We start from the raw sequence: 69,557 nt of genomic DNA, 5'->3' as shown, positions 1-69,557 counted from the left end.
CTACAGGAATCACAAACTCAAACTGAGCTTACACCATTTTTCCTGAGCCCAGATGAGTGGTACACAGGCTTCAGTGCCTAGAAGTGAGGGCATGGATCAGGATAAAGCCACAGGGATCAAGTTATTAAGGGACTTGGGAAGCATCCTTTCACCTCTGTAAAGACAGATGGAGAGAAACTGAGTCATGCCATTGTCTTTGTTCTCCTGAGCAGTCAGCTGGATCTGATTTGTCAATTGGAGCAGTGCCACCACTTTTGGTTTGATGCCATGCTGGGGATAATTAGTCCAGAAGAATCACAGAATGGTTTGGGTTGGAAGGGACCTTAAAGATCATCCAGTCCCAGCCCTCTGCCATAGGCATGGACACCTCCCACTATCCCAGGTTGCTTGAGGCTTTATCCAGCCTGACTTTGAACACCTCCAGGGAGGAGGTATCCCCAACGTCCCTGGACAACTTGTTCCAGTGTCTCACCACCCTCACTCTAAAGATTTTCTTCTAATCTTGAGTCTAAATCTCCCCTCTTCCATCCCAAAGCCATTGCCCCTCTTCCTGTCACTGTAAGCCCTTGTCAAAAGTCCCTCCTCAGCTCTCTGTGGTCCCTTGAGGTCCTGGAAGGCTGCTCTGAGGTCTCCCTGGAGCCTTCTCTTCTCCAGGCTGAAGAGAAGACCTGATCAGGATCACTTTGGCTATGGTAGCTGTTCATTGCTCTTGACTGGGCTGTGTGCTTGGCACACATCTTTCTGTACAGTGTCCTCAGAATTGTAACAGTGCTGCCATAGATGAGTTCAGGGCAAGGCAGAAAGTGGGAAAGTGAGGAGGAGGGAGGATTTTTTTGAGGACTCTCCTGCAAAGCAAGGTTCTCTAAAGAAAAAGGAATTGTCAGCTCTCTGCTTAATCAGCAAAGCTCTGGAGTTTGTTCTTAGCTCTTGCTGAATGCAAGTCCCTGTGTGTTAAGTGCTTGCTGAATGGGAGCTTGGATTGCTGAGAAAGTGGGACACAGTGCAGGAAATTACCATGCAGGCACCAGCCAGTGCTAATCTGAGCTCAACTGGATGCAGCTACCTTTGTTATGGGGAGTGCAGGCCAGGCCTGGCAGCTTGGCTGGAACACAGGCAGGGAGAGGCAAAAGAATCTCAGCCATGTGTGCCTCTGCTTTTGCCTCCTGCCCAAGGGCTGGATGGTATGACAGGAGGTGTCAAGGCTTTCCTTCATGCAAAGGCAATCTTTGACCCACAGTTGGCTGAGTGGGAACTGGCTGTGGTTAGAAAGCATTTGATGGCAAAGATCACTAGCAAGCCTAACAGGTTAGCACCTGCCTGGAGCTCCCAGCCTGTTGGTCCATAGTTGTTTCCAGGGAAGAAGAACATCCTGGTGAGGTGTGGACCCTGCTGCTCTAAACTGTGCTCTCTGATCCTGAAGAACCCCAAAGAGTCTTCACTGCAAGCACCAGCACTGAGAACAGCAGCTTGGGTTTGGGGTGGAGTGCAAGCATGACTGCTGAATTCAGGATGTGTTCATCTTTCCTTGTGGCTCTGGTGTTCTCCTGTTAGGTGGGGGCTGGGGAGTTCTGGGGCACTGCAGCCAATCCTTGGGCCTATGAAACTTTCTTTTGGCCTATGTGAAGTGGGAAGATGCCTTTGGCAGTTCCAGGTCACAGAGGCTGGGCTCACATCTTTGTGGTGTGCATGGGGAACACGAGGGGATCTACTCTGAATCTTCTTCTCTGGAGCCTTTGTCTGGATGTCTTTGCCTGGATGTCTTCCTGTGTGCCCTGTCCTAGGTGATCCTGCTCTGGCAAGGGGGGTTGGACTGGATGATCTCTAGAGGTTTCTTCCAACCCCTAACATTCTGTGATACTATGCTCTACAGCAGGGGAGGTACCCTGGCAACCTTCCCCTGGGACACTGGATGTGGCCTTTCCTCATTTAGAGAGAAAATTGGCTCATCTCCCCTCAGACTACTTCTTCATCCATGGGAGCAAGCAGGAGGCATGGTGCTGGATCCCTCTCTCCTCTGGGGTGCACACCTAGGCAGGTACACTGTGCTGCACTCTTTAATTACACAGCCACAAGGGCTTTTTTTTTTTTTTTTTTCCACCTTCAGTGCCAAGAGTGGATGCAAAGAGGACGATCAGGGTTGCATGGGAAAAACTAAATCTGGCTTTTCCTCAACTTCAAGTGATTTCCCTGCTGAGAAGAGCCTTGTTATGGAGGTTGGTGTGTATTTACAGCCATTCACACAGAGGCTGAGTATACTCAGAGTAATATGCATGCAGTAACTCTGGCTTTACAATAGGATGTTGATTTAATTTTCCTCTTACAGAAATCTCAGAGCAGTTTGTTTAATTGAGGCTTTTCAGAAGCCCTCTAAGGTGGGGTGTTATTATGGCCATGTGTGCAGGAGGAAGAGAGGCAGGAGGGCAAATCCTGCTGAGAATGATACCCTTGTATTCTAGGAAGCTGGTAGTGAGTGAGGACAGGGAAGGACTTGCTGGCTCATAAAGGAGAATCCCATCATTTCTGGTTGTGCAGAAGGGGAAAAAATGGATTTTTACCTTTTTTGCACCCTTCAGTACTTTAAAGGGGCCGATCAGAAAGCTGGGGACAGACTTTTTAGCTGGGCTTGTTATGACAGGACAAGGGGTGATGGCTCAAAGCTGAAAGAGGGGAGATTTAAACTACATACAAGGATTTTTTTTTTTTTTTTTTTTTTTATGCTGAGGGTGGTGAGATACTGGCCCAGGCTGCCCAGAGAGGTGGTAGAAGCCTCATCCCTGGAACCTTTGCAGATCAGATTGTCTGGGGCTCTGAGCAAGCTGATGTAGTTGAAGATGTCCCTGCCAGCTGCACAGGGGTGGGAGTGGACTAGATGAGCTTTAAAGATCCCTTCCTACCTAAAGCATTCCATGATTTTGCCAGTACCATGTGCTTTGGGGAAAGCAGATGCATTCACAGAGGTGTTCCTTTCCTCCCTGTGAGCTGTGGTTCCCCTTGGCCAGGCCATGGTGGTTGCACAGGTCCAGGTGCCCTTACACCACAGGCTGCCTCCTGCTCCTCCCTTGGATCAAGGCACTGCTCTGAGGTTGCATTTGGCTCTCTCCGTGTGTGGAGGTTGAGGGATCTGGATGCCTTCCTACTGGGTTTGGGTATCAAAGCCTCCCTAATGGGATACCTGAAGGTGTAGACAGAGGGAGGGGCAGGAACAACCTCTCAGATAAACTCCATTGTGTGGGAGGGTGGAGGCTCTTGGAATGGCCTCAGGAAGGAGTCAGGCAATGGCTTGTATCTGTGAGGAGCTGAGACACCAACCTTCTCCTGTCTAATGAAAAGGAGGAGAGACCCTTCTCATGTTCCTAGTGAGGGAAAGGCTATGCTGGGAGTTCTAGACCCTCAAAAATCCACACAGGGGTGAGATGGTTTCAATGCTCCAAGTCCAGAAAAATCTTCACTTGTAAGTCTGCCTTGTTAGGTCCAAGAGAATCTGCTCTGCAGGCAAGGGTTGGCCTCTCCTGGATGTGATGCCTGGAGGTGAGATCAGTGCTGAAACCTTAAGAAACCTGTTGAGTGCTGAACTTTTGTTGTGGTTGGTTTGGTTTGGTTGTGTGGTTCTTTTTTTATCTCAGTGGCTGTAAAATTAGGGGATTTGAGTTTGCAGATACCTGGGTTTATGTTTTAAAGGCTCAGGCTATCTGATGCTTTCCTCAAGCCCCCAGCTCCTGGTGTCCTGCTATCCCTGAGGAATCTCAGCTCTCTTGCTTGTGGATGTGTTGCATTCTGGCAGTAGATTTCTAACCCTCCTGGCAGTACAGAAATGCTGGGGGAAAAAAAATGCAGTGAGAGGATTTCACAAGCCTGGAAAGCAGAGGCAAAGTCCCCAACAACACATTAAAAAGATCAGGAGCTCGACTTCTGCTTTTTTCTCCTTTCCAAATTCAAGACATATGGTCCTTGTTACCTGCCATATTAAAACATCTAGGAAACCTCCCCACATTTTAGTCAGATCTCCCATGGGTTAGGAGGGAAGCTGTGATGCAAAGGCAGGGTTTTGCCCATCTCACTCAGCACGCTGTGCTGGCTGGAGGAGAGCTCTCAGAGCCTGCTGGAAGTTGAATTCAGCGACAAAGAAAATGGCTGCGGCAGCTGAGCAGTGCTTCAAAACATGCTACAAGTGCAACGTGCCAAGGGGGAGTGCTGCCATCCAAGGAGACCAATGCAAAAAGATGAGAGCTGCCACGGGGGGTGCAGTAAGAAGCATTAACACTGGGTGATGGCAGAGCTGAAGAGCAGGATGCTGTATGGGAGGAAGCTGGCAGAGATGATGGTGTAGGAGGGCTGGCTGGCCCCCATGAGTGAGATAATATTTGGTCAGCCATGGATGTGCTGCATTGCTCAGAACATCCCATTGCCAGCTCTCAAACCACCTCCTCTAAAAGGCCCAGAGCTCAGGGGCTGTTAGGAAGTTAATGAAAAAGGGAGAAAACAGAATAGTTTTTTTTTTTCGTGTCACTCAAATGTGGGCTGGAGGAAGTTTTCCTGCATGAGAATCCAAATATTCTCTTCTCTTGCTGGGCCAGAAAGTCAAACACACTGAAACTGAAATACGGTGGGGGAAATTCAGTCAAGATTGACAGAATTTTGGGTTCCTAACCTCAGGTATTTGTTTTAGTTTTGATGCTTGTAGAAGAAGGACCTTAAAAGCTGACATTAGAGTTTGTAATTGACTCCAGAATTTTCCTATACATAATGATGAAATACTTACATATGCCAGACACTTGGAATTAGAAAACCTTTTCCCTGTTAAAAACACAAACTCCCAAACTGACCTTTTCTTGCCAGGAACACATTCCAACCAGTTGCCTTTTCTTATTTAGAAAACAGAATTTAAAAATAAGTAATGAAAGGCAAAAAAAAAAAAAAAAAGCAGCAGCCACCTCTTCTCTGCTGAGTCCAACTCTAAGGGATTAGCTCCCATGGGAGAATCATAGATTCATAGAATGGTTTGGGTTGGAAGGGGGCTTAAAGATCATCCAGTTCTGAACTTTCTGCTCGTGGCCAGAAGTGCAGTTGCAACTTGTTGATTCCTTTTCCCTCTCTGCTGCAGGAAGACAAGCTGCCATGTCCTGTGTGGTGCTGTTTTGGCATCTTGGGCAGGACACTGCAGCTGAAAGTGTGCATAGAATCAGAGAATTTTTGGGGGGTTGTAAAAGACTTCTAGAATCATCCAGTCCAACCATCAGCCCAACACCACCATGGTCATTAAACCATGGCCCCAAGTGCCATGGCCACACATTTCTTGAACACCTCCAGGGATGGGGACTCCACCACCTCCCTGGGCAGCCTGTTCCAATCCCTGACCACTCTTGCAGTATTTTCCTAATCTCCAACCTAACCCTCCCTGGCACAATTTCAGGCCATTTCCTCTTGTTCTATCACATGAAACTAGGGAGAAGAGACCAACCCCCACCTCACTCCAACCTTCTTTCAGAGAGTCTTAGAGAGCAATGAGGTCTCCTCTCAGCCTCTTCAGCTCTGAGCTGCTCTTTGGAGGATGAGGTTGGAAAGGATGGTACTTGAGGTTGCAGCAGAGGAGTAGGGAAGGATGTGACTGTGGCTAGCAGGGCTCAGAGGAAAGGCTGTGCAAGCACTCACGGCTGGCTGGAAATCCAGGAGCAGAGCTGAGTCCATGCAGCCCTTGGACTGCAAGCCCCAAGGGCTGTCTTCCCAAAGCTCCCCCAAAACGTACTAAAGGGGCCACACTTGAAGGGGGTTTGCTCCATCCCTAAAATCACAAGTGAGAAGAGGAACCCCAACCATTTTGCTGAGCACAGGGGAACATGGGGCAGGGAGAGGGTCAGTCACAAGGGGAAGATGCTGCAACTTCAGCTTATCAGCTTTGTTATCAAAAGTCAGCACCCACTTCTCCAGCCTGACTCCAGCAGAGCCCAGGACTGCAGCCACAGGTTTTATGCCAAGCCTATAACTCAGCAGTGCATCGTGGGCTGTCTTCTACAAAACATTCTTGTCTGCAGTAAATTCTCCAGGAGGCTGCTACCTCCTTCCTGGGTCCTGCCAGAGGAAGGAAGAGCAGGGTCATTCATCTGTGTGACTTTGGTGCAAACAAGACTGAGCAAAAGTGTGTTAGGAAATTACAATCCCATGGTCTTTTGGTAGCCTGGGTGAGGAGATTGACAGTGACATGATCCCAGCAATGCATAGAATCATGGAATTGCTTTGGTTGCTAAAGACCTCAGAAATCATCAAGTCCAACCATCAGCTTGATGCCACCTTGGCCATTAAACCACGTCCCCAAGTGCCATGGCCACAGGTTTCTTGCACACCTCCAGGGATGGGGACTCCACCACCTCCCTGGGCAGCCTGTTCCAATCCCTGACCACTCCTGAAGCAAAGAATTTTTTCTTAATCTTCAACCTAAACTCCTGCACAATTTCAGGCCATTTCCTCTCGTTCTATGACCTGAGACTAGGGAGAAGAGACCAACCCCTGCCTCACTCCAACCTTTCAGGTAGCATGGAAGAGGAGGAAGAGCCTCAACAAGCCCTCAAAAAAAAAAAAAATGGGATCAAAGTGATACCCATCACCCCTAAAACACACAGATGGGGGGAGGGGGGGGCGACATGACAGTGCCATAAATTTGGTGTTAGGGCATCCAGGTCCTACCCAGCACTCTAAGAGGGTGAAGTGCTCCCTTTAAAGCTGGAGGTGTATCAAGTGTGAGGGTCCAATGGGGACTGAAGTCAGTGCCTTTATTGGTGTAACTGCTCCCAGATTTGCACCTCCCTCAACCAGAAAGGCACAAATGAAATTTCACAGATTCATAGAATGGTTTGGGTTGGAAGGGACCTTAAAGATCATCCAATTCCAACCCGCCTGGCATTGGCAGGGACACCTTCCACTAAAGCAGGTTGCTTATTACAAAAGGTTCTAATTAACTATCCCCTAAATGGCTGTGATTAGTTCTCCAGACAGTGGAATATTTACTGTAGAATATTTTTGTTTTCTTCATTAAAACCCCAAAACTAACAAAACACAAAAAGCAACCAAACCAACAAAACCAAAACCCAACAACACAGACAAACCAGTATTCATTTATTTATTTATATGTAAATTGATGTATTTATCTGTTTATTTATTTATTTAACAAATTCCTGCGCTGGTCGTGCTGAAAATGTGACTCACAGAGCAGGAGCTGAAAGTGGAATGGTTCTTCTCCCACACACACACAGAAAGAAAAAAAAGGTGGTGGGGGGTATAAAATAAAAGAGATTAAAGCACAGGAAACCCAGCTTGTGAGAAGAGGCAGGCGCCTCGAAAGCCATTTGCAACACCCAAGTTCTCAAACAACGCCGGGCTCCCGCTATGAGAAACGAATAATTTTTAAACGATACAACTTCCCCCCCAGCACCACCCCCTCTCTTTCCCTCCACCATCGCCCCGCCGCCCTGCCGCGATGCTCCACCAGCTCTTCCCCGCAGCATCGCTTCTGCCAAACTGGTAGGTTCCAGTTGGGTCATAAATCGCTGCGCTGTCGGACGTGCAGTAAAACGGAGCTTGATGGACGGCCCTGGGCTTTTCCCTGCTCCCAACCTTCTGGAAGGCGAAGCCTTAACGGAGCTGCGGGAATCTCGGCTCCCATCGCTAATCCGCGCCTGCCTCCCCTTGGACAGGCCTGGCCACTTCCTTTCCCAACAAACCTCTCTCTTTTTTTTTTCCCTCTTCTTTATTTTTTTTTTTTTTTTTTTCCTTCCTCCCCTCTCTCCGCTGCTTGTTTGCTTTTCCGAAAGCTGATTCAGCCTTAGAGCGCAGCGGGTTTGCAACGCCCGGCAGCGGCGCTTCGCATTCTGCCCCTGCCGCTGGCAGCAGGGCCAATAACGCGCCGGGTAATGGCTCGTTTGCAGCTTGCATCTGCCCTTCGTTTGTACCATTTTAACGATTTTTTGGGCTATTTTTTTTTCCCGGCTTCTTGAGCATCACGGCAGCCCGGCCTCTGAGAGGCGAGAGCGGACAGCCCTTAACGGGAGCTGCCGGCTGGCGTTTCACGCGCGAGAGCCAGATCTGGGCGGCCCCAAAGTGGGGCTGGGGGCCAGGCCAGGCCCAGGGAGGGAGTTGAGGGGGGCCTCAGAATCAGGGAGTGTGTGTTGGGGGGGGTGCTGAGGTGCCTTTGCACCCGCCCCAGGGGGGTGAGGATGGTTTAGGGGGTGAGCTTGCGCCTGGTTGTGGAAGATGGAGACTGGAGATGGGATGCAGAACTTTGGGGTGGGGGTGGTATGCATGGACACCTCACCTACAGCGCTTTTCTGAGGACACCCGGGGGGGGGCGCAGGTCAACCTCTGATCCCCTGAGGGGGAATTGTGCCCAAACCTGCCCTGACACTTCTCTGTGCTTGCAGCCCCCTGACCCCCGGGGCTGTCCGCACACAATCTGACCCCAATTGCGCCTTCTGCCCCCTCAGGCTCCCCCAGGCATCCTGACCCCACGGTCCATGCTGGCACCCTACTGCCCCCACGACTATGTGACACCCCCAGGCTCCCCTAGTCTATCCTGCCCCTCTGTTGCCCCCCGGCCTGTGTGACCCTCCCCATGCCTCCTACACCTCTGCTGCCCCCCTCCGTCCCCCCTACTCCATCCTGCCCCTCTGCTGCCCCCAGACTTGCCCTGACCCCCAGCACCTCTCGACCCCCCCTCGCCCCGTACCTGCCGTGTCCCCCCCCGCCCTCCCCCCTCTAGGCCCCGCCCCCTCTGGGCCCCGCCCCCACTGACCTGCCCTCCCCCCCTCGGCCCCCCCGCGCTGACCCTGCCCTCCCCGCCCCTCCCCCGCCCCCGCGCAAGTCTCGCGAGGCCGGGCGCGCGCTCCCGGTGTGTGTGCACCAATCGAACCGGGCCGGGCCGGGCCCAGCGCCGCGGGGAGGGGGCGAGCACCGGCCCCGCCACCTGCCCGCGCCCCGCCGCGCCCTAGCGCCCCCCTCCCCACGCCCCGGGAAGCTGAGGGGGTCCCCGTAGCCCTGTGCCCCCCCCCACCCCGCCCTTCTACTCGCCCTCCCTCCCCACCTGCCCGGGCTCTGCCGCCGCCCTGCCGAGCCCTCCCTCGGGCCTTTGTCCTGCCGCGAGGCCTTTCAGCTGCCGCCAGCCTGCGCGAACCCAGGCCGCGCCAGGTTTCTTACGCGAGGCCGGGGATCCGCGGCCTAACCATCCCTTCTTGCTCCCCCACACCCGCCCCGTCTCCCTCCCCGCCCCGGAGCCGGCGAGGGGCTAGCCCCCACCTTCTCCCCCCCACACCCTTCGCTGCCGCCGCCCCCACCTCCCCTCCGCCCTCCATCCCCCGCGTGGAGCCCGTGTGCCCAGAGCGGCGGCGGCGCCTGGCTCACGAGAGGCCGCGGAGCCGCCCCTGGCCTCCCCCTCCCGCCCGTGCCGCCGCTGCCGCCGCCGCAGCAGGTTCCCTCCCTCCCTCCTCCTCCTCCTCCTCCTGCTCCTGCCCCCGGCGGCGGCGGGATCCGAGCGGTGCCCGGGGAGCGCTCGGCCCGGGCAGGAGGGGAGAGGAGCGGCGGGGCGGCGGCAGGAGCAGCAGCGGCGGTAGCGCCAGGTGAGAGAGCCCGGGGGCGGTAGGGGAAGCTCGAGAAGACCCCCATCGTTTCCCTCCCCGGTGCTGGGCCCGAGGCCGCCCTGGGGGCGGCGGGGCAGGAGGTGGTGGCAGGGGGAAGGCGGGCAGCGACCCCGGGCCGCGGTGGAGGCGGGGGGCGGAGGCTGTCGAACGCTCCCCGCCGCTGGCTGCGGCGGGGCCGGGCCGGGGTCACGACGGAAGGGCCCGAGGCCTGTGCCCCGAGGCGGCAGGAGCGAGGCCTGGGCCGTAGGTGCCCGCCTCGCCGGGGCACGGCGCAGCGCAGGCCCCGCGGGCTCGTAGCGAGGCCCGGCCCGGCGGGCGGGGGGTAAGAATGGGGCGGGGGGGGATCGGCCCAGCCCGACCCGGGGGAGCACGGAGGCCTCGGGCCGGCGGGGGAGGTGAAGGGGTGGGCACGGCCTGTGAATCCCCGGCCTGGGAGTTGAGGCGGTGCTGCCTGGGGTGCTGGGGAGGAGGAGGCAGGCCGAGGCGGTGCAGCAGCTGGCAGCGGGGCAAGGCTGCTCACTCACCGGCTAATTTTCAGACGCGTGCCTCTGTTTCCCGAGTGGGGAGAGAGAGGTGCTGAAAATCACCCCGCGAAGGAGTCGGCGAGGGCAGCGAGGGAATGCCATGTCCTGCTGGGAGGGATGGAGGGGGGCCAGGGCAGTCCCCAGGCCCCGGCAGGGAGCTGGGCCCTGTGGTGGGGGGTAAGGCTCGGGAACTTGCGACAGTCCATTCCCCATCCTGCCGTGGGGATGCGATTCCATCCCGAGTGGTCCCCCTGAACTCCGTGATGGGGGAGAGACCTGGGAGGACTTTCACATCTTTGCGTTCATGGCTTGTCTGTCATTTTCCTCGGTGCACAAATTTCCTGTTTTGAAAACTAGGCTGGTAGCTTTGTTGGGGGTTTTAAAGCCCCATAGCAGAAATAGGGCTTTCTACTTGCAGCAATTACTCTCCCATTCGTTTTTGAGGCTCGTTCCTGATTTGGGAGAGCAGTTGTAAATGCCCCCGGATGGATTCACTTTGCCCCCTGTAACTTAGATCTGCAGCGTTTGGAGGAAATGGCAGGGACAAAATGGACAGTTAATAAAAGGAACAATTGTATACTGCCTGTTCTAGAGGGCACTTGCTGCCCTTCAAGAACTTTCCTCATCACATATGCTCCTTATACAGCAAATCTTTATCTTCTATCTCCCCCCCTTTTTTTTTTTTCTCTCCCCTTACCTTAGTCCAGAAATGAAACTAGAACAGACATTTCTGGAAATGAACTTGATTGGTGCAGTTGGGAAGATGTGATCACAGTTATAATGAACGTTGAAATTTGTCCCATTTTTTTCACAGTTCTCTATTTGAATTGTGTATTTCCTGATTTTTTTTTATTTTTTTTTTTTTTTAAACCTGTTTACACAACTATGCTGGTTTGGTTTGGTTGGTTTTGGAAATTGGGGGAGGTCTAGGATTTCCAGGATTGGCCAAAAATAAATTAGGGGGTAGAGAATTAAAGAATATTGCCTGGGATTCCCCCCCCCTTTTTTTTTTTTTTTTTTTCTCCTAGTCATGCAGCAGGGATGAAAAGCTCTGAATCTTTTAGTCATAACACTCTGGTCCCATGTTTTCCTTTTAATAAAGCAGCCAGTGGGAGAAAGTGACATAATTGGTTTCTTGGATTTAGAGATGTTGAAAATGGCTGGTACAAGAGATAGAAAAGGAAACTCTCCAGCAGGGTTATGCTTTGAATACAGTAATATGGTGGCAAAGTCATGTCATTATTGCATGGCAATATTGCATTTCTCTTGCAAGAAAATGCTTTCTACACGGTTGTGCTGCAGAACAGGCACTTTTGAGCCTTGTCAGTGGCACAGAATATTAAATCTCTCTCCTTCCCTTGCATTGCATAATCTGAGTGTTGTTCTCCCGTAGCAGCAGAAATGATGGAAGAATTGCATAGCCTGGACCCACGAAGGCAGGAGCTACTGGAGGCCAGGTTCACTGGAGTTGGGGTTGCTAAGGTGAGTTGGATGCCTGTGGTAGCAAGCTTGACTGCTTAGCTACCCTGTGCTGCACTTGGGTTTTAATGTCTACATGGATAATTTTGCTTTGCTAGCAGTTTTGAATCAATAGTTGTGTTTTGACCTCTAATTTGCTTGAAGTGTGTTTAAGAGGAATGAAAATGGGATCTCTATGAGCAGATGTTTTGCCATGCAGAAGATTTTGGGTTCTGATTAAGTTCTGAGGAGTTGCTCTATCTTAAGGCAGCCTGTGCACCCCAAAAAACCCCATGACAGCTTTGTCTTTGGGAGTGGGAATCTCCTCTCTTCCTTTCCCCAAGAATACATTTGGGAACCCAGTTTGGCCACATGTTAGATACAGTTTCGAGTTTGCAGTGTTTGATCCAACATGTAACCATATTTGATACACTCAGGAGTTTGTTCAGCTCTGCTGCTAAAACTGTGTACTTGGTTACATTGAACACAACACAAAAAGTGTTTGGAGGCAAGTTCTCCTATCTGTGATCCACAACCTGCTAGTAAAATCCCATCTTTGTCCTCACCTACAACTTCATAACAGTTCAGTAGCTGCCTTTCTTGAGCAAGGCACTGAAATGCCACACATGGTGTGGTTGTTTCATATACTGGCATTAAGTGTTGTTGGTAGCGTTGGTTGACAGTCTGAGCTATGAAATGGTGGCAGAACTCATCTTAAACTAGGTCAATGGTAAGGAGTTTACTTTTGGAGGAAGATGATGAGTTTTGGACAACATTAAGGAGGGTGGTAAAACAACGTATCATTGCTAGCTTCGCTTCACAAACCTCTTAGAATTAATTTGAGAAGAAACTTTGTAGGTGCTGCAAATGAGAACTTGAGGAAGGGTTTCATCTGGGTTGATGCTTTTCTTTCTGATCCGTACTTCAGTCAGGACTCAAAGTTAGGTCTTGGAAGGAAGCATAAGCAAAATAGTGTAGTAAGGAAGATTAACCCTAGAAGTTGGTAAGGAGTAACAATTTTGGTTATTGAAGTAGGAGTGTGGGAGGTTTTTGATTTTTTTTTTTTTTTCCCTCCCCCACACTTAAGAGGTTTTTTAATCTTAAGGCTTCTACTAGCACAGAAGTTGATACAGAAGTTGAATGCATAAATATATTTACAATCTTGAAAGACTTGTTTTACACAACATTACAAACTTTGAATGTACTTTTTTTCATCTGTCTCTTGCCTCTTCCCCATCTACATCTCTAACATCCTTAGCTGTACCAGTGTAGATAAAGCCAAACCACTTTTTAGGAGAGCTAAGACTTTAGAAGCATAGATGCTATCGTTGGTTTAAAACAGTGCCACAGTACTTAGTGCTCACAAAGAATGTTGGGAACTACTCCTTTTAAAGGAATAATCTTTAAAAGATACAGGAAAGCAACCCTTCATTTTGTTTTCATCATGTTTGGAGCAGAAGGTATATGCCCTTTGTCTCTGCAGGTGAATACTGAAAACTTATTTTTCTCTCTAAAGCCTATCCAAGTTTAAAAAAAGCCTCATTTCTTGGAGGCTGAGCAAAGCTGTGGTGTTACTGAGTTTGATTTCTATTTTTTCACCTTTTGTTATGCAGCGTAGTGTTTTGCTTTGTACTAGCCAATAAACTGTTAAAAGTGCCTTACACTTAATTTCAAACTATATATTTATTGACTTGCATACTTGCTAATTTGCAATAGATCAGCCAACCATTGATATGAATTAGCATGACTCTGCTCTGTTGCAGCAAATCTTGGTTGCAATATTAATCTCAGATACTACGTTCCCTCCCAGGTTGGTGCTTCAAATTCCCTCCCTACCCCCCCAAGTCTCCGTCCGTCATGCTCCGCACTGGCATTGGTAGGTCACTGTCTTCAAGGGAATATATTGGGAAAGGTGTGATACAATTTTTTTTTTGTATGGTTCAACTAAGATTTTTAGCTCTCTCCAATGAAATGTTTTAAGGAAAGCTATGTAGAGTAAGTTAGTGCCATCTAGTGGGACTGGGACTGGCACATCCTCCTGGGATAGAAGGTATTCTGTTGCTGTTTATTGCATAAAAGGAAGAAATGTCATCTTAGATGCTCTCCTATTGGGTGAAGGCAGCAGGCAGTTGTAACTGAGCTTCCTGCCTTCCCCTGACTGGGTGTAGCACTGTGTGTGTTTAGTTAGGATTCTTTAATGTTTAAAAATACAGAGGGTATTTTGGACCTGCGTAAAACTAATGCACTGGTTCACATCCTTAGGGCAACTGCAGCTCCAAAGCCTGCTAGCAGAGAACAACTCTACTGCTTCTGAGAAATGAAGGAGGCTAAGCTGATCTAGAATACATTTTTAGGCTGGAAGCTAGAAAAAGGCTTCTAGCCATTAGAGTCATGAGATTCTGGAAGAGCTTTCCAGTAACAGTAGTAGAGGACAGAAATCCTAAACTGTTTTGGAAACAGCTGTGTTGCTGTCACCTCCTGTGGTAGCTGAAGGCACAACCCAATGACCGAGGTCATTTGCAGTCCCAAATGTCTCCCAATTCTGTTGCATGCCTGTGATGAATTATCTTGCTTAGGAGCTGGTGAATATATTTCTCTAGAAGCTTGGAGTTAATACATGGAATCAAATTTACAAGCAAGGAATGTTTCTAGGCAACTGTTATACTCATGTGGTTCATCCAGGTCACTAGATAGCTTCAAAAAGCCAGTGATGCTTTAGATGTCTGTTCTTGCCATATGGTAAAGTGCCATTTCTTCCCCAAATTCACAGTGAGGCCTTGAACTAGCACATGACTATCTGACACCTCCCAGTATTCCTGCTTGTTTAGCTCCTGTTTGTGTTTACTTACCAGGGGGGAAATCTAAGCCTGTTCACTTGAGGCATTATTCTGACGAGTCAGCTCAGACAGCTGCCTTGGGTCAGTAGGTGCAGAAGATGAAACAGAGCTTGCTTCTCTAGATAACATTGTTTAATGTCATCTCTGCCTCCCTTCCCCTTGTTTGGGTGCTGCCTTTAAGATATCAGCTGGGTTAACTCCAGTGGATTTGTGTCATTTCCACAGGCTTTTCCTAGATAAGAGTTGGAATGGCTAATTGTGGTGGGTGAATCTGTGTTTGCACACAGCTTCTCTCGGGCTTAACCAGGCTGGATCACCACAGCAGCATGCTTTTCTACAAGTCTGGTCTTTGGAAGATCTTCAGACTAAGTTGTGTGTGCCACCTTATTGCAGCTAGGCTCCAAAAGCTGAAGTATTTCTAGAGAGAGTAACCCTCTTTGTCGTGCTGTAGGAATCTTGTAGATCGATGATGATTGTTCTAGAATTGAAGAAGTATTGGTCTTGGTGGTAGCTGGGTGCTCCCTTTACTTCTACTTTGAGGTATCATAAAGGAGGAAATGAAAATAACCTGAAGAGTCTCACTTAGGCTGCAGAACATCTGCCTCCAAAAAGAGAATGGCTCATAGGAAGAACACCATTTACGTGTATTACTTGGGCTGTTATCCTTTCCCTGTCACTCCAGCAGTCTTGATAAGTTCAGTGACTACTGGTTGTGTGGGATAAGGTCAGTAACTACTGGTTGTGTGGTCTGCTGGGTGACTTTGCTGCTAAACATGTTGCTAAGCTGAGAATTTGTGTTTGAGAAAAGCATCTCTTCCTTGGAGGGAAGTGATGCTGCACAGGGATGGTCTCTAGCAGGTGCCACCAGAATTAGCTAAGGGTTGTGAAACTTAGAGTTGAATTTTCATCAGCTGCCACACAATGAGCCAGGATTTTATGCCAGATGCTTGGAAATTGCTTTGGGTGCTTCTGTGTGCAACTTTGTTTATTTCAAATGTGTTGACTGGCTGGCTAGAGCCCAGAAATAGTTGTCAGATCTTGGGACTGTTTCTGTCCCTGAACTGAGAGTTGGGATGAGCTGTGACCCTTCTGTCCAGCTTGTCATGAGTAAAATAAAAATACCATTTTTTTCAAGCTGAGAGAACTCTTGAGGCATAATGGAAGTAAAGCAAATCCTGTTGCAAATCTGCTTATCCATCTGATACAGGGGAGGTTACCTGTGAACGTCTGATAGTAGATTAACTTCTCATGGCAAAAAAGACCTGAGTGATTGGGGAATTTCATTATTGGCTGTAATACCAAGCTTTTCTAAAAGCCCAATTAAGAAGCAGGCTGTAATTCTCATACTTATGTGGTACTTGAAATAAGAATATGTTAATTAACCTGTCTTATACAGCAGCACTCAACCAGAGTAACTTGTAAACCATTCAACCATTTCACTTTGGTGTAACCCTGTGCGAAGTCAGCACTAACTCTTAGTGGAACTAAGGGCTGACTTTTTCCCTTTGAAATCTTGATTTGCTGCAGAATTCAGAACAACTCTGGTTACCTAGACTTGAGGTAATGAAGCATGTCTGCCACTTAATTAGCAAGAGAATTTTGCAATGCATGTTGCTGTAAGTCCATGTTGGAGGCTCTGGCTGGGCAGCTCGAGTTCCTAGAGCTCCCTTTTGGTACGTGGAGGTGGAGAGCACAAAATGGACACTGCCCAACATAAGAGCTGTGGACAGGCTTGAGGGACCATTTTTGGGAGCTTGGAGAGGCTGAGGAAATGCACAGATCATATGAGGCAAGTAGGTAGGCTTGAGGAGGAGATGGTAGGGACAGTCTGAGTCAGGCTGGCTTTGTTACATGCAATCTAATGGGAGCTATTATCAGGCTAAGTTGCTTCTGTTAAAACTTCAACCACTCTGCTTCCTTTGTGGCCTTCCCAAGGCTCTTGCAAAGGGAGAAATGACTAACCAAGTGTGTGGACAGACTTTAAATTCCTGCCTTTGAGTAGGAGTCTTGAAAGCATCTGCTACTGTTGCATCCACTCCTCAAGATGGAGGTTTTGTTGTGCACAGGTAGGTCACGGATTGAGAAGCAGCAGTTGATAGGTGAATCACAAGGGAAAAGAGCATGCCAGCTTATCTGGAAGAGAAATTCCTTGTGGAGGAGGAAGTGTGTGCTGTTCTGGTGCTTGTCATTTGGGTAAACACTATAGAAACTATTAGCTTCTTTCAGATGACCCACGTCGTTTGAATTTTTGCTGAGCCCCATCACCAAGTCTCTTGACAGGGTACAGTGGATGAGTGGGCTGGAAGTGATAGCAGAGAAGTGCAGCATTATCCCAAAGCAGTCTATGCTAGAAAAGCCACATGACTTCTTCAGGAACAAAATGTATAAGCCTTTCCTGTGTAAACCATTGCATGTTTATTATTCCCTACTGCTACTTCCCCAGCAGTATTCCAGTCTTGTTATTCTTTGCCATCACTTCTGGTTTTTTTCCAAAATTCAGGTTTGTTCCTTTAATTCCTTTTGGGTCATGGCCACTTCTAATGGTGTGCTAAATTAAGGACTGAACATTTATCCAATGTCAGTTGCTGAGTTAAATATAAACAGTCAGGAATGATAAAACATAAATTTGAGGTTTTTTTTTTTTTATACACACACACTGACTGTTAATTCAGGGGGAGATGCTCAGATCTAGACTCACATCCATTGTCTAAACCTGTTGCTCACTTGAGGTTATGTGTGAAACTAGCTATCTAGCAGGATGATCAGGAAAACTTGCTTTTTCTGTTGCATAACTACGTGACAAGAGGTACAGCTGAGGACTGGGCCCTGTTCCTTAACCATCCTAGGTATTGCATCTTTCTTGCTTCTAGCACAGCAAGTTCTAAGGAACAGTTTGTGTTTCCATAGATGGAACACCTCAAAACAAGACTTTTTCTGCCAACCCTGACATGAGCAAAATGCTTCAGCTCCTTGCCTGTAAGAGAGGCCTGAACCTTTACTGTAAGAGAAATGTCAGTGGAAGGCACTCTAGAAGTTGATCAAGGGAGAAGAAGTGGGTCAAAACTTGCCTACAAAGAATTAGTTGTGCATTTGTTCCCAGTATCAGTGAACTTGCTGGATACTTCTAGGCCAAGAAGGCCGATGGCATCCTAGGCTGCATTAAGAGGAGTGTCTCCAGCAGGTCAAGGGAGATTCTCCTTCCCCTCTGCTCTGCACTGGTGAGGCCTCACCTGGAGCACTGTGGCCAGTTTTGGGCTCTGCAGCTCAGGAAGTACAAAGAACTATCGGAGAGAGTCCAGCACAGGGCCACTGAGATGACTGGGGGGGACTGGAACATCTAACATATGAGGAGAGGCTGAGAGAGCTGGGGCTGGGTAGCCTGGAGAAGAGGAGGCTGAGGGGGGATCTTATTAATGCTTACAAATATCTAAGGGTGTGGGTATCAGGAAGAAGGGGCCAGACTCTTCTCAGTTGTCCCTAGTGACAGGACAAGAAGTAATGGCATAAACTTAAGAAGTTCCATCTAAAGATGAGAAGGAACTTTGGGGATGACAGAACACTTGAACAGGCTGCCCAGAGAGGTGGTGGAGACTTTCAAGGCCTGTCTGGACATATTCCTGTGTGATCTGCTTTAGGTGGTCCTGCTCTGGAAGCAGGACTGGATTCAATGATCTTCTGAGGTCCCTTCCAACAGCCCCCAGCATTCTGTGATCTGACAAGCTGCTGTTCCCTGGTCCCATAACTGAGTAGTTAGTTCCTTTTCACCCTTTCTGCTGCTATGTTGACTTCAATTTTACAATTTTGTCTGTGTACTTCCTAGAGAAATTTTTGAAGTGAAGGGAAAATAGTTTTTATGCTCTTGAAGAACCTGTGATCAGGACTCAACTGCTCTTTTGTTGACACAAAAAATGGGTTTGATTCCAACTGCTAGAGCTGTAAATGTCCCACACAGAGTAGTTGGTGCTGGTAGTTGTGGTAGTGGAGTAAGTAAAACATAGTGGATTTTGTTGGGCATTTCTCCAGCTGCTTTCATTCCAGGCTTTACAATCAGATGCAAACTGAGAGGATTTTTTTGTACTGGAGAAAATCATAGCATCAGAGTGGTAGGGGCTGGAAGGTACCTTAAAGACCATCCAGTTCCAACCCCCCTGCCGTGGCAGGGAGACCTTCCTCTAGCCCAGGCTGCTCAAGGCCTCATCCAACCTGGCCTTGGATGCCTCCAGGGAGGGGGCATCTACTACCTCCCTGGGCAACCTGTTCCAGTGTCTCCTCACCCTCACTCTAAAGAATTTCTTCCTAATCTCCAATCTAATTCTCCCCTCTTCCAGCTTAAATCCATTCCTTCTCATCCTGTCACTATAAGCTTATGTCCAACCAAGAGGATAAACTTTTGCTTCTGAAAAAAGACCTCTTGGGATCATTTCTAACTACAGGAGGCCTCATCAGTTTATTTCTGCAGGTGACCCTTGAATTCAGGTCTGTGGCTGAAGCATTGACCCATCCTAAGCCACTGACATGCCTCTTCAACCACAGTGTTCCTGAAAAGCTCAAATGTGGCGTTCTGGGAGCAGCTGTTCCTGTCATTTGCTATCCATGTGCAAAAGCAGGAGTTAAGCAAATGTGGAAACAGTTTTCACTTTCATCTTCTTCATCTCAGAACCCCCCAAGCCTGTCCATCTGAGACCAACATGTGCTGATTTGTCAAGATGCCACTGCACTTCCTGAAGCTTTCACACTCATACAGAAGGTGGATGTCTTGGATGGTGCTGCTGGGATCTGAGTTCAGGAGAGGGAGTGAAGGATTGCAGAGGACAGTGTTTGTGCAGTTTATAAAACAAGCTTTTTGCATGGGTGGAAAGATTAACATTCTGTTGCTACTTGCCATAAGATATTACTTGGTCTTTTTTAATCAGTCAGGCTTCCATGTGGGTGTAGCTAAGGTTAGTGTTGGCACTTCTGTTAAGTCCTGTTGGCCAAAGAATAAATAACCAAGAGTTCATTGATTCATAGAATGGTTTGGGTTGGAGGAGATCATCTAGTTCTAACCACTAGCCCACCCCACTAGCCCAGGTTGCTCAAGGCCTCATCCAGCTTGTCCTTGAACACCTCCAGGGAGGGGGCATCCACAACCTCTTTGGGCAGCCTATTCCAGAGTCTCACCACCCTCACTGTAAAGAATTTCTTCCTTATCTCCAGTCTGAATCTCCCCTCCTCAAGCTTCATTCCCTCTCATCCTACTGCTACCAGCCCTTGTAAGTTGGATCTGTAAGATTTGTGAGCCATCACCTTGGGCTGTGAGGAGCTTGTTTCTTTGTTTAAAAAGCAACTCTTAGTGCAGAGATGAGGTGAAATATCCTTCTGGTCTTGAGCTACTTGTGTGATGAGTTGAAGGGGTAATGGTATGACTTAGAATCATAGAAGGATTTCTTCAAGTAATTTGCTTTTAAGAGGGAATGCTGACCATGTAGCTTCCTGAGCTGTTCAGGTGCTGCTTTTCCTTTTGTTGCAGCAGCTAAGCATGTCCTTTTAGGAGAAACAAATTTGATAGTTAACATTCACAGTGGAATGCAGAAGGTGAACAGAACTTCTACATTGTGTGGATGCCTGCTTGGCAATTGGGCTTAGTAATAGCCAGGTTGTGTCACAGGATTCATTTGCTGCCAGGATTTGTCTCATGAATGGAGAAGAGAGAATTGCTCCCCTCAAAAATAATCTCCTGTGGGATTTCTCTGTGGTGTTAAGGCTTCTCCCCTAAGTCTTCTGCTCAAGTATAAAATGAGAAATGGCTTTGCCTCGAGGAAAGATTGATTGGTGGGAAGTGGTTACTGCAGAAAATCAGAGTGCTAAAATAGAATGAATCTTTGGGAAAAGATGCTCACAAGTTATTAATGGAGAGGTGGCTTTATCATGTCATTCTTCCTGTTAATCCATTCCATCAGTAATTGTGAATCTTGTTTTTCTATCTTTGTCAAATTTGTCTAGATTTCTTAAGTTAGATCTGGAGGAGGATGCTTTTGTGTCAGAGCACTAGGCTAAAGCACAGCAACTTTGCATGATTCACTTTTCTTTCCTTTTAAAACCAGTTTCGATGTAGATTTAAAAACATCATTTTCAAAACTGCTTGGATACATAAAAATGCAGATGTGAAACCAGCAGAGCCTGCAAAGATGCAGGCAGACTATTGTAGGTACCTGGACACAATTCTGTTGAATCTATTCCAGCCTCTTGAATTTGTGCTTTAGCTTGATAGGAGCAACTGCTGTGTTGCAAGGTCAGCCATGGGTGCATAAAACATCCTAGAGCACTGCTGGTAACACAGCTTTGACTTGTTCACAGTCTCAGTGTTTTAAAAAAAGCATTAAAAAATACACATTCATAGAAAAATCAGTGGTACTGCCAGCATCTGATAACAGTAATAGCTGTCTTGCCAGATGGAAAATGCCTCTGAATTCTTAGCCCCCAGGGTCAAGCAGATGCTTGCCTGAAGAGCTGAGCTTGGAAGTGTTGCTACTCATCAAATCAGAAGGTTTGTTTCTCAAACCAGTTGTTTCAGATTTTTTCTGAATACTGCTTTAGCTGTTCTGTGGATGTGGTTAAATACAGCAGGCAGGAGATGAATTGTTACAGAAATATCACTGCAGAGGCTGGATCAGTTTGCTGAGAAAAGCCTGTCCAACTGGCAGGCCACCTTGTGCCCTGCTCCAAGCAACTCCTGCAGTTTTTTAGTGCCCCACCATGTCTCTGAGTGCTTGACCCTTGGGTGCTGCTTGCATCCACATGACTTAGAGCAGCGTAGTTAGCCCTGAGATGCAGTGTTTGCTAGGACCTCTCTGCTTTGGATGGAAGTTGTTTCTAACAGCCTTTGCTTGTTTTTCACTAGGGTCCACTAAATAGTGAGTCTTCCAACCAGAGCTTGTGCAGCGTGGGTTCTCTGAGTGATAAAGAATTGGAGGTAAGCAGGCACAAATCCTCATGCCACTTGGGTTTAAGGTAGACATGGTGGAACTCAGAACACAGGAGGAATTGTGTGAGTGGGTGACAGAGTGTGCTTTGGGGTGTGAGAGGGGCTAGTGGAAGTGTTTTGAGCTTAACCTTGCACTCTTTGGGCCATGCTGTGAAATTCCTTGGCTCATCATACCCCTAACAGGGAAGCTTTACCCAACCCCAAAAATCACAGCATCCGTAAAGCTCGGTTTAGGAAGTTGTTTTTAGCTGCATTGTGATTTGTTTGCTGGGTTTGGATACAATTTTGGCCAAGCAGAAAGCCAGAAATCATTGATGGAAAAGTTTCTTACCTAGCAGATAGGTAAATCTGCAGAAGTCTTTAGAGAGCACTTTATGAATGGTGTGGGGAGGTGAAAAATGATGCTTTGGGATTAACCATTTCAAAACACTTTTTAAAGCAGCAAAAAGGAACTTTTGGAGTTACATTGTTTTCCATTAATTCCACATTCATTAAGTAAAATCTCCAATTTAAATGCCTTTTTATGCATTTAAAGAGCTTCCTACACACCTACCAGGTAAGTTTGGGATCATCTTTCCCTCTATTCTATGGCAGCACTGAGAGGAAGCTGTCTTTTGAGAATGAAACATCTTCAACTCCACACAAGTGTAGTTAATAATGGAAACCTGAGCCTTCCTCCTTCTTTTCCATGCATTTATTTGTGAACTTGTGTGGAGTGCTTTAAATTAACCACGCTGACGTCATCAAGTCGACCATTCCTTGCTGCTTTTTCAGTCCTAACAGCTAATGTTGTGTGTAATTTGGGTTATGTAAGTACTTGAATGGAAAACCAACTTGAACTGGATCTCATTAACAACACTTAGAGTTCCATGGAGGCTGTAATGGAGCCTGTGGTGTTACAGCCACGCCAACGCTCTTCATGGCTTGCTCTTCCCTATGCAGTGAGGAGGCTATGCCAGTGACTTCCAAACATAAAGGAGCTGCAAGTCTCTAAATAGGGAGTTTTCAGTCTCCTCATTCTTCAAAAACATGCTTTCTGGACACAATATCAACCTTTCTCTTAACATTCTCTCCATCTTCTTACCAAACAATAACATGGTGGGGATTGCCCAGCTGGTAATATGGGGCTGTAGATGTCCAGCATTCACTGGGTAGACAGCCAGGGTTGGATTCTGGCTGTGTCAGCTTTACCTCCTTTAACAGGATATAAAAGAGATTGATTTTACTGCTCACTCTCTGCAAGTCTTTTGGCAGGGATGTTCAAACTGGGTACTTTGGACTTTGATTTCCAAAGAGCATGAAACTTGGGTTTACCACAGACTTTCTGGCCGTGGCCTTCCCTCCGCCAGAGTTGTGTTTTGCTTGCTGTGGTTTTCTTCCTGTCCCCAGGCTACAGTTTAGTGGTGGCTGCAGTGATTGTAAAGCCTATAGCTCAGAAATTATTTGGGACCCTTTGGGATAAGAGATGTTTTTAAACTGACGTTGGTGATGAAAATTACAAGATGTGTTTCTTTCCAGCAACCACAGTAAGCTGCTTCTAGTGCAGTGCTTCCTAATGTTGCCAGCAGGTTTGGCCACACGAGTGACCCTGGTGGTAGGGAAAACATCAGGCCAGGGTCTTCTCCACCCTTGCATATCTAGGTTTGCTAGCCTTGTACAGCCACTTGTGGAGGCTTCAAGCCTTTCCCCTGTGCCCTTTATTGTGTCTGTGCATAAATATATTGCTGTCCACTGATGAGCTGCCCTCAGGTCTCTGGTTGCTCACAGAAATGACAGATGCAGCTGACCTGTGGCTTTAATGAGAGATACATCCAGATGATTTACTGCCTCTGTGGCAGCTTTCTCCTGCCTGCCATCTTGGGGGACTTCTGCCTTGCTTGTGTAAGGCTGCAGTTGTGCACTGGTGGGCAGGATGGTTCCTGTAGCCATCTGCAAAGGCCTTTGGGAAGAAGCATTAACTGCAGGAAAGGGGAGTTGTCCTGGCAGACTGAGTAGCCACTGGGCTGCAAATTTGGATGTCTGGATTCAAACCTCTTGCCATAACTCCCCTTGTACCAGTACTGCAACCATTGTGAAACGCTTCACACAGGTTTTTGTCAGTGTTTGTGCTTGTTCTGCTAACCATGTGAGGCAGCTGTGCAGTAGAGGCTGGCTTGCTGCAGCTGGAGAAGGATCACCCTCCTTCCTCACGGTGTTCTCTCCCTTCTGCAGCACATCTATCAGGAGGTAGCAGCTATTTGAGAGCAGTTGTTTCTTTAAGTACCAGCAGTAGAACACAAAACGGCCACTGGGGGATATGGAGCAAGATTTGTTCTGCTTTGGTATTTTCTTTAAATCTTGGAATAACTGCAGAAATGTTAATTTTGAAGTATTGTTTAACAGACTCCTGAGAAAAAACAGAATGACCAGCGGAATAGGAAAAGGAAAGCAGAAGCTTATGAGACCAGCCAAGGTAATTCCTCCTCCTGACCCTGCTGCAGCATTGCTGAACAGTTGGTAGCACAGGCAGTGTCCTAGGAAACTAATGGCTCTTCTCAAGGGTGTGTCAGGCAGCTTGTTATAAACTACTCCATGATGCTGTAGTTCTCTTCTGGGAGCCTTGTTATCCTCATTGGCAGGAAAATACTCTTCTTCAGCTGATTCCACACAAATGATTGTGTTTTTATGGGACAGGCTGTCCAGAGGCTTGAGATGGCTTCTGGGAAGTGGTGTTTTGGTCCCACCTCACTACACATCCAGCAGCCAGCCTTCAAAATACAGGCTGTACTCCCTTCCTTGCTGTTTGAGATGTATGCCTGAATTGGTTGAGTAAGTTCTCACCATAACAGAGAACAAAATGTGCTCCAGTATAGTGTAGAGTGCTAAGGAGAACCCAGCATGTTCAAGGCCAAGCTCAGATTCTCCAGCAAATGGGGAGAGGGTCAGATTTCTTTTATTCTTATCAAGAAAGTAATGAGGGTTGTGTTGACAAAATTGCTTTGATATTATTTAATGAGACAAAAGGGCTAAGTTTTAACGAGCTGATATTAATCCACCACTAATTATCTCTCTAACTCTTACAGAATGCCTGTGAGAGATCTAATATGCAGCAATTCACCTGAAGGCAGAGGCGTCAAAGTACCCTTTGCTTTTTCCTTATCTGAAAGGAAAATTTGGAGAACCTCTGCCCCATTCAACAATGTTTAGCGTTTCGGAAGTACTTTAGCAAGTGCAAATGGTGTTTGATTGGATTTGACAGTGTTTGGAACTGAGAGTTAATTGAATTGTCAACTGCAAACCCTCCCAGCGGCAGCAGGGGAGTTGTAACCCTGGGGCAGTCTTTTGTTATGCATAAGCTTTTGTTGTGATAGGTGTTGTACCTTTCTATGGGGAAAGGAGTATCAAAACACTGGAGCAGTTTTTTAGAGTGGCATCAGAACTTCTGTCCTCTTATCTTCTTCATCCTTTGTTTTCCTTCTTAGGAAAAGGCACTCCTAGAGGACATAAAATTAGTGATTACTTTGAGGTGAGTATCTTTACATTGGTTGAAGAATCTGCTTGAATTCACATGATGGCAAATCTGGAGATGGAAGCCTGTGACAGCAGTTACTGAGCCATCACTGGAGTCACTGACTGACCATGTTAACCTGATAGGCTCAAATCAGATTAGGTAGAGGATATGAGGGCTTTGGAAGGTGATTTTTAAATTAACACTTCCTTGAAGGAATTTTTTAAAATATCAGCCACATAAGTAGAGGTTTGAGGGTTTCCTTTGGAACCTGGATGTCACATGAAGTCATCTCTGATGTTGTGATAATGGCCCCGTGCTGCCAAAGAGCCTAGCTGAAAAGCCTGACTGATTGGAGTAAGAAATTGTTCATAGGGTTCCCTCTTCAGAAAAGCTTGTTATGGGAGTCTGGTAGCACATGAAAGACAGAGACCCCTCCCCAGAGCAGTGATGGACATTCCAGAAATGAGTTTTCTAGGTCTGCACAATCCAAAGCTCTTAGCTTTCCTCTTGAGCATGTTCCTTGTTTGACTGAGTAACTTGGAGTCAGGAATTAAGTTTACTAGTGCTTACTTCTTTCCTGGCTACTGTTTTTTATCAGTGCTGCCCACTGGGTGGGCAGGAACCTAGGAACCTCTGCCTATGTTGTCTGTAACAGTGACTGCAGAGACACTTAAGTGAAGATATACATTTCTCAGCACCCCTGTGGTGCACAGTTAGACTCTTGTGTTGGGGAATGAGTTTCCTAATTCTCCAGTAAAGAACTGTTCTATATCCAAGTGTGCAAGTTAATATCCTTTTGTGTTGCAAAGAAAAATATACTCAGTGCACATATGACTGTCTGAACTACTAACTGTTGAAAACAGTGCATGAAATGTAAAGCTTTTTCACTTAGTTTATGTTCAGTTTGGTTAAATGAGTCCTAGTGGCCAAGGAGGCCAACAGCATCCTGGCCTGGATCAGCAACAGTGTGGCCTGCAAGACAAGGGCAGAGATTGTGCCCCTGTATATGGCATTGCTGAGGCTACACCTTGAATGCTGGGTTCAGTTTTGGGCCCCTCTCTCCAAGAAGGACATTGAGGGGCTGGAGCATGTCCAGAGAAGGACAATAAAGCTGGTAAAGGGTCTGGAGAACAGAGCTCCAGAGGAGCAGCTGAAGGAACTGGGGGTGTTCAGTCTAAAGAAAAGGAGGCTGAGGGGAGACCTTCTGGCTCTCTACAACTCCGTGAAAGAAGTTTGAAGTGAGGGTGGGGGTTGGTCTCTTGTTCCAAAGAACAAGTGATAGAGCAAGAGGAGATGGCCTTAAGTTGTTCCAGGACATGGGGAACAATTTCTTCATTGAAAGAGTGGTTAAGCCTGGACCAGGCTGCCCAGGGTTCAAAAAATGTGTAGATGTGGCACTTAGGGACATGGTTTAGTGGTGGACTTGACAGTGTTGGATTAATGGTTGGCCTTGCTCTTGGGAGGTCTTTTCTACCCTTTTTGATTCTATAAGGCTTCGTTTTTAAGACGATGGTGTCTCTTCTGCCTCTGTTAAATTTGCTTCACTACCCCATGTGTGCCATTGCTGATGATCCAATCTGTTCCCTTGGCCAGTTTGCTGGGGGAAGTGGCCCAGGAACCAGCCCTGGCAGAAGCGTGCCGCCCGTCGCCAGGTCCTCACCGCAGCACTCTCTATCCAACCCCTTGCCGGTAAGTCTCCCCTGGGGACAGAGGTGGTGGCATGGGGTTGATGGGGTGGTGAAAGGTTCTGAACAGGGAACACTTGTCCTCTCTCATTTAGCCTGGAGAAGAGCAGCCTGTGAGGGGATCTCATTAATGGTTACAAATACCTGAAGGGTTGGGGACCAAGGGGCCAGGCTCTTTTCACTGGTGCCCAGTGATGGAACAAGGGACAATGGACACAAACTGGAACACAAGAAGTTTCATCTCGGCATGAGGAGAAACTTCTATGCTGTGAGGGTGCTGGAGCCCTGGGGCAGGCTACTCAGAGAGGTTGTGGAGTCTCCTTCTCTGAAAATTTTCAAAACCCACCTGGCTGTGTTCCTGTGTGACCTGCCCTCAGTAATCCTGCTCTGTCAGGGGAGTTGGACTTGATCTGAAGGGTCCATTCCAACCTAAGCCATTCTGTGATCCTGAGTGGACCCTGGCTCTACTGAAGCACATCCATGCCCTCATTATGTTGGGAAGGTCTTTTCCTTCTGCTCACATGCAGCTGGTCAGGAGCCTTAGCAAAGCTTGCAGAGCTGTGTGTATCCTGCACATCTGTTGCTATTTCTTGTTACATAATTCCATTTTGCTGTGGCAGCACCTTCTGCAAGATCTGAATGTGAAGAAATAACCAGGCTGTTTAAGCTATTTTAGCACAGAGCAGCTAAAGCCTTTTCTTTCAACCAGCAAAGCAGTATTCAGAGGCTCTAGTGGCTCATCTCTAGTTCTGGCTCTTGCCTGGGCCTCTCTTGACAAAATTTCAGTGTTTGTTGAATGTCACAGAAGTAGAGAGCATGGTGGGAGAGGTTAGCATTCCAAATGCAAAGCCTTTACTGATTACTGATTGTGCAGAGACCTTTGCACAGTCCATGAATGTGTACTGAGCTAAATCCCCACCCCAAGTGCTCTGCTTAGAGCTCAGGATGTGTTGGTGGATTTCAGAAGATTTGTAATGCTGCTATAGGGGACATCTTCAGGTCTGCTTTTAGATACATTTTATATTAATTGAATGTCCCTCTCCTGGCTCGCATTAATTCACTGATACATCTCTTTAAAGAGGACTTAATAAAACAAACAGCAGCTCTGAGTGTTGCAGGCCACAGAATCACAGAATGCATCTGGTTGGAAGGGACCCTCAAAGGTCGTCTTGTCCAATCCCTCTGCAGTCAGCAGGGACACCTCCAACTGGATCAGGCTGCCCAGGGCCACACCAAGTCTGACTTTGAATGTCTTCAGGGACAGGGCCTCAACCACATCCCTGTCAACCTGTTCCAGAATTTCACTATGCTCATTGTGCAGAACTTCCTCCTGATGTCCAACCTAAATCTCCCCGGCTCCCGTTCAAACCATTGCCTCTTGACCTGTCACCACAGGCCCTTCTAAACAGGTCCCCTTCAGATACTGAAATGCAGATGTGTGAAGTGTTAGGGACAGTTCTTTACTTCAGCAGGTGAGATACCCTCCAGGTGTTCAGAATGGGGCAAGTGGATTCTTCCTTTGGCTTTCTTCTTCACTTGTATGCCTGGGGTAGGCAGAAGTCTGAGCAGAGTATTTCTCATGTGGCTAATATTGATGTTGCAGGTAGTTTCAGCTTGGCCAGTTTGTCTTTCTCCTTACACAGCTGCTCTTTGTGTTTCTTATCTTCTGTTTCTCACTCTTGCAGCTAAACCTGTAACGTTTGATAATTCATAGCAAAATACTGTCTGCATTTGCAAGATCTGTTCTCTTCTTCCAAACTGAATATCAGCAGTTTGAGCTAAGCATGGGAAAAAAATAGGAGGAGGAGTGAAAATTGGAGAAGATTGAGTGTCTTCCCCATTACAGATGTCACTGTGGTTTAGGAAGAGAAGCAGAGTGTTAAAGTGTCTTTCACAATGAGACAGACCTCCTCCAAACCCCTGAGTTAGATAATTCTCTGCAATCAGAACTTGGGGAGGAACTGTAATGGCTTCAGGATGTTACTGCTTGTCTCCAAATCTCCTGGCTGCTTTCAATTGCCTGCCTTCTCCTGTGATCAGAAGAATGATCTGCAGCTCCTCAGACTCTTGCAAGTTTGCTCTCGTTCTTTTGGGGAGGAAAGCACACTCTTGGCATTTGCAATGTTAGCCAGAAAATTGCTTCAGATTGCAATTTAGGGTTTAAAAAAAAAAAATGAAGCCTGACCTGACTGTTTGCTTTCCATGTGGCATGTGCCTGGCCTGAACTTACAGCTGGGAAGGACTTGGATGGTTATTAGCCAATACTGCCAAGTTTTAGCAGTGATGGGCTGGCCTTTCAAGTGAGGCAATGAGGTTCTGAGTGCTGTAATCAATGTAGCTCAGCTGATTCTTGTTCTGACTGAGCCCAGTTCCTGTATCACAGCTGGAGAATGAGTCTACTGCAGGAGAAGGGAGCTGGCCCTTCAGAGATGTCCTGCGTCTTTGAAAGATGGTGGAAATGTGTTAGCACTTTGCTTGCCTTGCAGGAGATTGGTCCCAATTGGATCTCATCTGGAATATTGCATCCAGTTCTGGGCTCCCCAGTTCAAGAGGGACAGGGATCTACTTAAGAGAGTCCAACAGAGGGCTACAAGGATGATTAAAGGACTGGAGTACTACCTTATGAGGAAAGGCTGAGAGTCCTGGGGCTGTTTAGTCTGGAGAGGAGAAGACTGAGATGGGACCTAATAAATGTCTATAAATATCTGAGGGCTGGGGGTCAGGAAGGAAAGGACAGGGACAGTGGCCTGCCCTGGGATAGGCCCTGGGCAATGGATATAAACTACAACACAGGAGGGTCCACCTCAGCATGAGGAGGAACTTCTTCACTGTGAGGTCACAGAGCACTGGAACAGGCTCCCCAGAGAGATTGTGGAGTCTCCTTCTCTGGAGACTTTCAAGGCTTGTCTGGATGTGTTCCTGTGCGACCTGTGCTGGATTCTATGATCCTGCTCTGGCGGGGGGGTTGGACTGGAAGATCTTTGGAGGTCCCTACCAACCCCTAACATCCTGTGATCCAATTCCTGACAGAAATGAGCTTACCGTGATGTGCTGGGTCCTAGATATGGTTAGGTTGTTGACACTTAGCGGTTGTGAGTCAGTTTCTGTCGCCAGCAGAACAACTGCATCATGACATGAGCTGTTTGAAAATGAGCCCTGCACAAACACCAAGGGAGGTGGTGGAGTCACCAGCCCTGGAGGTGCTGTGGCCGTGGCACTTGGGGACATGGTTTAGTGGCCATGGTGGTGTTGGGTTGATGGTTGGACTGGATGATCTTAGAGATCTTTTCCAACCCAAGCAATTCTATGATTCTATAAGCAGTATAATTTTGAAGGCATTGATGAAAATCACAATGCTCTAAGATTTTTATTTTTTTTATTTTGATCTCCAGCCTGTTTTGCCCCACTGGCTCTGAAATCCATGTATTTCCTAAGGCAGAGAGGTGTTAACTGACAGGAAATTCTGTCCTTTATATATTCATTTGGTATTTTGCCTTTTTTTTTTTTTTTTTTTTTAATTATTAACTCCATGCATTTTTTGATGTCTGCCATTAAAACAATCACTCCAGCAATCCTCTTTTGAGTTATCACATCCCTCACCATTTGCTGCCGGCCCATTCCTTGAGCTGCTGCTTCACTGACAACACTTTTTGGCAGAGTCAGAGAATATTTTTTTTTCTCTCTCTCTTTTTTTGTTGTTTTTTTTTTTTAATATATATTTAAAAAGGGGAAAAAGAAAAAAAAAGTTGACTGTCTGTTTTTCTGACTGTGTTGCAGCGGCGAGTGGAGCAGCCGCTGTATGGGGTAGACGGCAGCACAGCCAAGGAGGCGCAGGAGGAACACTCTGCTCTGCCAACCCTGATGTCGGTGATGCTGGCGAAGCAGCGGCTAGAGAATGAGCAGCTGGCCCAGAGGGGAGGTGGCCTCTGCTTTACTTTTGTCTCGGTGAGCAGCTCGCAAAAGATTGCAACACCCAATTGGGGTGTTGCTAGCTGAGGGATGGGGGATTGGAAGTTTTATCGGCAGCTCAGGTTCCAGCCTGGTTGTTGGTGACCGAGTCTTCTGGTAAGTTCATAAGGATGTGGAGCTGCTGGAGTGGGTCCAGAGGAGGCCACAAAGATGATCAGAGAGCTGGAGAACCTCCCCTATGGGGACAGGCTGTGAGGGAGTTGAGGCTGTTCAGCCTGGAGAAGAGAAGGCTGCAGGGAGACCTTCGAGCAGCCTTCCAGTACTTGAAGGAGGCTGCAGGAAAGCTGGGAAGGGACTTTTGACAAGGCCTTGTAGTGACAGGATGAGAGGGAATGGATTGAAGCTTGAGGAGGGGAGATTGAGACTGGAGACTAGGAAGAAATTCTTTAGAGTGAGGGTGGTGAGACACTGGAACAGGTTGCCCAGGGAAGTTGTAGATTCCTTGTCCCTGGAGGTGTTCAAGGCCAGGTTGGATGAGGCCTCAAGCAATCTGGGCTAGTGGGAGGTGTCCCTGCCTATGGCAGAGAAGTTGGAACTTCCCTGATCCAACCCAAACCATTCTATGAATCTATGGATCTTCCTTGGGAAGAGTTCTAAATCCCAGGCTTTGCGTGTTAGTTTAAAACCCATGTCATCTTATTAATGCCTCAAAACCTTCTGAAGATCAAAATAACAGCATCTGAGAGGCTAATCTGATAGATGCAAAAAAAAAAAAAAACAACAAAAAACAAAGGCAAAAGAATGAAGTCTGGTCTTGCTGTGAGAAATGTTTGTTTTGGCCTGCCTTGCTCTCAGCTGACATGAGTTATGTTAGGCTTTTAAAAGCTTTTGTCTTTCAGCAGGTTGGGCCAGGCTTCCTGAAAGAAACTGACTCTCTTGTTTTACTGCACTAAACCTCTAGAGAATTCTTAAACCTGAACAGGGAAGTTTGGTACCCAGGCCAGGCTGCCCCTGGGTGTGAAGATCAGCATTATCTGCACAGACACAAGTGGAATATAACCATGCACTGACTTTCTTTTCCAGGCCCAGCAAGGCAGCCCATCTTCTACTGGATCAGGGAACACTGAGCATTCCTGCACTTCCCAAAAACAGATTTCCATCCAGCACAAACAGTCCCAGGTATAACTCGATGATACATGTCTTGGGTATGAGATTGAAGCTTGATGCAGCTTGTCTTCCATGCCAGAGGGTGCTACCTGTGGTAGACAAAATGCTTCCAGTGAAAAAGTTTGAGTAGTCCCAACTCGGTGTGGAACTATTGATGGAAGTGAATGGCCCTGAACAGCCCCTACCCTGTAAAGGATGTTTTCAGTTGCTGCCCAGTCCTGAGGCTTTGCTGTGTCAGTACAGCCATGTGAATGTGCTGAGGAGAGGAACACCTTAGCTGTCTGCTGCAGTTCTGGTGTGTCCTCAGTTCTTCCTCTCTCAAAGTGAAGATGTGAAGCAAAGCTGAGTGACAGCTGTGAATGCCTCTGTTCCAGCCCTGGTGCATCCACACTGCTCACAGCACAAATACCACAGTCCAGCTGCAAGTTCCTTGACCTCTGTACCCATGGAACAGTTTGTCCTGTCAAGGTGGAATGTGATGTTTTGCTCTTCACTGACCTGGACTCCACAAGAGGAATAGCTCTTCTGATTCTGCTGTTGTCTTTTCAGTGCCTTCTAAATTCAGATTCTTCTGTGGCTTTATGGCAAGATTTACTTTTAGCTCTGTCATCATCTTCTGTTGCTTACAAGGATGTTCAGCTTTATCTGCAATGCTTATTTCTTCTCCATGCCTGCTTTTAGTTGTCTTTTCATCTCTGATTTCTCTGTGACTGACTCTTCCCTTGAGTGGTTTTGAAATGATCAGTTTTGTGTCAATCATTTTCTCCCATCAGTCTGTGTCAGAGATGATTTTATTGCTGGGAGAAGTTCATTCTCCATTTCCCCAGCAGGTGGTACAAGTTCTTTGTGCATTAGGAACAGCAATTCTACCTCTGGGGATACTTAAATATCTGAGCTCTGCTGTCACTAGAGTCACATCTGTTGTCTGTTGTTCAAATGCTGGTCTGTGAAGATCCCTGTTTCTTGCTAGTGCATGGAGAATTCTTGGGCAAGAGTGATGCCATAACTTGAGAACCTGCCAGAGATAACTTCCACATTTCAGTCTTTGCTGCCCCAACACCAGTGCTGAGAATAGTGGTCCCTCCTGGAGTGAGCAAGATGTTTTTGTTCTCTTTTGTATGCCTGCATCTTGAAAGGTGTAACACATTATCTGAGCATGTTTTCTGCCAATGCTCAGCTTCATGGTGGTCTCCAGAGGTCTAGATGGAGCATAGGCTTAAGGCAAAGAATCCAGGAAGGTGCTTGACTGTATGATGAGGACATTTATGTATTTTTGGTTTTCCTTTTCAAACCTGTTTGGGGTTGATAAGATTAAAAGAAAACAATTACAAACCAAACAAAACCAACAACAAAAACACCCACCCACCACCAAGAAACAAAAAACCCACAAAACCAAGAAAAAAATAAGACCAAATCCTTCAGTGATTTTCAGTTTGAATCACTTCTGGCAATGCCAAAAGCAAGTCAGCGTCAGCAGGATTCTCTCAGCATTTTCAGTTAGTGCTGGGGCCCTCCAGGTGCTCTGAGGCAAGGCTCTGAGTTGTCATGAAGTCAGGAGCGTGCATCCTGAACTGTGATTTCATCTGACAGTGCAAGCATGGCAGTGCACTTGGCAAAAGGATGTAACAGTCACTAAAGAACCTTCCTGCTGCTTGGCTGAGCAGCTGCAGCCTTCACGTTGCCTTCAGTGACATAAACTTGTCTCTCATGCAGGAGTGAAGTGACCTGCCCAGCCCTCCTCTTTGTCTTTTGGGCTTTAGGCTCCTCTTGCTTGGTGTGCAGTGCTGGCAGGTGTTCTTTTTGATCTTTCCTGTACTGCACAATGGTAGAGAAGCAGCTGTCAGCCAGGTTTCTCTCTTACTTCATGCTGCTAGCTTCCAGGCAAGCCTGAAACCTGGAGAATGGTTATGCTAAAAACTCCACAGGTAAGTCTGCCAACTCTTCTCAGAATCAGGATAGCCACTTTCTAGCCATGAACCTGAGATCTCTCTGTGGAGGGAGATTCCCCTGGCTGCTTTAGATGCTGAGTTCATGTACACACAGACTTCTTCCCCTTCCTTACTATTAATGAGAATGCTGAGCTGGAAGTACTCCTCCTGCTAGAGGATATAGTACCTGCCTTTTGTCTTCTGTTCCTGGGCATAGCTCTCACTTCACTGCTGAAGGTATTTGAGACGTGCTACACCTCATAAAACTTTCTAAATAGGCTTCACTCCAGAACTATAAAGCTCCTGTCCTTAGCAGGCACCGATGGATCCGTTTGTCTTGAACAATGGCTTGTGCCTGATACTTGATATTCCTCCTGTCAATCTCTTATAATACTTTGGAATGAAGACCTGTGTTTTCTGTCAAGACCACCTTAGAACCCACAGGTATTGACTTTTATCTAGCAGGTGGTTATCTGCACCCATGAAAGCTCTCATAAACTTGAGATTCCAGCTGAGGCTTGGAATTTGCTGTTTTTTTCTTAAGCCTTTTTGCCTGTATGGGCTATGTTGCACTGCAGGACAGGGAATGTCAGAGACCACCAAGGAATAGGCAGAACTCAGCTGTAGAACCAAAATTTGCAAGACACAGAGGATATTGTAGCCCTTTGCTTGTGGAAAGTCTGTGTTCTCTAGAGCAGCTTGCTGTGCTGGAGGAGCTCACTGTGGAATAAGAAAGTGAAGAATGGAGGAAGCTCTTCCCCTGACTGCTAGGATTCAGGGGGTCAGTTCCTTCTTAGACCAGCTGTTAGATCAGAGGAGGTTACACTGTGCTGTCAAATGCTGCCAGCTGGTTTTCTTACATGCCATTTGTTGTGATTTTTCCCTGCAGTCTGACCTCACAATGGAAAAAATATCTGCACTAGAAAACAGTAAGAACTCTGACTTGGAGAAGAAGGAAGGGAGGATAGATGACTTATTAAGAGTAAGTATTAAAAGTGGGACAAGTCTGCTAAAAGCTGCTATTTAAAGACACCTAGAACACGTGTGCCAGCTAGGCTGCAGAGCAGGATTTTGTATGCCATTTGTAGAACCAACACTTGGCAAGGTAAAATAAATCCACTCACCCCTGAAAGGTAATTGCCTGGCTTGCAGATACTCTGGGCCTGCTTGGATCCACAGGCAGTGTGGCAGTGACTGTGGCTGGGCAGTGCAGAGTGGTTGTAGCTCAGGGTTTCTGTCCTCAGCACTGTTGTTAGCCTTTCTTGGATCCATTGCACATTTTGTGTACTTTGCTAGCTAACACATTAGGTGTTTCTCTTCAGAATTAGTCCCTCTGAATACTGAGGAGCTGACTCTGCTCTTTCTTAGTAACATGCTCAGTAGCCTCTCAGTAGGCTGGGAGGGTGTGTGGCAAAATGTTCATTCATGAGTCAGTGACATGAGGGTGGTGAGACACTGGAACAGGTTGCCCAGGGAGGTGGTCGAAGCCTCATCCCTGGAAGTTTTTAAGGCCAGGCTGGATGTGGCTCTAGGCAACCTGATCTGGTGTGAGGAGTCCCTGCTCATGGCAGGGGGGTTGGAACTGGGTGATCCTTGAGGTCCCTTCAAACCCTGACAATTTTTTGATTCTGTCACATGTTTAGAGATGAGGAGAACATCTTTAGGTCAAACCTAAAGAATAAAGCTTCTCTTAACCCACTGGTGTTCTTCAGTAGAAGATAAATAGCTTTAAATCAAAGATGTCTTAATGGAGGAGCTGTGATTGATAAAGCTTTCATCAGCTGGAGAGGTACCTCTTGTGAAGTGTTGGAAAGGATTAGAAAACATTAAAGGGAAAGCTCTCTCTGTTTGTGTCTGGTCTCAGCACCTAACAGAGCTAAGACAAGCTTGTAGAGACACACAGATGTGGACTTGTAGAAAACAATCTGTGAAGCAGGAAATAGATTTGTTGTTTGTTTGGTTGGGTTTTTTTACCATTTGCTGTTTGATCAGAAACCAGGCTACTGGTTGGAAGGGAGATGGCTAAATGAACTTGTCATCAATGAAAACAGTGGCACATCAAATCCTGCTGTACTCTGTGGTGGTGTTACAAGCAGCAGCTGCTGCTGGGAGCAATCTGTATGGTGGGGCTGCAGGATAGTAACTGGAACAAGAATCTAATTCAAAGTGCAAAGGGAGTTCCCCATCCTTTTCCTTTGCCAGTATTGTGGCTAAAGAGGGAGGATAGTCCAGGGGTGACAAAGCTATTTTGAGATGTGGTAACATGGCAAGATCTTAAATGCTTGGGGGGGGGAAATAATTAAATTCCTTGTGCCTGTGTTTAGTCTTTGTTCCTTCGATGTAAAGCAGGATGAAGACACTTCCCTGTCCCAGAGGGGTAGTAAGATTTGAGTGGGTTGTTAAGTGAAGAGCTTGGCTTAGATGTTTTAAGAGGAACCTAGTCTCTCTCTCTTTTTTTTTTTTTTTTTTTTTTTTTGTAGTTGTTGTTATCCTGCTGATTTTGCTTTCTTTAGTGCTGGGGAAACTTCTTCCTAGGTGATGCTTAGTTTGCCTCTTTGAGTGGTGTAAAGTCAAAGGCTTTTCTTCTCTGTTTGCTTTTAGGCCAACTGCGATTTGAGGCGGCAGATAGATGAGCAGCAGAAGATGCTGGAGAAGTACAAGGAGCGGTTGAACAGATGTGTAACAATGAGCAAGAAGCTTCTCATAGAGAAGGTGAGCACTTGCAGTCCTGGTTCATGTCCTTGAAAACTCCTCAGTCTTCGTTCTAAGCAGTGAAAACCTGCTCCTATTGCACCAGTGACAAAAAGCAACTGGAATTCTGTCTTGAATGATTTCTCTGCAAATGGCAATGGAATCTTGAAGGCTGAAATTCACAGATTGCATGGGACTGGAAGGGACCCTCAAAGGGCAGTTTATCCAATCCCACTGCAGTCAGCAGGGACACCTCCAACTAGATCAGGCTGTCAGGGACCACATCAAGTCTGATCTTGAATGTCTCCAGGGATGGGGCCTCAATCACATCGCTGGGCAACCTGTTCCACTGTCTCACCATCCTCTTTGTAAAGAACTTCCTCCTGATGTCCAACCTAAATCTCCCCTACTCCGGTTTCAAACCACTGCCCCTTGTCCTGTCACTACCAAACCCTTCTAAGCAATCCCTCCCCAGCCTTCCTGTAGGTCCCCTTCAGATAGTGAAATGCAGCTCTAAGGTCTCCTTGGACTCTTCTGCTCTCCAGGCTGAACAGCTCCAATCCTTATAGCCTGGCTTCATAGGAGAAGTGCTATGAAATGGTTCAGAATGGTTTGGCTTGGTTGCTTTTCATGGTCTCAGGCAAGGGAGGGGAGATCAATCTTCAAGTCTGAGCAATAAATGTATCAGGCATAGCTTGATTTGGAAACTCTTAGACCAAAAAGCAACACAGCCCAGCTCTGGCAGTAGAAGAGCAGTGTCCCATTGTGCAGTGAAATTGCCAGATACACTCTGTGACATGAGCAAGTGATTTAGACCTTTCCTTCTTTCACAGAGCAAAGCTGGAGATCGTTTCTTTGTTTAAAACTCAAAACAACACATTAAAGACACTGGGGAAAGTGCCAGGCTGCTGTTTGCCAGTGTCCAGCCTGTGTTGAAAGATTTCCAGGTTTCCTGATGGTTAAACAATGCAGGACTTTGATTGCTCTTTCACCTGCTGGCCAATCACATCTATTGTTTGTGGGCACTGGGTGGGCAAAACCACCAGGGTACTGGCCAGTACATACAGTCTGTTTGAGGTGATTTTGTCACAGAGCTGATTGTTCTTGGCTGCATGGGACTCTCCTTTTTGGGAGGACTTGTGTAACTGGGCTAGGTGTTAGTTAGACCTGGCATCCAGATGGGTGCTGTGCAGCTCCAGGGAGGAGCTTTGCTGCTTCATCTTTACTCCTGACTGAGCAAAACTTTGCTGCTCTCGTCTCAAGCCTTGGAAATTTCCTCTCACTTAAGAGAAATGCTTTGTGACTGACACCACCACTAATTTTTTTTGCGTGTTGGTGACCTAACTGAGGTTGTGTCACTTCTGGGAGTGGTGCAAGTGCAGGACTGAGCTGGCTGATCGCTGTATCTTAGTCTTGACAGTGATTCAAGTTGTGTTTTCTTCCTTCATCTCCTGTTGGAGTGAATAAGGGGCTGATCAGAGCCACTCTGGAGTCTAACTAAGCGACTCATACAAAAGGGATAGTTTTAATCCTTCTCTAGATCGATTTCAACTGATGATAGAGTGGGAGAGCTGTTCAGACAGTAATGGGGAAGGCAAGGTGAGGCTAAAATGTCAGAAAGGAGGCAAACAAAGAGCTGTCAGAGCAGCGTGAAGCACCAGCAACAGCTAGATCGATGATTTTTCAGCTGGGGTTTCAGATAAGTAGAGCTGAAACAATGGCAAGTAATAAGAATTGTTAGTGATTTAAAAGGCAGCAGAGCTCTTGGCTGCTAATTCATGGCTTCTCTTTTTGCCTGTGTTTTGTTTTCAGTCAAAGCAGGAGAAGATGGCATGCCGAGATAAGAGCATGCAGGACCGCTTGAGGCTGGGGCACTTCACCACTGTGCGGCACGGCGCCTCCTTCACCGAGCAGTGGACAGATGGCTACGCCTTCCAGAACCTCATCAAGTGAGGACAAACACTCTTTAACTTCAGAGATGGAAAAGATCTGCAGTTGTGTGTGATGTGGGAATGGTGTGGCTGATGCATGGCAGGCTAGGAGAGAAGCACAGCTGCTGACGATGGGGAGCGTTTTCGTGTTGAAGTGATTCCGCTTAAACCTCCAGAAAATTGAACTGGAATTGAATTGTTTGGATTGGCCTCTTGGCTGCCCACTGAGAGCTCACCTGGAGTACTGCATCCAGCTCTGGAGCCCTCAGCATGAGAAGGACATGGACCTGATGGAGTGGGTCCAGGGGAGGGCCATGAAAATGATCGTGGGGCTGGAGCACCTCTAGCACCTCTGCTATGAGGACAGGCTGAGGGAGCTGGGGGTGTTCAAACTGCAGAAGAGAGAATGCTCCAGAGAGACCTAATAGCAGCCTTACAGTACCTACAAGAAGGCTGCAGAGGGACTGTTTACAGAGGCCTGCAGTGATAGGATGAGGGGCAATGGTTTGAAAATAGAGAGGAAGAGATTTAGATTGGATGTCAGGAACAAGTTCTTCACCATGAGGGTGGCGGAACATTGGAACAGGTTGCTGAGGGAGAGGGTTGATATTCAGGGTCAGGCTCAACAAGACTCTGGGCAACCTGATCTAGTTGAGGATGTTCCTGCTGACTGCAGGAGGGTTGGACTGGATGACCTTTGGGGGTTCCTTCCAACCCAAAGCATTCTGTGATTCTGTTCTCAGTGCACCTACCTGGCTGTGCAGTGCTTAGGGTAGAGGGTGGTCCAAATTCTTACATGTATCATGAGTCAATCAATTTGATTTGCATGCTTGCATACACTAGTCAAGGCAGGCTAATTAGCTGCTTTTTAATTTTTTTTTTCAAGTAGAAAGTAGAGAAGCTTAAAAGAGAAAATCCATACTGTTTAACTTCTGCCTCCTGGTAACAGTGATCAAAGGGGTTGCAGAAACCTGGAAATGAAGATCAGAGACCTTTTATGCATGATGTTAATGGAAATAGCCAGTAAATTCCCACCTGGCCTAGACCTTGAAGTAGGACTTGGCAAATTAATTGCATTGGAGAGAGCTCTGTGTGATCTTTAAATTCATAGCACTTTCTCTGTAGGCTGCTAGGGAGGTGCAGCTCTTGTTAGGCACAGATTAAGGACTTTAGAATTCTTCTTTAGTTTGTGCTCTAAGACCTGGAATACTTCAGGAATATTTACTTGCAGTCTCAGCCTCTTTTTAAAAGTGAATTAAGTATGGAAATGCTGAAGACATTTAGACTTGAAATTTTGAGAGTGCTCTTTTATCACTGTAAAGTGTTTTAAGATAAAATCTTTTTATCTTAGAGGAGAGGCTTTCCGTAGTGAAATTGGGAATGGTGTTAGTTATGTTGGAGAAAACTAAGGAGAATTTTAACTGGACCCCTGAAGTACAAGGATACTTTTTCAGACAGTGCCAGGCTTCAGGAATAGTTTTAACAGGAAAGTCTGAGATTTAAAACAGAGCCTTCTAGGAAAAAGCGTGTGGAAAGTTAGTGACTCTACCCTGGATCTCGGGCTTTTCCGTGAGGTTAGCAACTCCTTGGTATTGGATATCCTCTGCATGAATAAAACCTTTCACTTACTAAAAGGTTTCTGTGGGCCAGGAAAAGAATCCCCTTTTATGCAAAAAATACCTTTAAAAAAAACTCTTGAGTCATGATGTTTGGCACATCCCCTTTTCTGCCCAGAAATGCTGTTAGCAATCTCACGAGCACAACCGAGCAGCTGAAATTCATTGCTCCAAGCCGGGCAGAGCTGAAAGCAACCAGCTACGTACCACTAGTTACCTGCTTCATGCCTTTTTCTACTCTTTTCTTCTTTCCAGGCAACAGGAAAGGATAAATTCCCAGCGGGAAGAAATCGAGAGGCAAAGAAAAATGTTAGCGAAACGGAAGCCACCTGCCATGGGCCAGACCCCTCCAGCCAGCAACGAGCAGAAGCAGCGCAAGAACAAGACCAACGGAGCAGAAAACGAAACGTAGGTCACCTGCCCTTCGTGGGCCATGGCAAGGCTGAGTGATCTCACCAGAGCACAGGTCATCTGCTGGGGAATCACAGAATGGCAGAGGTTGGAAAGGGACCTCTAGAGATCATTGAGTCCAACCCCACTGTCAGAGCAGGATCACCTACGGCAGGTCACACAGGAACTCACCCAGAAGGGTTTTGAAGGTCTCCAGAGAATCACAGAATGTTAGGGGTTGGAAGGGACCTCAAAAGGTCATCCAGTCCAACCTCCCCTGCCAGAGCAGGATCACCTAGAGTAGGTCACATAGGAAGGAGACTTCACAACCTCCCTGGGCAGCCTGTTCCAGGGCTCCATCACCCTCACAGTATAGAAGTTTCTCCTCATGTTGAGGTAGAACCTCGTATGTTCCAGCAGGTACCCATTGTTCCTTGTCCTGTCACTGGGCACCACCAAAAACATCCTGGTACCTTCATCTTGACACCCACCCCTCAGATATTTATAGACATTGCTCAGATCCCCTCTGAGTCTTTTTTTCTCCAGACTAAACAGCCCCAGGTCTCTCAGTCCTCCTTCACAGGAGAGATGTTCAAATGGAATCTTGCCCTTGCCTCTAGGCTTCACTCCATGCACAAATGAATCTTGTGGAATTAGCCTGGCATCCAGCAACATCTGGCTCCAGTTCTAAATAGTTTTCATTGGAGTAAAACAAGAATCTTTGCTGAGCCCAGACTTTGCATGAGCTTAACTTCTTGGGTTTTGAATACAGTAACTTTCAGTATTCCTGCTGCATCAGGTTTGCAAAGCAGTGTCTGGCTGAAGTGTTGCAACTTCAGAAGCGATTTCAGTATCACTGTGATCCGTGGTGCTTTTTTAAAGGAACACAAAAACCAAATGGCAGGCATTTAGAAGCCTTGATTTCCCTGAACTTTCTGGTGAGGCTTTTCAAACATTCATTTGGTGTACTGCAGAAAGAAAGATGCTCTCTCTAAAAGACAGTGCCTTAAGGACTGACCTGTATCTCCAAAGCAGTTCTTCACAGATCTCTTGAGTCAGGGAAGTGGGAAGTAGTTGAAGTGCTGCTCTTTCTTCTTACAGAAGATCTTTTCCTTTTTTTTTTTTTTTTTTTTTTGTTTCTTACCTCTTTTGAAATCACTGATGCTCTAAGAGTTCCTTAGACAGGAAAGCTGTGTCTCACAAGAGATTTAGGACATTATTTTCAGTAAGCTTTTGTGAGCTGAAAATATGTTAACTCGGAGATTTTCATAGAATCACAGAATGTTAGGGGTTGGAAGGGACCTCTAGAGAACATCCAGTCCAACCCCATAGCCAAAGCAGGGTCACCTAGTGCAGGTCACACAGGAACACATCCAGGTGGGTTTTGAAAGTCTCCACAGAAGGAGACTCCACAACCTCTCTGGGCAGCCTGCTCCAGGCCTCTAGAACCCTCACAGTGAAGTTTCTCCTCGTGTTGAGCTGGAACTTCCTGTGTTCCAGCTTGTACCTCTTGTTCCTTGGCCTATTACTGGGCACCACCACAAAGAGCCTGGCCCCTTCATCTTGACACCCACCCCTCAGACATTGATAAGGTCCCCTCTTCAGGCTTAACACCCCAGAGTCTCTCAATCTTTATTCCTAGGGGAGATGTTCCAATCCCTTCATCATCCTCATTGCCTCTCTTGGACTCTCTCCAGCAGATTCCTGTCTCTCTTGAACTGGAGAGCCCCAAACTGGACACAGTATTCCAGGTGTGGCCTCAGCAGGGCAGAGCCAGAGGGGGAGGAGAACTTGCTGGACACACTTTGCATTCCAGGACACCATTTGCCCTCTTGGTCCCACAGTCTTTTTTTTTCTTGCTGTGGACCGACACCATAACCTCCCAGTGGCACTTTGCTTTTTGCACTCTTAAATCTCCTGGGCATGACCTGACGTCAGACTTCCTGCAGCCCTTTGAACTCTTGGTCTTGATCTTTGAAAGTGCATGTGAAGCAAAAGCTGCCCCTGCCTTTTGCAGTCACAGCAGAGCTGGCACATGACTGGGTGAATCAGGATATTCAGGGTGCTCTCTGCAACCTGAGGGATGCCCCACACAGCTGCCTGCACATCAGGGGTGTTGGCTTGGAGGGCACTGTGTGCTTTCTGCACATCAGTAGCCTCACTGGAGGACATTTACTCCTTGTTGTGGCCACAGCAGCTTAAGGAAGCACTAAAGCAAGTTTCAAAGCTGTCCTCCTGCATTTGAGTTTGGACAAGTAAATGGAATGTCTGAACATGGGTATCTTGAATCTTCATTATGGTTTCAGAACCTTTCAGTTCTAAGGGACAGATGAGGTTTTCCCCATTTCCCCTAAGCCAACCTAATGCAGCTGTGGTGTGGCTTGTTCTGTAGATGTGGCAGCACAGCTCTTGATGTGCCTGGAAATCATGGTGGTGTCTGATAACCAGAGAGCTTCTGCCTCTGGTGTGAGCCTGCCTTGATATAATCCAGCTTCACCTGGGTTTGCTGCTAAGCCTTTTTGTGCTTCCAGCTCTTTTTCTCTCTGCTTCTTGCTGGTTTATCATTCTTCACTGACAGATTTCAGGGGTTTATCTTTGTGGTTTAGAAGAGCTTCTGGTGGTGTCCTTGATGCAGACTGTTTGCCAGTGTGTGGATGTGGTTCCTGTGGAGTGATTTTTGCTTGTGAAAACAGTGGGTTTGGAAGTAAGCTGAAGCCACTGTGCTATTTGCTTAATCATTAGTTAGGCTGTAAATGCTTTTGTTGGACTGATGTGGATCAGGTACAAAATGGAGGAAGATTTACTACTTCTGAAATCCTTACGGAGGCTGCCTTTTAGGCAGGTTGAAAATAAATCCTGGAAGGTTGGAAAAGACCATTAAGCCAGCACTGCCAAGTCCACCACTAAACCATCTCCCTGTGTGCCACATCTACATGTTTCTGAACACTCTCAGAGACAGTGATTGCAGCACTGCCCTGGGCAGTCTGTTCCAATGCCTGACCACTCTTTCAGTGAAGAAACTGTTCTTAATATCCAATGTAAGTCTCCCCTGGCAGAACTTGAGGTCATTTCCTTTCATCCTATCACATATTTCTTGAGAGAAAAGACTGACCCCCAGCCTGGCTCCAACCTCATCTCAGGGAGTTGTAGAGAACAATGAGGTCTCCACTCAGCGTTGTCTTCTCCAGACTAAACAATCCCAGTTCCCTCAGCTGCTCCTCACCAGCCCTGTTCTCCAGACCCTTCACCAGCTTTGTTGCCCTTCTCTGGACCTGCCTCACCATCTCAGTGTCCTTCTTGGGAGTGAGGGGCCCAAAACTGAACCCAGGATTCACCCTCTCACCAGTGCCATGTACAAGGGTATGATCACTTCCCTAGTTTCTGAAAGCTGAATGAGAAGCAAGCAGCCAAACTCCTCTTGAGTTCTCTTTCCTCTTTGCTCCCTGGTTGTTACTGTGTCTTAACAAGGAGAGGAAGGTCCCATGATGCAAACTGACACATGCTCCCCTGAAACTAGTTTTTAGCCAGTGAATGAGAAAGGTTTTCATTCAGGAAGATTAATCTGCTGGGGCTTTTTGAGGTTTGTTAGAGCAGCTTGGGCAACCTTGAAGTCTTAGAATATAGTGCAGCTGATTTCAAGCATGTTTCTATGAAACAGGGCAGTGTTTGTCTTAAAGCCCCTTTGGTTTTTGAAGTGCTTGCTGCTGTAACTGCAGCTGCTTTGGGCAGTGTTAGCTCATTACATCTCTTGCTTCCTGAGCAGACTGCTGGAGTTTAAGGTGCAGAAAGCTTTGCTGCTGATTCACAGCAACACCAACCAAACACCTAAACTTTTGGAATCAGAGAATGGTTTGAGTTGGAAGGGGCCTTCAAGATCATCCAGTTCCAACCCCCCTGCCATGATCAGGGACACCTCCCACTGGACCAGGTTGCTCCAAGCATCATCCAGCTTGGTTTTAAACACTTCCAGGGATGAGGCATCCACAACTTCTCTGGGCCAACTCATTCCAGGGTCTCACCACCCTCATAGTGAAGAACTTCAGTAACCATCTTTGAGATCAGCTATATCTGATCAAATTCAGGCTGCTGGGGGCAGCTGTGGGGGTGCATGAACAAGTAGTTGCAGGAAATGAGACAAGTAAATCTGTACTGTACCAGCTGTGCTCTGGCTCTATCTTTAATTTGTAATAGGCAGTTCCTGATAGTCAAAAGTCTTTCAAGAAGACCTTGGCTTGTGAGTTCTGCACTGAGGTTATCAACTGCTTTAGCACTTCAGGTTGGAAGAGGCCTTGAGCAACCAGGGCTTAGTTGCCCATGGCAGGGGGGTTGGAGTAGTTGATTTCTAAGGTCCCTTCCAACCTAAGCCATTCCATGATTCAGCTCTGTGGACCCTCTACATTTCCAGCAGTGGTGAGAAGATGAACAACTGATCAGCTGAACGTTGCCTCCTCTCAGTTTGCTGTGCAGTGAGCCAAGGTCCCACAGCCTTGCACAGACATAGAACTCAATCCCCTCTTGCAGCCAGTTGTGCTATTGATGCTGTGGAGCCCTCATGCACTAACCTTTGTGCTAAGTACCATGCAGAGCACAACTGCTGCAACAGGAATCCTCCTAGGATAGGCTTTGAACTCCGGTGAGGTTCAAAAGGGATATTTATGTGCTGGCACGTGCATATCCTGTTTCCAGAGTAAACAGATGCAGCTGATAGGGGCTTCAGAGCTTTATGGTTGCTTGTGTGATGCTTTTACCAAGCTCCTTGTTGGCAGCAGTGGGAATTTAATGATTCATTTTTCAAACCTTAAAGAGCTCAGCACATTGCGCAGGTGGGGTGGGATCTGTCATTAGTGTAGTGTGAGGTTGTGCTTTACCTCTGTCCTGTGTGGCACATTTTGGCTAGAAAAGACACTGAAAACATTCTGAAATATTTTGTTTCCGTCAGCCATCTGGGATGGAAACTTTGCACATCATTTGCCATCAAAATGTGGATTATTTTCCTTATCACATTGCTTCCTAACTACACATGAGGTCAAAGGTACAGTAAGGTGAAGTAAATTGTCCCTGGAAACCACTTTGCAGAGCCTGAAACAAATTAAAAATCTGAATCGCACAGATTGCATTGGGTTGGAAGGAACCTTCAAAGGTCATCTTGCCCAACCCCCCTGCAGTCAGCAGGGACACCTCCAACTGGATCAGGCTGCCCAGGGCCACATCAAGTCTAATCTTGAATGCTTCCAGAGACAGGGCCTCAACCACATCCATGGGCAGCCTGCTGCAGTAATCCTAGGTCATTGCTGTGTTGCAGTGGCTCTGTGGTCAGGAGTAGTGGTAGTCCCAGAGTGAATAACTGAGTTAAATTTTCCAGCTTTTATTACAAAGGAAAATTTGGAAATCAGTCAGTAAAGAAGACTTTAAATGGAAAAAATAAGGTGTGGAGCTTCAGTACTCCATGTTTAGATTGTGGTTTAGATTTAAGTCAGTCACTACCCTAAGTTGGTGTTGTTAGGAACTTGGGTTTGAAGTTCCTGTGGTGCTTTATCAAGGTTTAAGCTTTTGGTCTCCTTTAGATTGATTATTTGGGGGGGAGGGAGGGGAAATACAAATAGTTGGAGAGTTTCCCTAAAAAGTTGTTGCCTTTGTCCCATGTTGCTGCCTAATGCATTGGGTCTGTCTCCTGTGCAGGTTAACGTTAGCAGAGTACCACGAACAGGAAGAAATCTTCAAACTCCGACTAGGTCATCTTAAAAAGGTAAGAACTCCCTGCACCAAAGCCTTGTAGGTAGCTGATTGATGGAGTGTTCTATCAATGCTCTTGGGAGACCCCCTCCTGGAGTACTGTGTACACTTCTGGAGCCCCCAACAGAAGGACATGGAATTGCTAGAGTGGGTCCAGAGAAGGCCATGAAGATGATGGACATGCTGGAAGGTGTCCAGAGAAGGGCCACCAGGATGAGCAGAGGGCTGGAGCTGCTCTGCTATTAGAACAGACTGAGAGAGTTGGGGCTGTTCAGTCTGGAGAGGAGAAGGCTCCGAGGTGACCTTCTTGTGGCCTTTCAATGTCTGAAGGGGGCTCCAAGAAAGCTGGGGAGGGACTTTTTAGGATCTCAGGTAGTGATAGGACTGGGGGGAATGGAATAAAGCTGGAAGTGGGGAGATTCAGGCTGGAAGTGAGGAAGAAGTTCTTCCCCATGAGAGTGGTGAGAGCCTGGAATGGGTTGTCCAGGGAGGTGGTTGGGGCTCCATCCCTGGAGGTGTTTGCAGCCAGGCTGGATGAGTCTCTGGCCAGCCTGATCTGGTGTGAGGTGTCCCTGGGCATGGCAGGGGGGTTGGAACTGGCTGATCCTTGTGGTCCCTTCCAACCCTGACTGATTCAAGGGCTGTAGCAGCTCTGCTGCAAGCACAGGCTGAGAGTTGGGGTTGTTCAGAAGAGAAGGCTCTAGGGAGACCTGAGAGCAACCTTCCAGGGTTTGAAAGGGGGCTACAGAAGAGCTGGAGAGGGTCTTTTTTTCAAAGGCATGGTATGGCAGGATGAGGGGTAATGGCTTCAAACTGGAAGAAGATGGATTTAGACTAGACATTAGGAAGAAAATCTTCCCCAGGAGGGTGGTGAGGCACTGGAAAAGGCTGCCCAGAGAAGTTGTGGAGACTCCAAGCCTGGAGGTGTTCAAGGCCACACTGGATGAGGCCTTCAGTAACCTGGGCTGGTAGGAAGTGTCCCTACCCATGGCAGGGGGTTAGAACTGGATGATCTTTAAGGTCTTCCAAGACAAACCATTCTATGAAATCTCCCTCTAGAGGTCACTACTGTTTGTCTGATAACTGAGAGAATGTTAGTGCTTGAAAGCCATGGTCAGGACTTTGTATTTTTTTTCCCAAGGCAGTGGCATTCAGGAAAGATGTTCTTAGCTTCAGTAAATAGATATCTGTGTCCTTGCAGTTAGGATTTCATGCAGGGAGTTCCACTGTTTTGGAGCATCTTATTCTGTCACTGTGACCTGCCTAGTCCTGGGCTCTGCTCATGTCTGATATGGGGGAACAGGAAGGAATGGACCAAGGGAAGAAAATGATAAGAGCACACCAAAGACTGCAGCCATCATTGACTACTCATAGAATTACAGAATGGTTTGGGTTGGAAGGGACCTTCAAGATCTTTCAGTTCCTACCCACCCTGCTGTGGGCAGGGACACCTCCCACTAGAACAAGTTGCTCAAGGCCTCATCCAACCTGGCCTTGAACATCTCCAGGGAGGGGACAGCCCCAACTTCCCTGGACACCCTCACTGTAGAGAATTTCTTTCTTTGCTGTATTGAGTAATCAACATCATCAGTAAGAGCCCCATCAAATTTCTTGGGCTTTTGGAAAGTAGCCCTGCTGGGGTGGTTGCATTGCATTTTTGTTTTCACATACACTGGCTTCAGTAGCAACTGCACCTCCCAGGGAGGCTATGTTCAGAGAGGCTGTTGGTTACCTTTCAGTTGTAATAAGCTATAAATAAATGCTCTGGGATGCTTCAGCAGATGAGGTACTGCAAAGGAACAGATGTCTTCTGTCATTGCCTGCTTAGCTGTGATCTCTGCTCAGGCCAAGGAGTTTTCTCTCCTGCATGAAGCAAAGAGGACACATGGAAATGCATTGCTGGAGACCTCAGGTGGTGCCTGAGCTCTACACTTAAGGTTTTTCTCCTATAACCTTGACAGCCAAGTTGAATGCAAGGCCTCATTAATGCTACTGTACTCCTTGTTATTTTCAGTGGCAAAGGAAAGTTAATGACCACATGGAATCTGCTGGCACTCTGCCTGTTTTATTGCCCTGTGAGCAGAGAGCAGGGCTACAGGCAGGGGGATGCCAAAGGCATGCTTGCTCTGCAGCTTCCACATTGCTGGAATGGATTCATTGTAGGTCCATCCATGCTGGCATGTTGTGTGCCAGCCTGGAACAGAGGAATCCATTTGGAAGTGGACCTTACTGGAAAATGAAGTCATGTTCTGAGATTGTGGCATTGTCTGAAGCTGTGTTTATCCTTCTCCACTTTTGGAAACTGGTTCATTCTTTAGGCTTAAAAATAGAACAAGTTGGGAAAGGGAGGATCAGAATCACAGGACAAGTGGGTAACTGTGTCCCTTGAGCCACAGCCACCAAATAATGCTCACTAAACCATCGCCCCAAGTGCCATGGCCACACATCTCTTGAACACCTGTGGAGATGGGGACTCCACCACCTCCCTGGGCAACCTGTTCCAATCCCTGACCACTCTTGCAGTATTTTCCTAATCTCCAACCTATCCCTCCCCTGGCACAATTTCAGGCCATTTCCTCTTCTTCTATCACCTGATGCTATGGAGAAGAGACCAACCCCCACCTCAGTCCAACCTCCTTTCAGGGAGTTGTAGAGAGCAACGAAGTCATCAATGTCCATCCTTTCTAGATGCTGCCTCATTCTTTCTCTTGTCCCAGCAGAGGCAGAGAGATCTTACAAACCCAGCCCCACAGCACCTGGGGAAGGAGCAGGGCCAGAGCAACAATGCTTCTTAGCTACTGAAAATCACAGAATCATGAAGGCTGGAAAAGATCTCTAAGATCAAGTCCAAATGTTAAAAACAAGAAAGTGTCAAGATCTGTCTGCTCCTGTCTGTGTGGGGGTGTAAACAAAACTGCCCAGTCAGTTTTCATTCTTCCCACCTGACTCTCAGCTGGCTGTGACCTTCTCTCTCATCTCCCACGCAAGTTATTTACCAGTACCTTCTTCACAAGTGGAATTACACCTGCCCTTGTCCCCCAGCAGGCAGCTGTGTGCTGGGCTGCATCAAAAGCAGTGAGAGCAGCAGGACAGGGAGAGGATTCTGCCCCTCTGCTCTGCTGAGACCCCACCTGCAGTGCTGCATCCAGTTCTGGGGCCCCCTGCACAAGAAGGACCTGGAGCTGTTGGAGAGGGTCCAGAGGAGGCGAGGAGCTGGAGAACCTCCCCTATAGGGACAGGCATGAGGAGCAGTGAAGCTGGAAGAGGGGAGATTGGGACTGGAGATTAGAGTGTGAGGGTGGTGAGACACTGGAACAGGTTGCCCGGGAAGGTTGTGAATGCCCTGTTCCTGGAGGTGTTCAAGGCCAGGTTGGATGAGGCACTGAGCAACCTGGGCCGGTGGGAGATATCCCTGCCCATGGCAGGGAGGTTGGAACTGGATGATCTTCAAGGTCCCTTCCAACCCAAACAATTCTATGACTTCTGTAACCCAGGTGGCAATGCCAACTGCTTTATTGTAGTGTTGTGTTTTCTTTTTTGTTTTTCCCTTGTGCAGGAAGAAGCAGAGATCCAGGCAGAGTTGGAACGGCTAGAGAGGGTTAGAAATCTACATATCAGGGAATTGAAAAGGATACACAATGAAGATAATTCACAGTAAGCACATGGCATTCAGGGCCAAGAGTGTAGTTGTTTTATTTGTCTCCCATCATAATGGCAAACATTTCATCTTTTTAAAATTGATGTTATAACTTCATTTGTCACTTGGGGGGCAGCACAGGGTTATGACTTCATGTATGACAAAGGCTTCCGAGTGCATCAAGCTACCATTCTATAGTCTCTTACCTGTGCAAACTGATCAAACCTGTTAGCCACTGGCACAATTGTAGTATTTTTCTGGCTTAATGTTATTAACAATGTCGTGTTGCTGTAATTTATTGTGGTGGTGTTCTCAAACTGTGCCTTTCTCCCCAGATTTAAAGACCATCCGACGCTAAACGATAGATATTTGTTGCTACATCTCCTGGGTAGAGGAGGCTTCAGTGAAGTATATAAGGTAAATTGGAAGTGGCAGTCTGTGGTGGAAGCTGACTCTGCAGGCAGCAGGAGTTTTTTTACACTTGTTTCCTCAGTGGTGGGTGGGTGTGAGGTTGTGGAGGGAAGGAGGGAGGACAAAGCACGTGGCACATCTGGCTTGCGTTAGGTGGCTTCAGATTTTAAGCTTCTGCCCTCGTCCTCAGAGGTCATATTTCTTGCAGATATATTGCTTCAAGGAAAGGCTGCAGCAAATCTGCAAGTTTTGTCAGGACAGGGAAGCAAACCACTTGCTCTTTCAAGTGCTGCACACACTTTCAGCAGTGAAGTTGTTGGGTACAGCTTAACAAGTCTGAACCTCACTGTGAAGAAAAGAAAATAGCTCCAACAATAAGAGCAAAGAGCTCTTATAAATAACAAGAGCCTTCATTTCCTGGGGGTAGAAGGCTTTTTTTTTTTCCTTGTGTCCTCATTTTACACTCTGAAGTAGCAGGCTTGGGGGGGGGGGGTGTGCAGTCTGGGGACTTCCCTGCAGCTGGGGCTTAGTTGTGTGTCAGCACTCTTGCATGGCCAAGAGCTGGGATACTTTGGTGTTTGCTCCTTGACTTATGCTTAAAACCTTTCCAGTTCTAAATATTCTTTGTCTGCCCCTAGCAGTTCTTAATTCATGTTGAATATGGCTAGAGTGACAGTAACTATGCCAATGCAAATCCTGGAAACTTCAGTCAGTTATTCTGATGCAGAAGAATAATAGATATCTAAACCAGGGGGACTGGACTGCTCAGGTAGTGAAGAAAGAGGGGGCTGTGCCTGTAAGCACTCTGAATTGCTCCTGGGAGCTCTGCTGACCCAAGTATTTCTGTAAACCAGAAATCCATATTCAGACTGGAGAAGAGAGGGGGAGAACTTCTAGTGGCCATCCAGTATTGGAAGAGGGCCTGCAAGAAAGCTGGGGAGGGACTTTCTACAAGGGCTTGTAGTGAGAGGGCAAGGGGCAATGGCTTTGGGCTGGAAGAGGGCAGATATAAACTGGAAATTAGGGAGAAATTCTTTATAGTGAGGGTGGGGAGACACTGGAACAGGTTGCTCAGGGAGGTTGTGGATGCCCTGTTCCTGGAGGTGTTCAAGGCAAGGTTGGATGAGGCATTGAGCAACTTGGGCTAGTGGGAGGTGTCCCTCCCTGTGGCAGGGAGGTTGGAACTGGGTGATCTTCAAGGTCCCCTCCAGCCTAAACCATTCTCTGATTCTATGAAGTAGAAAGCCTTGGTTCCACAGGTGAAAGCAAAAGGATATGAATGCTTCCCACCTCACTGCACTTGAGACTTGTAGCTCTGTTATTAAAACAAGAAATCCTTAGCCCTTCTTCTCCAGGGTCTTGGCCAGTCTCTAAAGCATTAGGAATTAAATGACAACTTTTCAGATGGACAAACTTTATCCTTGTCTGCTTATAGTGGGATTTTGCCCTGTCCTATAAATCAGCTGTTGCTCCTCTCACACAAGGTAAAAGATTTGTGTGTTCCTCCAAGAGCACAACTGCAGGGCTCTGGTCTTTAAAGACTGCCTGAACAGCAAGGACCTGGAGGGAAAACTACAGCACAAGATTTACACACTTCTGCCATTGACTTCTCCAGCTCCTAGAGGATCTCAAACGTTATGCTCCAAGATGGATAGCTGAGCTACCAATGTGAAACAACACATTGAAAATCCCCTGTGCTCTGAGTGTAGAAAATGAGTTAGGTGGCTTGGGGCAATAATGGCAGTGCCCTTCCCAGTGTGATAAACTGGCTGTGTTTTGGGAACTTGGCCTTTCTGATCCCATTGTAGCTGTGGTGCTAAAATGTCAGGCTAAATGCAGCGTAAGTTAGAGTCCATGGGGGAGGTCAGATCAAAGCACAGCATGTTCAATTGTTTTCAGAGCTGCTTGGTTTCATTGGTGAAGCTAATTGCATCAAAATGTGGGTTTGCTCTTCACTCAGTCATGTCCTAATGCTTATTTCCTGGGTGGGGATAGAGCCCTGTTAGAGCTTGTCTGCTTTCGTGGTGTTGAAGTTGTGATTCCTACTGATGTTCAGCTCCTCTCTCTGCAGGCATTTGATTTAACAGAACAGAGATATGTAGCTGTGAAAATCCACCAGTTAAATAAAAACTGGAGAGATGAGAAGAAAGAAAACTATCACAAGTAAGTAAGGCTGGAAAGCAGCCAGCCACATTTCCAGATTCATCCTGTGTTTGGTTATCCAGTGCCTGTCAACAGGCTGCCTTTTCTGTTTTTATCTGGTTTGCCATTTTTTTCCCCTGTTTTGACATTTTCTCCCCTCTTTTGCCATTTTATTCCTATCCTATTTTGCCATTTTCTTCCCCTCCTTCCTGTGCCATTTTCTTTCCCCCCCTCTTTTGCCATATCTCAAAAGCCACTTTCTGTCCCAGTAGCTCCTTGCAAAAGTTATGGTCAGATCAGAAAGGTTCCAAACATAACACACAGAGATTTGGTTAAACACCATGGCACAAGGTTTTAAAGCACTGCTCTATGCCAGAAGCATTAAAGTGACTTCTCCCCCCTGAAATACCTCATCTCTGTTCTTCTAGGAAACAGTTGTTCATGCTCAGCACACGTGCACTGTGCTCCCCCAAAGCCATCCCCTTCCCTTTGCTTCCTAGAATCCCATCACAGATAGACAGGCCTGTACGTAGGTCATGGCTTTGAAGGGAGGTACAGGTAGCCTTGGTTGGGAGCTCTTGTTCCCTAGTGCCATGGATTAGATGAGCTCTGCAGAAGGGCAGCCAAACCTTCTCAACAGAGGGGAAGCTGTGATCTTAATTCCCCAACAAGTCAGTGGGACAAGCTAAGCTGAGTTTGAAGCCTGGCAGTTGGACTGCTGATGAGCACCGTGGTGTTTTTCTAGAACTTGCTGATTTCTGTATTCAGCTCTCTTGAATCCCTTAACAATTTATGATGAGGTTACTCTGTTTTGGCCCGCATCACCATTAATCAGCAGGAGTTATTTTGTAGCACTGCCAGAGTCTGAGATGTGCTCAGATGCTGTGGTTCTCCAGAGCTGTCCTGCACAGCTCCTCCTTCGCTTTGCCCTTCCTTCAGCTGTCCCCTTGATGTGCCTGGGTTTGAGGGAAGCTGGACTGCTGTGTGGTGTGCTGGGGGTGTCTGTCTGCAGAGCTCAGAGCTAAGTCACTTGTATGGCTAATGCTCAGACTTGCCTCTTTTCAGACATGCATGTAGAGAGTACAGAATTCACAAAGAACTGGATCACCCTCGAATAGTGAAGCTTTACGACTACTTTTCGCTGGATACTGACTCGTAAGTTTCATGGCACTGTGGCCTTTCACTTGGCTTGACCCCTTCACTACACACAAAGCATGTGGTCTCTTAAAGCTTCCCAGGAGAGACCAGAGAATCCTAGAATGGGTTAGGTTGGAAGGGACTCCAAAGATAATCCAGTTCCAAACCCCCTGCCATGGGCAGGGACACCTCTTGCTAGACCAAGTTGCTCAAGGCCTCATCCAACCTGGCCTTGAACATCCACAACCTCCCTGAGCAACCTGTTCTGGTATCTCACCACCCTCACTGTCAAGAATTCCTTCCTAACCTCCAGTCTAATCTCCCCTCTTCCAGCTCAAAGCCATCACCCCTTGTCCTATAACCACAAGCCCTTATAAAAAGTCCCTCCTTAGCTCTCCTGTAGTCCCTTTCAGGTACTAGAAGGCTGCTCTAAGGTCTCCCTGGAGCCTTCTCTTCTCCAGGCTGAACAGCCCCAACTCTCCCAGCTTATGGAGAAGTTCTCACCACCCTCACTCTAAAGAATTTCTTCCTGATCTCCAGTCTGTATCTCCCCTCTTCCATCTTAAACATCCACAGCAGTGTTGCAGGCTGCACTGCAGAGATGTCTGAGGCAGTTTGAACATCAGTGGTTTTCTAGAGATGCCAGCTCCCAAACCAGTCTGCTCTATGATGTTAGATGTGGTGCTTTACTAGTAAATCCCAGCATGATGGGGGTTGGAAGGGACCTCTAGAGATCATCCACTCCAACCCCCCTGCTAAAACAGGGGCACCCACAGGAGGTTGCCCAGGATCACACTGTCCAGGTGGGTTTGGAATCTCTCCAGAGAATGGATTCCACAACCTCTCTGGGCAGCCTGCTCCAGGGCTCCAGCACCCTCACACCAAAGAAGTTTCTCCTTAAATCCTCTTCTTTGCTGGCTTGGGCAAATGTCCCAACTGATAGAGCTTTCCAATTCTGGATCTCACACTTCACAGAATCACAGAATGTTAGGGGCTGGAAAGGACCTCAAAAGCTCATCCAGTCCAACCCCCCTGCCAGAGCAGGATCACCTACACCAGGTCACACAGGAACACATCCGGGTGGGTTTTGAATATCTCCAGAGAAGGAGACTCCACAACCCCCCTGGGCAGCCCCCCACACTTAACTGTGAGGCATCTCTGACCTTTGCACTGCTGAGCATTTGTGGTAGCTTACTTTTAGAGTGGAATGAATAAGCTGGAGGAGTCTGAATTTAATAGTTTGACCAAGTAGGGGAGTCAAGCAACAACAAAGTGTTCTGGTTTCTATCAGGTGCCTTAATTACACCAATTCCTGTTTTGCTTCCAGGTTTTGTACAGTGTTAGAATACTGTGAGGGGAATGATCTGGACTTCTACCTGAAGCAGCACAAGTTAATGTCAGAGAAAGAGGCAAGATCCATCATCATGCAGATTGTGAATGCTTTAAAATACTTAAATGAAATCAAACCTCCCATCATACACTATGACCTTAAACCAGGTATGCTCTGCTGCCAGCTGATGTGCTTAAAGATGGGTTCTGAGTTTCAGGGAATGGGTTCTGAGTACAGCTTCTGGGGGAAGCTGGCTTTGGGCAGACAGCAAAAAAGAGACAGGGCTGTCTGGGAAAACTTAACTTGCAACAAGAATAAGAACTCAAATGCATGGAACATGCTGTGAGAAGGGTTTTGTCTCCCAGAATTGCAACATAAACCAAGGAAGAAGTAGCATTCCAGAAAAAGCAACCTCCTTGTTCAGAATGAGCCCTCCAACCACCAAGTGTCTGTGTTTGGTTTCTTAATGTCCTGCTTGTATTCAGCTGTGGAGAGCTTCTGTTACTGCTTCACAAAGGTTCCCATAATTACCACTGTGTTTCATGCTCCCATTCTTCTGGCTTATTCTTTCTGTAATCATCTGCCTGATGATGTGGTGGCAGAAGCTGACTGGGAAGTGTTTGTTTGTCCTATGGTGTGGCAGCTCACAAAGCTGAGGACATGCAGTCCAGCTGCCTTTGAACTCAGTGGCATCTGCCCTGGAGAAGGTCCTCTCCAAACGTTGCTGCAGATTTCTCTTGACCATTGGGCAGAGTTGTGAGAGGGGGAATGGAAGTGATGCACATTGTTGTAGCTTGGTTTTCCCTAGCCCAGTAAAATTCATCCATCTCTTTGGGCAGCCAGCCCTGGCTTGTCCTCCTGTACTGGTGGCACTTCATCAGCATTGTGTAACTGCTGTGTGATGTGGTTCATTGCATCAGCAGGAGGAATCTGTACTGGAGGTGGTGCTGTTGCTCTAGTTCTAGTGACCCTGTTTTCTTCCCCCAGCTGTCCTCATGCTGTCTGAGCACACTGCAGAGCTCTGCCTACAGTTGTCTAAAGCTGTGATTCATCTACTGCCATCAAGCATGGTTCTGCTGCTTTACTGTAGGCTTTGAGAAAAACAGGGAGAGCTGCCTTGATGGATTTGTAAAAGACTCTTGCCTAAGCAGTAATTGTCCTTTTTTTTTTTTGGTTTTTTTGAGCTTAGAAAGTACTGGGGAGAAGGAGAGAGAGTTTCTGGTTTGTTGAGAGGCTGGGGCAAGTCAGGACTTCTGGGCAGAATGAGTCATAACTGTGTGTGTACTGCTCTCCTTAATCCTCCTTTTTGACCTGCCCTTCCAACGGGACCTTTGGGAGGGATCAAAACAGCAGCAGGAGCATCAAATTCCTCTGGCCAACAGGGCTCAGAATCTGGAGGCTCCAACCAATGCTGAGCCACTGGCTCATTGAAGGCTGGGCAGATGAGTTCCAGCACTTGGTAGGAGCTCAGAGTGTTGAGTTTTAAAACCTCTACCCCAGGCTGCAGCAGCTCACTGTAGGTTCTTTGTGCTCTGGTGCAGAGTGCCAGAGTTCAGTGCAATTTTATGCCTCGGTTGGTTTTTTTTTTTTTCCCCCTGCTAGATGTGTGTATCCTAAGGAGCTGTTTCCTTCCTCTGTCTAGGTAACATTCTTCTAGTCAATGGTACTGCGTGTGGAGAGATAAAAATCACAGATTTTGGACTTTCCAAAATCATGGATGATGACAGCTACAACTCTGTGGATGGCATGGAGCTGACCTCGCAGGGGGCTGGTACTTACTGGTAAGCGTCGCCTGGGGCACTTGCAAGTTACAGATCAAGAGGAGTTTATAAACAGCCTTGGATCTGTGTCAGCTCTGTGTGTGCTGCCATTGTCTGTGACAGCTTGAGAGGCTGAGGTTTGAGACCCTGGAAATGGCTCTTGCTGTCACACTGCTCCTTTGGAGGCTGGCAGCCTTTTGCTTTTCAGTGGGTTAGTGTTTGTACGTTTGCAAACAGTCTCTTATCCAAAGGACCTGGTGAAAACCTGCATATGCTGTGTGCTGCTGAGCTCTGGAGTGGAGCTTGGCTGCTATTTCACACTCCATAATGGCACTGCCTAGCAGTTTAAGCAAGGAAGGAGGAGAAGGCCGTGGAAACTCGGGTACAGCAGGGAGATGGGAAGGGTATTCCACTGAAATGAGGAGGTGAAATACCATGGTTAGCTCTTAGAAAAGACACAAATGTCAGAGTGCTGTCTGGAGCCAGAGCTTCACTTTTCTGTGTCATGTGAAGGCCATTTTCAGCAATGCTTTATCCTCTGTGTCAAGTTTTGTCACTGCATCACCCATGGCTGAGAGCAAAGCTTGTGGTGCACACCACTGAACGTGACCCTTAGCTGCTACCCAAGCTGCAGACTGCCACAGTGGGCAGCAGCTGAGCAGCACCATTTGTCAGGGCTCTCTGGAGTGTATGGTTTTGTTCTGTTCCTAAAAATCAAGCCAGCTGTAGCTTGAGTGAGGCTGAGTGCCTCTAACTAGGACGTGGCTTGGGGGTTGTGTTTCTGCAAGTATGGCTTTTGGCTGTGTGTTTCCATGGTGGAGATGTTGGCCAAGCTCTTTTAACAACAAATGCCAGCTCTGAAGATAAAAGAAAAATAGGTTATTTTGTGTGCTCTGGTGAAAAGAGAGAGACTGTGCTGACTAGCTCAGACCAAGAGTATCTGGAGAGTCCTTGGGATGGCTGTTCCCAGAAGGAATGTGTGCCCAGAAGGGATATGTGTTGGTGATGGTGGCCCAAAGATTCAGGGGAATGAAACTGGGTCCCTCAAGTCATAGAATCATAGAATGCTATAGGTTGGAAGGGACCTTCAAAGGTCTTCTAGTCCAACCCCCTTGCAGTGAGCAGTGACAGTCCCAAGCCAGTATCTGATCACAGAAGCTTGTTTCCTTCCTTTCTAAAGAAAATGATTGAAAGTATGTAGAGATGCTGCTCATAACCTCTTGTCCCTTCCTTCTCTTCAGGTATTTGCCACCAGAATGTTTCGTGGTTGGGAAGGAACCTCCAAAGATTTCAAATAAAGTTGATGTCTGGTCAGTGGGAGTCATCTTCTATCAGTGTCTCTATGGCAGAAAGGTAAGAAGGCATTTCATTCCCTTCCCATTCCCAAACCTTCTGAGAGGCAGCCCTGGCTTCTGCTTCCTCCTCCTCCCTAGGTTTAGGAGGTGCTTCTGTCTTGTCTCCTTGCCATCAGCTCCACAGCAGAGTCCATGCTAATGAAGGGGGACAATTCACTAGGTTGGTTTTTTGCTTTTGGCTGCCCTCAGCAGCAGGGCTCTGCTTTCCACTGGGAGTGTTCCCACTGAGGCCAGTATGGGCAGGCAGGACAAGTGAATGTTTCAGGGTACACTGAGGTTCTTGGTGTGGCCTTGTTTTGTGATGCTTTCGACGTGCCAAGTCCTTGCTGAGCCTGATACTGCCCAATGGCTGCAAGTGTTTGAGAGGGAAAAAAAATGGAGGTGCAAAGAGCCTCTCTAGAAATTCTTGGGATGGCTTTGGGGAGGGAAGAGTCAGGAAAAGGTGATTTGTCCTGAGGAAGGGTGATTCTTCTTGTAACACCAGAAGCAGCAGGTTGGAGCAGGAGAAGGATTTCACTGCCTCTTGTTCTCATGACTCCTTGGTAACAGAGTGTTGTGGGAGCCTGTGCTGACAAACAGGCTGCTGCTCAGTGTGATCTGTCAGAGAAAGGGTGGAACCAGCTCAGACTGAAGGGGGTGAATCTCCTGTCAGCTGAGATGAAGGCTCTCTTGCATGTGCTGAAGCTGACCTACAAAGGTCTGGAAGCAAGTGGAGATCCCTCTTGTCTGGGCCGGAAACACCCCAGACACATTCCAGCTTGGTCCCTTCTGTTCAGCTGAAGTGCAGGAGCAATGTGTCCTGTTCAGCTGGCTGGGATCTCTAGCACCTTCACAACATTCATGGGCTTCCTGCCCAGAGAGCTGCTGATCTCAAGTGATGATACACAGTAGTGTTGTGGGGTTTTTTAAGGCCTGTCAACAACCTTTAACAACTCTTCTTCCATGTTTTATTTTTGGTAGCCCTTTGGTCACAACCAGTCACAACAAGATATCCTGCAGGAGAACACAATTCTGAAAGCTACCGAGGTGCAGTTCCCTCCAAAGCCAGTAGTCACACCAGAAGCAAAGGTAAATAAATCTTCTTGCAGTGAGTGGCTGGCAGGCAGTGATTGGCACTGGTGCCTCTGTCCTCTTGGTCTCCCCAAAACCAGCAGCAGTGGTGCTCCTCAAGAGGGAGAGGACAGGCTCTGCTCACTTGTGCCCTGGGATAGGACAAGGGGTAATGGATGGAAATTACAGCACAGGAGGCTCCACCTCAACATGAGGAAGAAATTCTTTACTGTGAGGGTCACGGAGCACTGGAGCAGGCTGCCCAGAGAGGTTGTGGAGTCTCCTTCTCTGGAGACTTTCAAGGCTTGTCTGGATGTATTCCTATGGGACCTTTGCTGGATTCTATGATCCTTCTCTGGCAGGGGGGTTGGACTGGATGATCTTTGGAGGTCCCTTCCAACCCCTAACATCCTGTGATCCAGTGCTGTGCTCAGTGCTTGGCTCCTGCAGAGAGCAGGCAGTGGCTGTGTGGTGTTGTCAGGCTGAGGATGAGTGGCTCGGTGAGGGCTGCACTGGATTTGTTCCTGCTGCTTGCCCTTGAAATAATGCTGGCAACTGGTTGTGTGGATGGCAGGAAGCAAAAGCAGTAACCTGCAGAAATTCCTCCTCCATCATGCTGAACAACCTGATCTAGGTGCAGGTCGTAGAATCATTAAGATTGGAAAAGACCTTTAAGACTGATTCCAACCATAACCCATCTGCCATGACCACTGAAGTACATCCTGAAGCACCACATCTACACACCTGAACCCTTCCAGGCATGGGAACTCCACCACCTCCCTGGGCAGCCTGTTCCAATCCCTGGCCACCCTTGCAGCAAAGAAATTTTTCCTAATCTCCAACCTAAACCTCTGCTTGCACAACTTAAGGCCATTTCCTCTCTTCCTGTCACTAGTGACTTGGGAGAAGATGTCCCTGCTGACTGCAGGGGGATTGGGCTAGACCTTTAAAGGTCCCTTCCAACCCAGCCCAGTCTGATTCTGTGGTAGCAGTGCAGTGAGTGCCTCCTCCCCCGTGCTCCCTCCTGAGGAAGGACGACCTCCTGGTGTAGGAGCTGGGCTGTGCCTCTGTGGTCACTGGGGAAGAAGTCCTGGCGCTGGGGTTGTCACCTTGGCCCTGCTCCCAAAGAGTTCCCTGTCCAAGGAAGCTTCCTGTTTCTGTCCATCTGCTGATGGCTGGGTTTGGGGTCTCTGCAGGCGTTCATCAGACGTTGCTTGGCCTACCGAAAGGAGGATCGGATAGACGTCCAGCAGCTGGCCTGTGACCCCTACTTGCTGCCTCACATCCGCAAGTCTGTCTCCACGAGCAGCCCAGCTGGAGCTGCCATTGCATCAACCTCTGGATCATCCAATAACAGCTCTTCAAACTGAGACAGAGAAATAGGCCAAAAAAAAAAAAAAACAAACCAAACTGCTCGAGAAACCGGCAAAAAGACTTTGGGGAAAACAGCTTTGGAATCGAGGAGTAATCCGCAAGGGTCTCAAGAAACCTGCACCAGGTGCTTTTTTGGTTTTGTTTTTCTCTTGCTTTTTTTCCATCCATAGAGCATGACAACATCAACTCATCAAGAAAAACCCTTCAGCATCTAGGCCAAGCCACGTGGATAAGGAGGATGGCTTGAGGTTTATCCAGTCAGTGACCACAGGAAAAAGGGTGGCTGCTCTCAGCAAAAAGGAAGGAGGGGGGGGAAAGAAAGAACTCAATAAAACACAACAAAAAGACAAAAGACATGGTCCCATGTACTGTGAACTTCTGGACATGCAGCCTTGGGGAATCCAGGACGCCGTGTGTGCTTCATATGAAGAATGTGGACTTTGGAAAAGAAACAAACAAACAAAAAACAAAAACAAAAAGACTGGGTTAGTCCAGTGTTGATATTTAAACATTGTTCTCTTTTTTTTTTTTTTTCTTTTTTTTTTTCTTTTTTTTTTTTTTTTTTGTCTTTTAATAAAGTTTAGGTAACATCTCCTGAAAAGCTCGAAGCACCAAGGTTCAGCTGGGGATGGTATATGACTCTTTGCCCTTTGGAGGGGAAAAAAGTTGATCCTGCCTGTTCATGGCACTAGAGTTAGTGTTTTACCCCCTAATTAATTTCAGGTTTTTTTTGGTTTTTTTTTTTTTTTAATAACAATTTTTTTTGGAAGAAAACAGTTTTCTGGTCTCAGAAGTGAAACCCTTATTAGCAGGTTCATAGCAGTGGCTGTTCTGTGGGTGGTGCAGCTGTCTGCTCCCTCGGGGTGACCTCTGAATAATTCACCTCAGGAGGGTGGTGAAGCCCCCAGGAGAAGACATCTGTGTAGATCTGTGAGGGCAGTGGCTCACAGCTCAGACCACCAGAAGGTTTTCAGCTGCTGCTTCACAGCCCTCACAACGGTTGCACCTTTTGAGTTCCTTGGTGAAGTGCTGTTCTTTTTGGAAACACCCTCCTGGCATGTTCAGGCCCTGCCCTCTGCTCTCCTGAGCCTGATGGCTGGTGAAAAGCAGGCAGCCAAGGGGAAGGAATCGGAGCACAGCTCAGTGGCTCACAGCTCAGTGGCTCACAGGTGTGCTCTATGCTCACCCTGTCCTGCACAGCTCTTGTTCCTGTTACAGAAACCCAAAGCTGAAGGTTTATCTGCTCCTCTCAGCTGGGGAACTTGACAGCAAAGCTTCCTCTCTCCCTTAACACTTCATTGCTAAAACTTGCTGACTTTCCTAACTTGCTGCCCTCTCTGCATCCAGTTGCAGATGAGAGGGAGTGAAATAATGGTCAGAAGGGGAGCAGCCACCCTAATTATTTTCTCCCTTCTGCAATCTGCCTGGAGGGGTCTTGCACCTTCAGCTGGAGCCTGCCTGCTGTGAAACACAAACCTCTTGTCCCCACTCTGCCCCCTGCTTTCCCCACTCTGAAGGAAAACTGAAAACACAAAAAGCACAGCACTTGAACATGTGGCAGCCAGGTTGGAGCTCTCCTAACATGTGGCAGGAGCTCATAGCCAGAAATATTTAAAGATGCAGTGTTCAGAAGCAGGGTTTGCCTCAGAAAGGGGCTGAGTGCTGTGATTCAGGGTGGGGGTTAAAACCAAACTGCCCTGTGCACACCTCCCAACCCAGTACCCAGACCTCTGTGGCACCTCCAGGACTGTACCCACAGCACCAGCAGTGTGTGGGCTGTTCGGGGCACTTGGTACCCAACGGGTGGCCTCATGGCAGGTGATGTTCTCCACCATGCACTCTTGGAGAGCATCACCACTTGTCTGCCTTCTGTAAGCCATCCTCTGCAAATACTACACTTAAACCTGATCAGGAGCTTTGAGTTACCTGAAAAATGGAGGAAGCTGTGGAAATGAAGCAGCAGAGCTGGGAAGTGAAGAACTCTACTGCTTTGCTTTTTGTTACTGGCTTTGTAGTGACTCCTGGGCTTTTAATTGGATGTGTTCACTTGCAGCTGGGTTAAGCTGGTCCCTAAACTGGGGTGGTTTAAACCAAGAAAAGCAATACTGCATCTTTAAACCCTCAGCCATCATTTCTTAGCCCTGCTGCTCTATACTAGAAGTTAACTATTCAGAAAGCAGCACTTGGACATCTCTTCAGCCTCTGCCAGGTGAAATCAGGGTTGATGCTTCACCCCATTTGCTGATCTGGTGTCTGTCCACGTCAGGGAGAATTCTAAAAGGGTTTTTTCTGTCCCGGCCCCGTTGTTTCTCGGCCATACAGTGTGTGCTATCTCTGTGGGTGTGATTAGTTTTGTGTCAGATGCATTTATTCCTGCTGTGCAACACCCATCCAAGGGGCCTGGGGACAGCGTTGGCCTTCCTGGGGCTGACAGCAGTGAAGAACCCTGGTAGAATTCTGGCTGTGACACCTTCCCTGTTAATATGGGTTTCACTTCCAATAACAGCCCCTATTGCCACACTGTTCAGTTACTTAAAGAGAAGTGTATGAAGAATTTGTAACTTAAACCAGGCCAGACTGTTTTGGCTCTACCCAACAGATGAGACATGGATATTAAAATAAGTTTTAAGAAACTGATTTGCCTGGCTCTTGCTGTTCTGCTCTTCGTGGTGTTGGCATCAGCTGTCTTGTAGTGGCAGCACAGAGGTGACATGGGACAAGATGAGGAAGGATGGAGGAAGGCTATGCTCAACAGCTCAATATGAGGAGAAACTTCTTTACAGTGAGGGTCACAGAGTCCTGGAGCAGGCTGCCCAAAGAGGTTGTGGAGTCTTCTCTGGAGACTTTCAAACCCACCTGGATGCATTCCTGTGCAGACTACCCTAAGTGATCCTGCTCTGGCAGGGGGGTTGGACCTGATGATCTCTTGAGGTCCCTTCCAACCTCTAATGCACTGTGATACTGTGAGTGGTGAGGTCTTTGCTGTGGAGTGCGAATGGCTGAAAATGACCAAGTCTCATTTAATTGCTGGCCTTGGTCTTGTGGAACATCGAGACAGATACCTGAGGTGGGTTTGTTCCTCCTTCCCAGGGGAGCAGCAGCTGCCTAGGTAAGCCATGTTATGTTCAGAGCACAAAACCCACCCTTTTTTTTGTATGTCTGCTGATGAAAATTGCTGTTGAACTCTGTGTGCCCTTGCTGGGTGAGCCCTGGTGGCCACAACCCACTGGCCACTCCCCAGCCCATGGGTGGCCAAGGCTCTGGTCAGGGTTACCCAGAATAACCACACAGTGCAGTGACCAGAAACTCGTCTCTGCTAATTTCTCACGGCTGAGTCTTGTCAGCTTTAAAAAGCACACCACAGAAAGTGCAGAAGGCCCTTAGCAGCTGCAGAGGTCGAGTCTGCTTTTATCGGGGGAGCACCAGTTCACACCCAGCTCCTCTGCAGGCATCTCCCTGCCTCTGTGCAGGGCATTCCCACCACTAAGCAGGACGGTCCCTGTCTGCCAGATCCTGGTTCCTCTGGAGGCAGCGTGGCTGGGGCTGGGGATTCTGCTGCAAACCTGACGTCACCCTCACTGCGCTTTGCAAGTCAGCTTCGTCTGCGTGAAACCCAACACCGAGAGCAGCTCGGCTCCCTCCCCGCTGCTGCAACTGATTATTTTTCAGCCCCCTGTGCCAGTTCCGATGATGGGACGCAGATTTGGGCAGGGGGAGGTGGCGGCAGCGTTTTGGCAGCGAAGGCAGAAGCGTCCTGTGGTAAGAACCTCCAGGGCAGGTACCCAGCAGGAGTGCCCGGGAGCAGGGATGGGCGTGGGGTAAGGCGCTCAGCTTGACGCCAGCAGGGTGTGAGGGGCTGCTGGCTGCATGCTTCACCTCCTGCATTAGCAGTTAGCAGTCACGCTATGAAATGAGCTTCCCTCTGCCAAATGGGCCAGTCCCAGTTTATTTTGTGACCTGGCAAACCCTCCACATGAGCTTTGCTACTGCCGCCAGCATCTCCCTGGGGCTTGCTGCTAGGGGAGGTTATTTTCTGGGTGCTCAAGCAGCCAAGGCTTAAACCTTTCCTCTCCCAGCAGAGAGGAAGAGGAGACTTGCAGCACATGGAAGCAAGACCCAGCCCCAAAGTGGCTTTTCTACCCCCAAAGTGGCTTTTCTACCAAGCACTCCTGAGCCTTTGCAGCAAAGCTTCTGAATTTCCACCACCCCACACTGCCATGCCCAGGATCTCCACTTCACCCTTGCCCCAGCACAGCTTCTGGGGGCATCCTGGTGCACCACAGTCATCGCCCCGGGGGGGGGGGGGTGAGAGGCCAAGCAAACGTGGAGCTGTTTGGCCTCTCCTTGCCACGTTCACAGCCAGGAGCAGGCGTGTTGACCACAAGGACCCCATTGTGAGTGCCGGGAGCGGGTGCCGGGGCTCTGGTTTCACACATTCCCTGCATGGGGGCACTGGGGATGGGATAGCCACTGGCACGTGCTGCCTGCCAGCAAGCTGCACACCAGCACCGTGTGCTCCCCTCTGCTTCCCCCTGCTCCCAGCCCTGCATCTTGCCCTGGGGTGGGTTGCTGCAGCCTGTCTTCTCACTTCATCCTTCAGCTGTGCTCAGTGTTTCTGCAAATACTCTCTGAGGTGCAGGACTTCAGAGAACGGTAGGAGTTAGAAAGGACCTCTGAAGATCATCCACTTCAGCCCCCTGACAGAGCAGGATCACCTGGAGTAAATCATCCAGGAACGTGTCCAGGAAGGTTCTGAATGCCTCCAGAGATGGACACTCCATGACCTCTCTGGGCAGCCTGCTCCAGGGTTCCAAATGAGGAATATTTGATTTGTTCTGATGTAGGTTTCTGTTCATCTTTATCTCCACATGCCAGACAGCTGCTGTGTTGGTGCAGGGGAAGCTCAGTGCTTCAAGCTGGCCCAGTAAAGCCTGAAAATAATCAGCCACTATCTGCCCCAAAACTGTGGGATAAGCTTTACCAGCCTGCAGGCACCCCTGGCCTGGAGCTGTTCTCACATCTGCTATTAGCTGGGCTGTAGGGGCAGGGTAGAGGAGAGGGGTCAGTGGTCCAACTGGAGCTAAAAACACATTGGATGGAGCTAAAAATGCAGGGATGCTGTGGAGAGCAGCAGGGGGAGGATGGACCCGGCTTCATCTGCAGGCCAGCTCTCCCATCCCCAGCTGAGCAGCCACGGGGAGCACAGCCACCGAGTCTAGAAGGTGCCTGGGTCTGGTTTGTGTTGATGGGAAGGAAAAAACCCGGAGCTCTGCTCAGCCCTGTCCTCTCCTGACCGAGGCTGCCGGCTGTGCGGGAGCCACGAGCACGCCCTGGCCGGGGGCCATTGGACATGGGCTGCCGTGCCGGCAACCTCCTCGCTCTTGGCCGGGCTCAGTCCTGCAACGAGATCAGGGCTCAAAACCTGCTTTGTTCAGCATTGGCTCATCCCAGCTTCTGCTCGCTCCACCCGCTCGCACCCAGGCTCAGGGGACCGGTTGGGACCGGGGCCAAAGCCCCTGCCGGCTAAAGGGACTGGTGGGCGACGGAGGTGCAAGGGGACACGGCCGTGCCTATGAGGTAAGGCAGTGGCAGAGGTGGAACAAAGCATCTAGCGCTGACTGCGTGGCCGCTGGACCACGCCGCTCCGGCTGGAAAGGACCGCGGGACAGGGTGGGATCTCCGCTTCCCGGTCCCATCCCCGCTTCCAGAGGAGGAAGATGCTGTTTGGGATGTGCTGTCCCCCGCTGCTCGCCAGCTGCCTTCCCTCCCCGCTCCGCAGCCCAGCTCTGCTCCTTTGCTCTAGAGTCATGCAGGGAAAGTGTTTTTCTAAAAGGCGGATTTCTTGCAAGGGGCTGGAATTCCTCCCAGTGCCCTTCCAGGAGCCCTGGGGAGGCTGGGAAGGCTCGGAGGGCAGCCCCCGGCCTCGTCTCGCCCCCGCGGCGGAAGGGCAGGATCTTGGTGCCGGCCCTCCCAAGGCTGGAGCGCCCTGAAATTCCTCGTGGCAGCTCTGAGCGAGCACATCTGGTTTTCATAAATTATTTGCAGCTTGAACTTGCCTGACTTTTAAGGGCTGCAGAGGAGAGAGCAGCAGAGAGCCCCGAGAGGCGCAGCGCTCTCAAAATGGGACCCCTTTAGCGGTGCTGGGAGTCGGGGAGGGATTTGGGGAGGGGGTCTAGGGCTGACTCAGCTCCTGGAGAGACCCCAGCAGCTGGCAAAACCCCATCTCCTCCTTGCAAGAGCCAAGGGGATGGTCCTTTTGGAAGCTGGGAAGTGGCCCTTCTTTTTGGCCAGGATTCTTCTCCCTGCAGCTGAGTGTTGAGCAAAGCCCAGGCTGATTTCAAGCATTGCCTCTGCACCCCAGCAAGGAGCGTGGGGAGCAAACTGCAGAGCAGGAGAGGGGAGCACCCTAACACCCCCAGCTTGGCACAGCCCTGGCCACCAGCACCCAGCCCTGCTCCCAGTGCTGAACCCATTGGCACTTGGGAAAAGCAAACTCTCGGAAGGCATCACCTGGGCGTCTGGTGGCCACCAACACAGCCAGGGCCATGGAGCTGCTGAGCCCCCACACAGTGTCCCCTGGGCTCGTCCCTGGAAGGAAGGGTGCAAATGCAAGCTGGAGCTTTGGGGACAAGCCTCCTGCTGTACCCCCATGCAGCTTCCCCACTGTGCTGGGGGGGACATATCAAGCCCCACACGCCAGCAAGGAGGCTGCTGACCACCCCTCACTGCCTGTGATGCAAAGCCCAGCAGTGGGCTTTAGATTGGGCTTTTGGTCTGGGGCTGTCCTGGCTGTCCCCAGCCTGTCTGATGGTGGAGGGAGCGCGACGTGGCCTTCCCCTGCTGCCGGCGCGGGGGAGAGAGGAGCCAGCAGACGCCAGGACTGCCTCTTCCCTCTGCAGTGACCTCAGCGCAGCAGCTGCTGCCAGGGGGGTGTTGATCTTGGCCTGGATGGGCTCACTGGGGGCCAGGATGAGGCCGAGGCTCTGTAGATGGAGGCTGAGCTCGTGGCAGGACCTGGCAGGTAGTGCTGGTCCCCACCATGCAGACATCCCTGGTTGTGATTGCCACAGGGAATTAAAGCTCCTCCATGGCCACTGCCTGTAGGCAGGGCTTTGCTGGCCACTGCTCACACAGAATCACAGAATTAACCAGGTTGGAAAAGACCTTTGAGATCATCAAGTCCAACCTATCACCCAACACCATCTCATCAACTAACCCATGGCACTAAGTTCCTCATCCAGTCTCATTTTAAACACCTCCAGGTGACTCCACCACTTCCCTGGGCAGCACATTCCAATGGCCAATCTCTCTGTCTGGGAAGAGTTTCTTCCTCACATCCAGCCCAAACCTCCCCTGGCGCAGCCTGAGACTGTGTCCTCTCCTGTCACTGGTTGCCTGGGAGAAGAGACCAGGCCCCACCTGGCTACAGCCTCCCTTCAGGCAGTTGTAGAGATCAATGAGGTCTCCCCTGAGCCTCCTGTTCTCCAGGCTAAACACCCCCAGCTCCCTCAGCTGCTCCTCATCAGGCTGCTCTCCCAGTCCCGTGGAGAGCCATGGGATCAGGGGGATACCCTTGGAAGAGCATGACTGAGCAGGGCATGGAGCCTTCCTGTTCATGTAACACACCTCCACCAGGCTCTAATATCATAGAATCTTGGAATCATTAAGATTAGAAAAGACCTGTAAGGTCATCAAGTCCAACCATAACCCAACTACCATGACCACTAAACCATGTCCCAAAGTGCCATGGCCACATGCTTCTGGAACCCCTCCAGGGATGGGGACTCCACCGCTTCTCTGGGCACCCTGTTCCAGTACCTGACCACTCTTCCAGTGAAGAGTATTTTCCTAATATCCAACCTAAAAATAAAAAAACCAAACTCCTTAGACCTGCCAGTGCTGAGAGGTGGCTGATGGGTTGGTGCAGAGTCTTCCTCCTGGTGCTACAGACACTGCTCTTGTGGTCCTCAGGTCCTGTCCTCTAAACACAAGCAAACACCAAACATGTATCAATCCCAGACTCAGTAACTCACAGGGTGTCTTGCTGCCATTGAGCACCCCAGCTTCAAACTGGGAGTTTTCCCTCCCATCCCTGTCAGCTGGAGCCCACAGCTCCTTTAGTGACATTTTCCAGCTGAGCATCCTGGCTAAGCCATTTTCTGCCACTGCTCCTGACCAAAGCAGAGCTCCAGCCAAAGGTGGACAAGTGGTGTGGTTCCATCTCTGGAAATGTTTTTCAAATCCTTCTGTGGGGTGACTTTCACTTGAGCCAAAGCTGTTTCACCCATTCCAGCCCAGCCCAGCCCCACCATGGTGACCACTCCTCATATGCTACACTGCTGCGGCCAAACCCCAGCAGCTGTGACAGTTGGGACTGGATGATCTTTTAGGTCTTTTCCCCCTGAAATAGTTCTATGATTCTATGACTTTCCCAACTAGGGGACAGAGAGATCTGCTCCAGCTGCAGGAATCAGCTGCAGACACTGACTGTCCCCAGCACTGGGTAAGCCCTTAGGACAAGCCCTTTGCTCCCATCCACTGCCTGCTGCAAGGGGCTGTCCCCAGAGCGTGGCCGCAGTGCTGCTGGCCAGCCCTGCAGGCTGCTGCCTCTCCTTGTCTGGCAGCAGCTCGTTAGGGCCAGGGAGGTCAGACAGCTTGGAAAGGTCCCAGGAGAAGGGAAAAATGCATTTCCTCCTGATCCACCCCGATGAGTAGCAACTCAACTGGTACTAAACCTGATTAGGAGGAGGGGAGGTGAGGAGCTGTTGGCCCATGTCAGAAGAATTAATTAGTAGGAAGTGCTAATTATCTTCTAATCACACAGAGTGTAGGGGCCTCCAAGACATGAGGTGAACCACGCCAGGAGGCAGCAATGCTCTGTGGGATCCAAAGCCTTTCAGCTCTGCAGTGTCCCTTCCTTTTCATGGGATTTGCCTCCTGGGAAGGAACGTCAGGTTTGACCAGGATGGATGTGGGGTCCCACTCATGGCTCTTCATGGTCCCATCGTGTCCAGGTGCTGGCATCTCGATAGGTGGCACCCCCCAGGAGCGGTTTCCATGTTTTAGGGATGAGACCAAAGAACTGGGCAATCCCCTCCTCTTCTCCAGGCTGTTGAGTCCCTGTGGGCAGCTCCTGGTGTGTGTCCAGCTGAGGAGGGTGAGTGAGGCTCTTCCTCCAGCGCTGCCTCAATTAAAAAATAATCCCTGGCTTAAAAAAGCAAACAGCCCAGATGCTGATGTACTTAATTGGGCCCCCCCAGAGGGTTTGCATCCCCAAAGCCCATCCTGGCACCTCTCTGCAGGTCCTTCCTGCCTTGCTGGGAAACAAGGGATTCATTTATTTCCACAGGAGCAGCCACACAACCCGTGGCTGGATCACACGTGGCCCCCGCGGCACGCTGCCTAGGGCCAGCTCCTG

At 48.3% G+C, this 69,557-nt stretch overlaps 2 protein-coding genes across 5 annotated transcripts; one reads left to right on the top strand and one right to left on the bottom strand.

Moving 5' to 3' along the window:
• Window positions 1-9,046: 9,046 nt before the first annotated feature.
• Window positions 9,047-10,357, bottom strand: LOC128978479 (basic proline-rich protein-like). The gene is made up of 3 exons (XM_054396421.1): window positions 10,341-10,357; window positions 9,493-10,079; window positions 9,047-9,147 (listed from the first exon to the last, which is right to left on the bottom strand). Exons 1-3 carry the CDS (start codon window positions 10,355-10,357, stop codon window positions 9,047-9,049), a joined length of 705 nt encoding a protein of 234 aa, XP_054252396.1.
• A 1,188-nt stretch (window positions 10,358-11,545) lies between these two features.
• TLK2 (tousled like kinase 2) lies at window positions 11,546-60,159 on the top strand. 4 transcript variants are annotated; one of them, XM_054396554.1, is made up of 22 exons: window positions 11,546-11,626; window positions 13,413-13,478; window positions 21,320-21,391; window positions 23,786-23,855; window positions 24,865-24,908; window positions 26,487-26,582; window positions 30,356-30,523; window positions 31,571-31,666; window positions 34,472-34,564; window positions 36,184-36,294; window positions 38,086-38,222; window positions 40,076-40,228; window positions 45,890-45,956; window positions 49,500-49,597; window positions 49,916-49,997; window positions 52,063-52,154; window positions 53,199-53,288; window positions 54,598-54,767; window positions 56,243-56,381; window positions 57,602-57,713; window positions 58,676-58,783; window positions 59,962-60,159. In XM_054396554.1, the coding sequence occupies exons 1-22, from the start codon at window positions 11,546-11,548 to the stop codon at window positions 60,133-60,135; spliced, it is 2,319 nt and encodes a 772-aa protein (XP_054252529.1). In that variant the 3' UTR covers window positions 60,136-60,159. The 4 variants fall into 4 exon arrangements, with proteins under 4 accessions (XP_054252529.1, XP_054252530.1, XP_054252531.1 ...); XM_054396555.1 differs by lacking the exon at window positions 13,413-13,478; XM_054396556.1 differs by lacking the exons at window positions 13,413-13,478; window positions 26,487-26,582.
• The last annotated feature ends 9,398 nt before the right edge of the window (window positions 60,160-69,557 follow it).

The sequence above is a fragment of the Indicator indicator genome, chromosome 37 (assembly GCF_027791375.1).
Source record: "Indicator indicator isolate 239-I01 chromosome 37, UM_Iind_1.1, whole genome shotgun sequence".
NCBI classification, from domain to species: Eukaryota; Metazoa; Chordata; class Aves; order Piciformes; family Indicatoridae; genus Indicator; species Indicator indicator.
The sequence above is the reverse complement of the archived record's forward strand: the minus strand, read 5'-3'. Positions and strand labels throughout refer to the sequence as shown.

Excerpts from the sequence above, each read along its gene's own strand:
- TLK2 (XM_054396554.1), top strand. The coding sequence starts at position 11,546 with ATGATGGAAGAATTGCATAGCCTGGACCCACGAAGGCAGGAGCTACTG. Across the intron at positions 54,768-56,242 it reads ACACTATGACCTTAAACCAG|GTAACATTCTTCTAGTCAAT; the intron begins GTATGCTCTGCT and ends TCCTCTGTCTAG. Across the intron at positions 56,382-57,601 it reads CAGGGGGCTGGTACTTACTG|GTATTTGCCACCAGAATGTT; the intron begins GTAAGCGTCGCC and ends CCTTCTCTTCAG.
- LOC128978479 (XM_054396421.1), bottom strand. Across the intron at positions 9,148-9,492 it reads GGATCCCGCCGCCGCCGGGG|GCTGGCGGCAGCTGAAAGGC; the intron begins GCAGGAGCAGGA and ends GGGTTCGCGCAG.